The 72,089-nt window shown below is 33.7% G+C and overlaps 3 protein-coding genes and 1 pseudogene across 4 annotated transcripts; all 4 read left to right on the top strand.

Moving 5' to 3' along the window:
* The first annotated feature begins 11,680 nt into the window (after positions 1 to 11,680).
* LOC131628422 (FCS-Like Zinc finger 3-like) lies at positions 11,681 to 12,860 on the top strand. Its single transcript, XM_058899256.1, has 2 exons — positions 11,681 to 12,068; positions 12,159 to 12,860. Exons 1-2 carry the CDS (start codon positions 11,755 to 11,757, stop codon positions 12,331 to 12,333), a joined length of 489 nt encoding a protein of 162 aa, XP_058755239.1. The 5' UTR covers positions 11,681 to 11,754; the 3' UTR covers positions 12,334 to 12,860.
* Positions 12,861 to 33,404: 20,544 nt separating this feature from the next.
* Positions 33,405 to 37,822, top strand: LOC131628450 (NDR1/HIN1-like protein 12; annotated as a pseudogene).
* A 17,353-nt stretch (positions 37,823 to 55,175) lies between these two features.
* Positions 55,176 to 65,707, top strand: LOC131628431 (lon protease homolog 2, peroxisomal-like). 2 transcript variants are annotated; one of them, XM_058899262.1, is made up of 17 exons: positions 55,178 to 55,471; positions 55,813 to 55,925; positions 56,803 to 56,911; positions 57,284 to 57,453; positions 58,138 to 58,229; positions 58,568 to 58,747; positions 58,831 to 58,914; positions 59,990 to 60,117; positions 60,291 to 60,492; positions 60,584 to 60,790; positions 61,297 to 61,427; positions 61,961 to 62,174; positions 62,583 to 62,885; positions 63,175 to 63,369; positions 64,344 to 64,589; positions 64,978 to 65,079; positions 65,253 to 65,707. In XM_058899262.1, the coding sequence occupies exons 1-17, from the start codon at positions 55,365 to 55,367 to the stop codon at positions 65,334 to 65,336; spliced, it is 2,667 nt and encodes an 888-aa protein (XP_058755245.1). In that variant the 5' UTR covers positions 55,178 to 55,364; the 3' UTR covers positions 65,337 to 65,707. The 2 variants fall into 2 exon arrangements, with proteins under 2 accessions (XP_058755246.1, XP_058755245.1); XM_058899263.1 differs by lacking the exons at positions 64,978 to 65,079; positions 65,253 to 65,707 and adding an exon at positions 64,695 to 64,947 and having other exon boundaries at positions 55,176 to 55,471.
* Positions 65,708 to 67,085: 1,378 nt separating this feature from the next.
* LOC131628433 (pectinesterase inhibitor 12-like) lies at positions 67,086 to 68,081 on the top strand. The gene has a single exon (XM_058899264.1). The coding sequence runs from the start codon at positions 67,270 to 67,272 to the stop codon at positions 67,831 to 67,833; it is 564 nt and encodes a 187-aa protein (XP_058755247.1). The 5' UTR covers positions 67,086 to 67,269; the 3' UTR covers positions 67,834 to 68,081.
* The last annotated feature ends 4,008 nt before the right edge of the window (positions 68,082 to 72,089 follow it).

The following is a 72,089-nucleotide window of genomic DNA, read 5'->3' as shown; positions in this document are numbered from 1 at the left end:
TTACTGTAATGAACACAATTCCAAATACAGTGTAGCGGTGGGGTTTCGTACGTCTAATGAAAGGGATGTGGGTACGATCCTTGGTCTTGCAGTTTTTCAATTGCTTTTCAAAACTACCCATGTAATTGTTTTTCATTTGTTTTCCAAAGCGTGTCATATTTTATGATACTAAAACTAAATCATAGGCATTGTGTTGTTCTTTATAATCATATTAAAATTTTATTAATATTAATATTATTTTTAATTAAATCATTATGAATAAATATCTATAATTAAATCATTATGAATAAATATCTATAATTAAATTAATAGATTTAAAATATTTTTAAACAAAAATTAGTTTAATTTATCAAAGTAATTTTAAGGTCTTATTATTTTTTTAATTAGTTTGTTTTTTTTCACGTTATTATATAAACTCTAATAAAATTTTAAAGTATTTAGCACATTGTCTCTAAAGTTTAAAAATCTTATAATTTTTTTTTTTATCAAAAAAATCTTATAATTTTAAATATATATTAAAGTCCATTTTTATTATTTTTATCAGGGTTTATTTTAATTTTTGTCCAGGGCCTCTTAAATGTCAGGACCGGCCCTGGATTTTGGAATGCCTTACCCTTCTGATACGCCCATAGTTCCAAGGGTAGCTCCTCCTGCTGTCCAAGTTATATTTGAGCCATATGTTCCTACCCCAAATGAAGATCTGGTTGCAACCGTTAACCAACTAAAGAGGGAAAGGGACGACTTTGAGAGACGCTTGCTGAAAGCTGAAGCTGAAAAGGAAGTGATGACACAAGAGGCTAAAGAGCGAGAGACTTTGCTTGATTACTTTTCTCGTAAATGGAAGATTGAAGATTTTGTTTCCCCCGATCAAATTAATTCATGGGAAAATGAAATTTCAAGGCTTGTTCAAGAAAGAGAGGAAATGATCAAAGCGCACAAAGAAGAAGTTAGAGTTCTAAAAAGGAGGCGTCGTCAAGAAGACAAGGTCACTGGAGTTTAGACTGTTATTTTTACTTAATTATTATTATTTATTTCTTTTCGTTTTAATGTAACCAAGAGATTATAACTTTAAAAGTTCGTAATATACTTAATAATAATATTTCTTCTCCTTTTATTTTCTTTTAATATGTGTTAAAATTTTCCCAATTCCTTGAAAACATTGCACATGCATAATCATATCATTCATAAACATCGCATCACAGGTTTCATAAAAAACAAGTGCCTCATCTTTCCGCTGTTTATTTCAGTAAGAAAGATGGATCTCGAACAATCTGTCAAGAATCTCCAAACTCAGAATGCTGAATTTCAAGCCTTGATCCTGAATTTGTCCAAGGGGCAAGATGAACTGAAAGCTCTCCTGACTAAGAAGACGAAGACTCAGAAACCCAAAGGAGTGATCAACCTGGGGAGAAGGTTCAAGGGTCGTCCTAAGAAAGCTGAAGAAGCTCAAATTCCCAAGGATGAGGAAGAAGAAGAACATGATGGTGACGCTGGAAGTAATGTGGGCTCTGATGGTCAAGGTGAGGATGAAGAAGAGAATCCTCAAGACGAGGATGAATCTGATGAGAAGTTTAGGCTATTGGAAGAGCGTCTGAGAAGCGTGGAAATTCAGAAAGTACCTGGGTTGGATTTTGAAGAACTAGGACTCGTTCCTGGGGTCGTTATTCCTCCGAAATTCAAAACTCCTGCCTTTGCTAAGTATGATGGAGTCTCCTGTCCCAAAATGCACTTGAGGTCGTATGTAAGGAAGATTCAACCTCACACTGCTGATAAGAGGCTCTGGATCCATTTCTTTCAAGAAAGTTTATCTGGAACTCAACTCGAATGGTACTATCAACTAGAGGGCGCTAGCATCCGTACTTGGGAGGATTTGGTTGCTGCTTTATACAAGCAATACCAATATAACTCTGATCTTGCACCGACTCGCATGCAACTACAAAGCATGTCCATGGGTCCCAAGGAGAGTTTCAAGGAGTATGCTCAAAAATGGAGAGATCTAGCTGGAAGAGTCAAACCTTCCTTGGCTGACAGAGAGATGGTAGATATGTTCATGAATACACTGACTGACCCTTTCTATAGTCATTTGCTGGGAAGTTCATCATCTGGATTCACTGAGCTTATACTGACTGGAGAACGTGTTGAAAGTGGTATCCGAAGCGGAAAAATTCAGGTGGCTACTTCTTCCGGTACTGCAAAAAAGTCATACAATGGGAGGAATGAATCTGACACTGTTGGGGCAATTTTGGTCTCTAATCAAGCATCGATACAACAACAAAACAACCAACGTAAACAAAGCGCATCCAAAAGACAATTCACAAAGATCAACATGTCTTTAACTCAAGCGCTGCAACACTTGTTGAAAGCAGAGCTACTCATACAGATAACTCCTCATCCAAATCCCAACACTTCCTCCCCTCGCTATAATCCCAACGCGAGGTGTGCATACCACTCCAATAGTCCTGGACATGACACTGACAACTGCTGGACATTGAAGAATAAGATCCAAGATATGATCGATGCTGGCGAAATTGAGTTCGACACCCCTGCAACTCCTAATGTGATCACTGCTCCCATGCCTAATCACAACAAGATTGCTAATTCTATGGATGGCTAGAAGGATGAACTTTTTAGATCATTAGATTTACTTTCATTTGCAATTTCTATTCTGTTTGTTTAAACATTCGACTTATGATAGACATTATCTGTTTTAATAATTATCATCAGTGCATTGCATATGTTTGTCTTGAATACATTATTTTAAATCGCGTATTTACTTTGCATATGTTTTATTCAACTCCTGCTAAGCTGTAAGCCTTTTGAGGGAGGATGACGAAAACGATACCGCAACCTCATACAGTATGCTTTTGAACGGACTATGTTAACGATGTACAGGCATTGTTTCAATTCCTAAAAGTGGAGATATAAGGATGATAATCCCTCGTTAACCCCTTTGAGCCTAAGAAGTAGAAGTTCTTTCTTGTACTAATTGAAAACCCTTGATCATAACCTGGGGCAGGGTAGTTCTCAGTTAGTTTGGCAGTGCATTCTATTTTAAGAGAACCATTCAGTACACTTTTCAACAAAGGTTTCAATCACAAACGTTCATCCGCACACAGCAAAGAAGTGTTGGAGATGTCAGTCAAAAGCCAATGATGTTTCATCAATCATTAAGCAAGGCAGTCATTATCTTTCAAAAAGGAAAAAATGAAAAACATATATACAAAGAAAAGCCTGCTAAGTCAAAAATAAAAAAGATGACTTAGGCAAAAATCAAGGCATCCCGCTGACTGTAAACTCAAAATAAACAGTTCAGGCAAAAGTTAGGGATATCAAAAAGAAGAAAAAAGAGAAGTTAATAAATTCCGGAACAACACAATTTTGTGACTACCAAAAGGAAGAAGTGATTGCCATCTCAAAAGTTCTTTTTGCTTGTGAATCATCAACATTATCAAAGGCGCAAATCCAAAAGTCTCTTGGAACTTGAATGCATAAGTTGAATTAACTGAGCTTAGGACTGAAGAACATCACGAAGAAGGGGATGGGTATAAATAAATTTTGAGCCATTATCCTTTGTTTCTTAAACCATGAACCAAGCCACGTCACAACCCTTGAAAGTCCTAACTGAAGCATGGTTAGTTCGAAAGCATACTGTCATAATAAAGGTATCCTGACTCCTTACGGTTTACCACAAATGCTAAGTTGTTATCTCGTTTTTACAAACATCACGCTGTTACAAATGTCGTGTTTTTACAAATATCACGCTTTTACATCTCCAGTTTTAATGTTTTTCAATAAACTCAAGACAAACATATGCATTGCATCTCATGAATTCATTATTAAACATGTTCTGCTACATAATTTCAAATGTTAGCATCAGAAAGAATTTGCGCAGGGTATAACTAATGACTCAAAGTTATCCCGACCAACACAGATTACTTCGAGAAGCAATGTCTCCTACGCATACAAGGGGCATGGCACGTTTTTTCCAATCAATCTGGGGCAATCAAGTCAAGATTCCGAGAATCTTTCATGGATGCTCGAACAATCAGGGGCATGCATCCAAGTATATCTAAAGCTACTCCCCAATCAACGTGAGACACTGTCATGAGCCTATGATTACTGGGGGCACGTCGCCCATAGGAAACATCTCATAAGGTCCTCGCGAGGCGAATCTTTCCAAAGTTCCTGCTAACTGGGGAAAATCTATGCAAGTCCAGTTCAACGTCTTGATCAATACTCAGTGGCGTGTCCTAAATCAAGTAGTAAGTTATTATGATACTGGGGGCAACTTTCAAGACACCCATATCTCCCCACAGAGCCGGGTTCACAAGATCATATCCCCACAGAGTAATCATTAAGAAGACATCTTCAAAAGTTCTCTTCCTGACACAAATATGGATCCCCAACAGAGTTTACATCTTCAACACTGTCATTTCTCCAACACTTTGCTCTTCGCCAACATGGTTTATTAATGTCCTTTTTCCCAATCAAGGGTACATCAAGATACTGATCATCCCCAAGCAAGAATCATAAATTCCCAGCTGAGCATCTTCAAAACAGGATCAAATATCCAAGTCACAATGATACAGAGATTTATTTTCTCAAAACACTCTAAACAGCATCAGTCATACATCATATACATACATTGCATACGTTACTATATAATACATGCATCATGACAATGCATACTTCTAACGTTGTTTTCAGGTTCCGCCCCGACAAGCATTCCTCTCAGATATAATCAAGCCTAAGATTCATTCTGACAAGTCTTTTTACATACCAAAACTTCATCAAAAAACTTATCAACTCTAACGAGCCAGCATTCTCTATCAGACATGGTCTAATGTATGACCCGTTCCGGTATTCTCAATCAGATACGGTCTAATATATGACCCGTTTTGGTATTCTCTATCAGATATGGTCTAATGTATGACCCGTTCCGGTATTCTCAACCAGATATGGTCTAATGTATGACCCGTTCCGGTATTCCTCTTCAGATATGGTCTAATGAATGACTCGTTCTGACATCCTTCATCAAATATGGTCTAAATGTATGACTCGTTCTGACATTCTCCTTCAGATATGGTTTAATGAATAATTCGTTCTGATGTCCTACTTTCAGATATGGTCTAATGTACGACTCGTTCTGGTATCCTTCCTTAGATATGGTCCAATGTGTGACCCGTTCTAACACTCTCCGACGGATATGGTCTAATGGACGACTCGTTTCGCCATTCCTCTTCAGATTTGGTCTAATGAATGACTCGTTTTGACATCCTTCAATATATATGGTCTATTCTCTCTGACGTCCTCGCTCTAATGTATGACCCGTTTCTATCATCACGAACAAATGCTGACACGACCAATCTCCAACAAATACTTCTCAATACTTCTCAACATATTGGATTTAGTCTAACACACGACTTATCCTTCAACCTAACACACAGTTTTCCAGACATCTACGGATGCAAATTGGATACAGTCTAATGCATGACTTATCCTTCAACCTAACACACAGTTTTCCAGACATCTACGGATGCAAATTGGATACATTCTAATGCATGACTCATCCTTCGAGCCTAACGTACGGTTTTCCAGACATCATCTGCTGATGCAAACTAAATTCAGACTAACGCATGACTCAATCTATTCTCCAGAAATGATCTAATGTACGACGTATTCTGGTTCTCAATTCTATCAAGCTGGATGGCATCTTCAAACCCATCTCCGACAAAAGTCCCTACTCCAGCTAGGGCAAATTTCTTGGTATTCTAGTGTTCAATCATCTTCCACCTTCAGATACCGACTGGCATACAAACCACTCTACATCTTCAGGTTTAAGACAATTGAACAGGGGCAGCTGTCATACCCCAAAATTTGCCCATACATTTTCTTCTATACAAATCCAAATCAATACCTAAAGTTCCTAGACACACTCTCCTAAGCAAAGAATCAGAGAACTAGGGTTTGGTTTGTTAAGAGGAAAAACGGTGAATCAATGGCTCTAAGGCATCTCATATGGCTCAATGTATCCCAAATTACTTCCATGACAAGTATCAAGTCTCATCTCAAAGGATTGATCACTCAAAAGTTCAGAAAGTCTACAGTCGACTAGTTGACCTAAGAAGTCAACTATGGTCAAAATAAAGTCAAAACTCCTGATTTCTTGTCAAGATCCTCATATTGAAGTATCATTCACCATTTGATCAAGAATTGATCATGGTTCATCAAGGAGAGATTAAAAATCAACAAATCAAAAAGTTTCTAAATTAGGGGTTTGTATAGGAAAAGTCAACTAAACTTTGACCAGCCATAACTCTCACATGGAACATCATAAATTTTCCATCCAAAGCTCATTTTGAAGGAAATTTGATTCTCTACAAAATTGTGTCTCACATGCCAAGTCTAAAAATGCTTCATTTGAGAGATATGGACCCAAACATTATAGGTCCTTTTCAAAAGTCAACAAAAAGTCACTTTTTTCAAATGGACACACAAGGAGCATGGAGAATCATTTTGATATGAGACCAAAGACACTGGTTAGGGGACTCTCTAAGGCTTATCAAAAGTCCTAGAACAATTCCATACCTCAAAAAATGAGGGAGATAGGCTTTGTCAAAGTTGGACAAATTTGATAGAGAAATTGTGAAATAAAAGGCCTCAAATTGATTTGTTTTGCAAAGGAGCCCAAGTTTTCAGGGCCCAAATTTGTTCCTCAAGTTGTCTTGAAGGTCCAATCCTAAAGCCACGAATTATTGACAAATTATTTGATTTTTAGTGAATTTTATTCATTAAAAATTATGGAAAAGTCAAAAATTTGATAAAAGTTTTGAAAAGATTTGTTTTGGTTTTAAGTCTCAATCAAATTCAAACACATTATAAATCAAATATCTGATAAATTCAATGGGAAAACAAGATTGGTAAAATTGAATGAAGATTTGAACATATTTAGAAAGATTTATAAATCAATTTTCTTCAAATTTCAATCTTGGATTCAAGAAAGATTCAGTCAAAATCTGTTAACCTAAGTCCATCACACATATATATGGAGACCATTCAGACCTAAAAGAGAGGATTTGGCAGCCAGGGAGACCCCTAATTCGAGTCTTTAAGAATCAAAAAATTGCAAAATCGTTGTTGAGGTTTGGGGCTAATTCGAGGCATTACGAGTATTCCAAACAATTCCCAGGAGTTTACTGAAGCTTTCTCAATCATCATTCACAAGCCAAGCACTCAGAATCGGAGCCTATAAGCCACGGTTTGGCCGGTTTCTTTTTCTCTCGATTTCATCTTTTCATGCATTATAAATGAATTTCGAATGCATATCCTTGTTTATCTTGATGTTTTGAATGATTCTGGACGTTTAATTGCTTCTTTGTGCATGTTTTCTATAAAACACCATGTTAGGGTTCGTGAGTTGTAAAATAGGGGTTTCTGATTTAGCATGAATTAAAGATTGATGCAGGTGTTATTAGGTTCGTATGGACAGGACGAGTCCAACCATGGCTTTAATTTCGATTTTCATGCGCATATGAACGAGTTCTTGATTAACAGGTGTAATAAGTGTCGTCTTTTGTAGCTAACAAAAAAGAAAGCGCTGTAGAAGCTTTGTTTGCAGGTGCTAGTGGAGAAGACGACTCGCTGTCGTCATATTATTGGTTCATTTAAAAAGGGCGCGCTGCGTTTTGAATTGTTAAGTTAACTAATTTTGTTATATATCATGCGTTCCGTCCCACTAACAGCGAATGAGCCTTGTCCCATCGGAGAAGCAGCGCGTCCAAAGTCCCCATATGCAAGGGTGTGAGTTCGATCCTCACCTCTTGCATTATTTTGTGAGATTTTCTTTGCAGGTTTGCATTCCCAGTTCCGGTACACCCAGTCAACGCGCCCTCACGATGCACCTTCATATACGCACCATCAGATCTATTCCAATTCCCATCCAACGCGCGCAAAGGCTGAAGGCACACCATGGGTCTTCAACACTCAGCCACACTGAACCAAAGTTAAGTATTTTGCAATTTTTTTTTTATTTTTAGTTATACAGCCTATTTTCTTTAATTTATAATATATATGTATATATATTATTTTTATGCCTTTCTTTTCTATTATATATAAAAATTATTACATTTTTTTTTATTTTCAAACTTTTTATAATTAGAATTAATAATTCATTTATTTAATATTTATCTTATTTATTTATTCATAATTACATTATATTTTATTTTCTTTTAATTACTTATTTATTTATAATATGTAATATATATTTTATTTAAATTATTTTATCTATAATTAATACATTTATTTATTATCCTTTATTCATTTTAATTATATTTGTTTATTCATATTATTTTAAAAAATTCATATATGCTTTATTTTAATTCCAAAATTTCATAAAAATTATTTTTACTCTTGATTTAATTTTCTGATGCCGATTTAATTAATTAGGTCGCGAGACCAATAATTAATTAAATCGTTTGTGCTTTCTTATTTAAATTCGTACCCTAATCAGGGTTTACGAAGATCATGCCCTACACTGAATTGTTTCTTTTCCATGCCTTTTCCAGGTCGACTTTTCAAGTGCCTTCCGACCGTGCATCCGATCAAGACTAAAAGCTAAGTCCCAATTCAACCCTTGTTGTTTTCATTCTCTTTGTTTATCTTCCCTATTTTTATAATTAGGGTTTGTTATTAAATATCAATGAACTGCATATACACTCACGCCTTGTTGTTTCTTCTTTCAATTCTCAATGGTCAGAGTCAATGCTTCAGGCAAACCTTTGCCCATCAACCCTGTCAGGGAAAATGCCAAGCTAAGTACTTTTCATTCATTATTTTATTAATTTCATTATTCCTTTTTATGGTTAATAAAGTTCGCCTTCGAACCGATAATGCACTCACTCTCTGTTTTCTGTCTCTTCTTTCTCCTTTTCAGGGTTTGTCAATTGCCAAAGCTACGTTGTTGGTAACCCTAAACCCTATTTTTATTTTATGCCTTTTATTATTATTACTTGTGCCAAACCCTGTTGGGGATCCGCTGGTTTCACTTTCCCCCTCCCTTTTATTGCTTTATAACTGCGTGGTTAGTAATTTAGGGAGTGCAAATTTAAACTGGATTAGAGTCACTAATTACAAGATAAATAACTGAATTGAACCACATGATTGTTGCACACACGCACTTTTTTGGGGTAACCTCTCTGTTGCCTTGTTGCCTGTTGCCTGTTGCCTGTTGCCTTGATTGCCTTGTGTTTTTGCAGAATAGCCAGTCCCTCGAATATGAAGATACCTCAGCCATGTTGCCTCGATAAAAGGTCATGAGACCCTAAAAATGATGCTGCCTTCAATACACTAACATGACCACGAATGAGGCTGAGGTATCTTCTGGTTGCCTACGAAAGGCTATTCTGATCTTTCCCCTTAGACTACCTGCCCCTCTATGGCATGGGTCAGTCTTTGGGCGAACGATATCTCGATGACCCTTCAACCTCCAAACGAAAGGCTTCTTGCACTCTTATGGCAAGGATAGACCCTTTCATTCTGAAAGGCTAAAAAGAGACCTATCATCTGAGTTTAAGGTAATTGCCCCTAATTGCCTTGCAATGCTCAATTTTCTATATTCTTTCTCAAAATTCTTCAAAAACTGGCTACGCTCATTTTACGAGCTAAAGTCCATTTTTTCCTCTTTCATCTTCATTTTCTGAAAACGAGCAAGCAAAGCAATTAAGAGCCCATGGAAAACCATGGATGCAAAGGGTGCCTTACACCTTCCCTTTGCATAAATTACCCCCCGAACTTAGATTTCTTTAAAAGGTTTTTTTCTGTTTCTTTTAGCCTTTCTGAATTTGTTTGGATAAAATAAAAGTCGGTGTTGACTCTTGCTCAACCGCGACATTTCGATCGATAAAAAGTCAGTTCACCGTATTACAGGTGTTGAAGTGTTAATCATGCATGTCCACCCCGCATTACCGTAATAGAGATCAGAGCCACCGTTCAACATCAGCCGTTATCCAAATCTCTTAGTTTTTTATTATTACTTCTTCCGTCTCACAATATGTGTCATCTTTCATATTTTTATTTGTCTCAAATTATTTGTCCATTTAGAATACCAATGTGATATTTATATTTCTTTCAACTAACTTACCCTTATTTATTTAATTTTAATTCATTTAACTACTCCACTACCTATTATTAATAAGGTTATTTTAGTAAATGAGACTCATTTTATCATTGAAATCAACATAATTAACCATTATCTAAAAAATGTGAAAATCTCAACAAAAAGAAAAACACCTATTATAAAACAGGTGGAGTAATAAATTAACTATCACTCACTTTACATTTATAACCAATAAATTTAGATACATCAACAAATGATAAAATACTTATACAATTTAATCTCTAAAATATCCTATTTCATAAATTTAATCTCTAAACTATCAAAGTCAACAAAAATATTCTTAAACTATTTTCTCATCTAACTATTTAATCTTTTTTTAAGAAACTATATAATTAATAAAAAAATAATTTAGAAACCTCATAATTGATTTTAATTGTCTATAGAATAAATTAATATAATACAATAGTTTAAAGACTAAATTAATCATTTATTTTTGAAAAATAAAAACCTTCAATAAAAAAATTATTTTCCTCTATTTATAAATTTTTTAATATGGGTAAAATGGTAAAATAGTATATATTCGTTAAGAAAATTTCACTAAGAGTGTGTTTGGATGAGGTAATTGAAAATTTTAAAGGAATTTAAAATTCAAAGCAATTCAAATTATTCAATTGAAATCCATTCATTTTAAATTATTTTGTTTGGATGGAGTATTAAGGTAATTCATTGTTAGAGTTTTGGGGTCTTTTTTATAAAATATAATTTTTTTGGGTCAAATTAAAAAATTGAAAAGTAGGGACCAAATTGTAATTTTAAAAATTTTGAAGGACCTAATTGTAAATTTTAAAAATTATTAAGGACTAATTTGCAATTTTTTAAAAAAAATTAGGGTCAATTTTGTAATTTTGGAAAATATGAGGACTAATTTGCAAAATTTGAAGAAATAATAGTAACAAATACATTTTATGGAGTATGAAGGAATTTCAAATTCTTTGGTTTTTGGTGTTATTTCAAAAATGATTAAATTTAACTTAGATAAAATACTCCATAAATTTCCATCATTTTAACAATTCTTCATTTTTGTATCCAAACAATAAATTTTGTGCAAATCATTTTAAATTCCCTCAAAACATTACATTACCTCATTAAAATGCTTCATCCAAACACACTCTAAGAGTAACATCAACGCGCCTTGAATGAAAGTGGGAGAACCTCCATAAACCCACGGTTTCACTTTTTTCCCTCAAAACCAAAACCTTTCTCCTCACTCCAAGGTCCTCAAATTATTTGACGTCATTACACCCACTTTAGCTTTTTCCAATAATCGATTCTTTTGTCGTTTATTCCCATCCACGTGGGACCACTCTGTCACTTTTGGCCCCATTCAACCCCACAACTTTTCTAAATTTCCACTAACATAAAAAACTCCTTAAAAAAATCACTTAAAAAATAATCATAATTTTTTTCAACGGTTCTGATTTAAGTAGTTTCGGCCAATGGATTCAGCCGCTGTTTACACATCAGTTTCAGAATTTTCAATACCAATAATCTCTTTTATAAATCAACCATTTTCTCCTATTCTCCTCTCACTCTCTCAAGCTTCATTTCCTTAAACAAATCAAAACCTTAAACCTTAAATCATGTATTCATCGTACCGTTCTTCTGTTGCAACTCTAAAACCTTGTTACATTGAACAAGACGACGGTTTAGCTTCCTTAAAAAACATGGATGTTTCCGGTCATGCTAATAGTTTCGTTACGAAATCAATGACTATGATTACCATGGGTTATTCTTATTCCAACCGAACTAGTTTAAGGAACATGAATGTTTCTTCACCTAGATCTGGTGGAAGATTCTATGATACTAGATTTGAAGATCAACAACCGCACTTTCTTGAAGCTTGTTCTCTTTGTAACAAACCACTTGGTCACAATAAAGACATCTTCATGTATAGGTATTTTGCGTTCCTTGAAATACCCTTATGAAGTTTTTTTGTTGTTTTGTTTAAGGATGTGGATTTGATGTTTGGTTTTGATTTGTGTAGGGGTGATACACCTTTTTGTAGTGAAGAGTGTAGACAAGAACAAATAGAGATAGATGAAGTGAAGGAGAAGAATATGAATCTTGCTTTATCTATGAAGCAAAGAAAAGCGAGTTCTTCAAACAAGGTTCAAGGCCAAGATTATTCGTTTCGTACAGGGACAGTTATTGCAGCATAGTTGGTGGTTGAAAAATATCTGAAATAATTATTAGTAACAGAAAAGAAGCAAAGAAAAGATTGAAGTTTTTAACTTTTTCTTTGCATGAACAAGAGTCAAGAGAGAAGGGATCAGTACAGAGAATGTAACTGTAAATGGTTTGCGTTTGGAAAAGTGTGTTTGCTTGTTTTGGAAGATCTCTTCAATGAAGTGGCTCGGTTTTTGGGTTTGCCTTTTGATTTTTAGATTAAGGTTTTGATTTTGCTGCTTTTGTAGATTGTGTTCTCTTGTGATTTGTATATGGTGGTTGTGTTGTTTCAGTTTTTTTTTTAAGATGAATGAAACTGAATACAATGGAAAATTTCTTTCAATTTTCTCTTATCTATCATATCAATGGTTTGATTTCAATCAGTGGGTGGTAAGATTTCAATCAAACAGTTTATGATAAAATTGGTTTCACCAAACAAACACCACCTCATCCCTCTCCAAAATTTGCAGCATATGCAGAAACTTTGGAATTGCTATAAACTATTCTTTGAAAATTATCAGTTGATTTTCTAACTTCCTTATATGAAATTCTCCAAACAAAAAATAAGGTTCCTGAACATTTCAACAAATCACATTCATCTACTTTGAATAATTAAACAAATCAGATTCCTCCCCATGATTTGATCTTGCAACCTTTGTTGTTTCTCTCTACCTTTTTCAGAACCAAACAACACTTTCGGTATTCATTTTTGTTCATTCGCTCCCAAACTCAAAACAAAGAAAGAAGCGCAGCAGCATCAACATTTCGTAAAACTTCTCATCATTTAATATCCCGGACCACCAATCGTCTTGCTGTCTACTTATTATTTCTATTCCATTGATATGATCACGTAAATACAACTATGGTCAAATGCTCTTTCGCTACTGCCCACAAAGCGTTTGTTAAAAACACTTCAATTAGATATCTTTTGTATCGAGTAGGAGAGAAATACAACATTGGATTCTCCAAAGGTTTCTAATCAAATAAGAGGTTTCCATTATCCATTTTGAGGTTTTCATTGTTTGCATGATGACAAGGATGATAGCAAGGGTACAACAATGATCTTAAGACTTGACATATATATAGCACGAACAGAAAAGCGCGTTACAGAAAGCTATTGAGAATGATCGGGATTTATTTATGGCATTGTATGAGTCTTTAAAGATGGTTGAGCAATGGTTATGTGAGAGATGTATGAGCATTTGTGCCATGAGTCGAGCATGTCATCATTTTGATGGTCTGGTTCGTATTACTCATGGAACATGGGAGATTGGAAGTCACATTGTGGGTATTGCAAAACCATCTACAAGAGACTCTGGATATGCGGGATTGCAGGTTTGAAAATCATAAGTCTTATTAATTAACGACAACACATTTTGGAGTACTTAACTACTTAGAGAGATGCAATTGATCTTGCAAAGTTAGTTTATTGTGTGTTGAGAAGCTTTGAGCAAGATAAGTAGTTCATATTGAGGAGAAATATAAAAAGAAGAGTTTTAATGTCAAGCAATTTTAAATAAGATTGCAGAAAGCCATTTCGTAGTAGCAATGAAAGTGTGGTGGTCATCCGAAGTGTCCCATAAAATGGATACACAATGAACGTCTTGGAGGCTAAACACTCATACAACCCACCTCCCTCAATGATGACTACCTTGTTAGTTAAAATGAAGGCTTTATCGAAGGGTTGTATGTGAAGAAAGTCTCTAGGGCTTTTGAGTTAATGTCACGGCTAGAAAATTGAGATAAAGCTATTGATTAACTTAACTCGCAAAGCAAGAGCCGCCACCGAACTTTATTATTTCCAAAGGAAAGGGGAAATATCAATAAAACCCAACAAAGAAAGATGTGGATACGAGAGTTGGTTATACTAGGAGAAGGTATTAGCACCCCGAACATTTGTGGTACTCCACAGGAACCTTTTGAAAATTTGCATTTTTAGGCTTAAGGGTTAAAGTTTGCAAAAAGATTGATGGGATGAGAAAAGAGCTTGTTTTTATTATGTGCTCGGCAAGAAGTCGCATCTTGTGCCTACATACCCCTTTCGTGCAATTGGGAAGTCAGAAGAGCATATACCCATGCAGCTAGACTATCCTCACCTGCAAAGACAGACATATGACGTCCAACGTTTCTTGATATACCCATGCAGCTAAACTATCCTCCTTCGCATTTTGGGTTTCCAAACGAGTGTGACGGTCCATTACAGGGTTACTATCAACACATAAAAAAGAATGACTGTAAATATAAGCATGCGATTGAGATTCCAACCACCACATTAGTTCATTGTCTATGGGGTAACAACCAAAACTACAATGATACACTTTGATGTACCTCTAGGCGTTGCGGTCCTCTTTAAAGTCGTCTAGAACAATTGGGTTGCTCAGATGTAATGCAGGAGAATTGAAACCCATAGCAACCTCCCTGAGATCGAGGCTCCTATTTATCCTCATACCTACGGCCACAACTTATTCCTTCAAATCTCCCATAACCATCTCCTCGAAAAACCCTAGAAAAGTGTAAAATAAATACATAATAGAAAGAGACTTTGATCGTTACCTAAAAAAATGATCTTGATAAATTACGTGAATAAAAGCCACCACAAAGACGTCGGAGCAACGATCCACAAGAAGTGTTTAGAGAAACTAGAAACAATTGTTGAAAATTGAAGAAAGAATTCTCAACCCTAATTTATCAACAATAAGTGTTTGTGAAAAAAGGAAAGGTTACCCTCAGTCCCATATATATCCTTGGTATAAGTGTCACTCAATCAAGTTAGATATCACCAAAAAGGACAACCTTACCATCAGTGGTAAGGATCTCGCGTCGATGTACTCAAATACCCTATTAAAGAAGTTTGTCATCACTACCTCATCTAGAACCACGCATCAAGTTTATCATATGAAGTGTGATAGTTATAAAAAAATCATTCCATGTGCACGTTCCCAATGTAACAGAATTCCCCTCAAAGTCTTTCCAATTTCATCATTGGCAAGGTGGCTAGAATATTCGGTAAACAATCAAAAGTAGCTTGAACCACATAATCCTCGCTTCAACAAGTAGTAACAAAGGCTTAGGGGGCAACTGTTCTAAACCGTTCGCAAGGCTCATGGAAGACGCCCAATCACGAGACTCAATACGGAAGGTGAAAACTACAAGCAAGAACAGTTGAGACCTTATCCTAGCACAAAGCATATGATCCCAGCCTCAAATCTATCCTCCACTGTCATATATAATTGACCGTTCACCCTATATAAACTCCATATTTTCACTCTAAATTTCTTCTTTAATACTTCATTAATTTTGGTGTTAGAGTGCTAATCCTGTAGATCCATTTCGTTTCACCGTAAAAAAATATTCACCACCGCAGTAAAAAATCTCGTTGCGATCTTGTTTCTTTTTCCGATTCTATAACAGAACAAAATGTAATAATTTTTAAGTCCAAAAAACATCCTTCATTTAATCGTTACTCTTCGTGAGCTATTCATTTCATGACTTTAACTTCTAGAAACTTTTCCCATAAAAGTAAAAGGCGGAAAGAAAAAGTTTTCAAAGTATTTGAAAAATGGAAAACATACATGCATGTAGTAATTGATTATGAATATTACATCCTTTTACAACATTCAAATGATAGAAGTTCTTGATCAATAAAGACACTAGAGCAACAGACACAAATTCTTGATCAACAAAGGCAACGGAAGATTAAGATTCCTCTCTTCTGAAAGAAAAAAGAGACGTTAAGAAAGGACAAAAAATTAAGAGGAAAATGAGTTTTTCTTTATTTAATTATAATCATTAAGTTCTAGTTTCCTTTCTAAAAGTATTTTTTATTTTCATCTCTTAATATTTATGATAAACTTACTTACGGTAGACTATTGTAATGAAGATTTATGTATTTTTTTAAAATAAGAAAAATGTAAAAAATTAAATAAATCATGTGTAGTTATCATTTTAACTTCTCCCATCACAACTGTTTATTTCAAAAGTTTCTCGTGTTTTACTAACAAGCTGAAAGAACATAAATTTTAGCGTTAAATATATCATGTCTTCTGTCAATATAGTGAGATTTGATTTTGCCCTCTTTAAAACAATTGTGATCCCCTCTTAACAAATGATTATTCTCTCATCATAAACCTTGGGTCATTATTCCATCTAGAATTTTCTTATGTGACATTTAATTTAATTTATTTTTATTTTTTCAAACTGTGGATTTTTTAAAATTTTTTATTTTTATTTTTTTCCATTAAATTTATTTTGTATATATTTTTTAGACGATTTATTTAATTATTTATTTGTTTAATTTTTAATTTTTTTAATTTAAACCAAAATTTAATATGAAATGTCTTGGCCTTATGGCCCATTTAGTGTAAGCCAATTTTTAATTATGCAATCCATATTGATATTTATTATTTAGTGTTTAGCTATTATTGAAAGATGCTACCATTCTACTAAAAATGTTATTTATTTTTTCAAAATTTTCAAAGCAGAAAGAATTATTTTGTCTTTTCATAATCAAGCCAATATTCCAACCTTTTAAACAAATGTTCAAGCGCCATGTGTATTGACCATTGTATTTTTCTTTGTCTCACATTCACTTCACACAAGGCCGTCCCAATATTTTAGAGGTAATGTGTAAGTTAGTCATGGTTCAACCATGACAAAATAATTAGAGGTCTTATTTAACCCATTTTAATAATGGCAAAGGTTTACAAGACTCTATTTAGTTACACTTTATTTGAAAAAAATTTGAGGCCATGTGCGGTAGTCCGTTTTGCACGCTCTTAAAGACGGCCCTGACTTCACATACCCTCTTGTCTTTCTCTCTCCAATGTTTTCACTTTCATTTTAATTTTTTCTCTCCTAATTTTCTTTTTCTCTGTTTATTTTTCTAAACCTAAATAAATTAATAAATTGAATTTTTTAGTGGAACAAAGAGGAACACGTAAAAATGTACTCAACCGAAAACATAATTATTTGATGATTCTTAAAAAATTATTCATATTTATTAAAAAAATATTTTTAAATGTCAAAATTTCTACTTTAGTGACGGGCCACTATCAATAAAAACACAATCAATTATTATTCATTATAATATGATTGAAGAACCGATTATTTTTACTCTCAATATAATTTATTATTTAATAGGTCTTAAATTATCACTCAATTGCATTGGTTTTAATATTAAAATGTGAATGTAATAATTTTTACACTAGTAAATAATTTTTATCCGTAACGGACGAACGCATAAAAACTAGAGATTAATTAGAATACATTGTCAGTATAAAACAGCTTTACACCATCATCCAATTAGAATGAAGCATTTTGACACATAAGTATGGAATTAAAAATATAAATAAATAAATTATAATTAAATTATTTTAATAACTACTTTTCCCATAATTCTCTCTTCTCATGTGTCAAAATGCTTCATTCTAATTGGATGATGGTGTAAAATTATTTTACACTCACAGTGTATTCCAATTAATCTCTAAAAACTAATACTTTCTGTATACAAACATATGTCGGACTCTAACTGCCACTGAACACCATATTGCTCAATCTTTATCTCTCTTTCTTTGTTCTGCAATGTTGAACTACACGCAGGCTTTGCATAGAGTAAGGCGATGTGCATGATAGCCATGTGCACAAGGTAAAACAAGGAATGAAATTACCTATAAATAGTGAGAAACTTACAATAGTTTCATACACTCTCACTGAACTCTTCACAGTTATTACTTCTTTATAACTAGCTAAATGGAGTTTGCACATATCACGGTTCTGGCTCTGTTTTGTGTAAGTTATCTATTTTCTACTTATTATATATAATGTATATTTGGTTTTTGTTTAAATCTTTATGACATTCTTTATAAGGAATGTGGGAGAAATTATTCAACACTAATATATAAAATGTGATTTTTTTTACAGTTGGCTTTTGTCGAAATTGGTGCAATACCATTTGGAGAAGATTATTGGAAATATGTTTGACCAAACACTACTCTACCCAAGGCTTTTTCAGATCTTTTAATTCCTAGTTAGTAATATGAATTATACTTCCTCCGACCTTATTTATAAACAAAGATTCATTTTTTAGGTTTATTGAGTAATGAATGTATCTGGTCTATATAATAGATACTTCACTCATGCAATGAACCTCATAAAAAAGTGTTCAAACTTAAATGTACAAATGGATATTTGATAACACTGTTCCTAACACATGAATGATACACATTCAAAGTAACCACAATTTCTTATATACAAATATATTCTTGATATCTAACTATGATTCTTAGAACACGATGTCAATTATAATAATCACTTTATTCTACCAGTAAAATAATAACATTACCATATCATTGTTCATAGACATAGTGGTTATCTATCTATGGTTTTCACAACAAAATGTCAATTATATAGACAGTTAAAACATTGATCTTTCATATCAATATACACTAAATTTTATCGGAGGAAGGTAATCACTAACAGAGCATAAACTAATGCATCAATGACAAAACACTAACATGATTATCAAAATCACACATAATTCAGAATGAACAAACCTTCAATGGCGTCCCTTGGAGTCTTAAATCCTAGTCCAACAGATTTCTCAGTAATACCGTAGAAAGACCTTGGGTTGCTTCAAATAAGCCTTCTCAGTCTACAAAAGTGGAGTTGTTTATCTGAACTGGAAATGAAAATTGAAGAGAAAAAGCTACCAAAAGTGGAGTTGTTAGTTGCAAAGAGTCCCATATTGATTGTCATGAAAATAGATGTAGCGTTTATATACCGATCACGCTTATGAACTAAATAGTTGAAAATAGAGTGAGTGAATGTGTTGATTTTGAAACATAAATTATCATGAGTTTAAAGGTAGTGCACTGACAGTGTAAACAAACTTTACACATACATCCAATCAAAAGCATTACACTTGCCATGTCATATTTGTTTTTTTAAATTAAAATTGTGTTTTAATTGGATACATGGTTGTGATTTTAAAGTATTTTACACTGTCAGTGCATATTTCTATTTCTCAATTATCATAACATTTTGATAATTTAAAAGAATAATTCATAAAAAAATATTAATGAAATAATTATTAAATAAAAAATATACAGGAAACAACAAATTTTATAGATTTTTTGAAAATTCTGGTATTCTAGGTTTTTAACCTCGTGTGAAAAATTTCAATAGTTCAATTCATAATACTTTATTTGTTTATTTGTGCATTCTAAATCTGAATGGTTCCTTTATAAATTTTATGTAGTTTTTCATCAGTGACGATGTATGTTTTACTTGTATGTTTTGTTTTTAACTTGTTCAAAATTTAATAGACTTTGGGTACCTTTGTCATTGATAATTCATTATTTATATGTTGTAAATGAAGATATTTCTCTCCCAGACTAACGTATTAGCATGGGTACAATCCATTAGTAAACAACACAATATAATTATTGTTATTGTTCATTTTGATACCGCAAATGGGACCAGAGGGAGGAAAGATAAAGTGGTTATGGATTGTCAGAGAGGAGGAATAAACTACAAGAAGAAGAAATCCTCTAAAGGCACTTTTAGTATGAAAGTTAAATGTCTATTTATGTCGAGACCTGTGCTAAGTGGTAGTGGTTGGAAGGAAATGGTTAGGTGCGGATTTCACAATCATGACTAGCTACAGATTTAGATGGCCATGACATATTAGGCTATTTAAAACATGATGAAATATAATTTTTATATGACACGACAAAATACAATGTTGCTCACAGGTACATAGTTGCTGCTTTAAAAGATAGAGGTCTAGAAAACTTAATGAGTGTTACTCATGTGTACAAGGAAAGATCTACATACAAGTCGAGCAAGAGAGATCTATTTTCTAAAATGTGACATGTGCTAAGTGTAATTCATGATGAGAAATACATGTACTGGTTCAAAAACAAGGCTGAATCAAATGTTGTTGTTAATATCTTTTGGACACATCTTGATTCAGTGAAATTGTTGAACATGTTTCATTGGGTGTTGGTTTTGCATAAATTTTCTTTCAGACCCGACATGAGTTCGAAGCCTCTAAGAATGGTTTTTATGCTCCATAAATTATCATTACCTCTGTCACCAAATATAATCATATCATTCGCAAATTGGAGGATATCAACGGTATCGTTACTTTCTAATTGAAATCCTCTAAAGTCTCCCATTTCAACTGTCTTGTCCATCAATCTAGTTAGCCCCTTCATCACTATAACAAACAAGAAAGGGGAAAGAGGTTCTCCTTGGCATAAACCTCTTTCCACTTTAAAATCCTTCGTGGTACTACAGTTAACAATCACTGTCATCGAACTAGTGAACACACACGCCTCCATCCACTTTAACCATTTTGTTCCAAATCCCAACCTCTTAAGCAAGTATCTCAAGAAAGACCAACTCACGTTGTCATAAGCTTTTTCATAATCCACCTAAAAAACCAAGCAACTTCTCTTCTCCCTCTTAGCCAAGTCAAGAACTTCGTTAACCACTAGAATCCCATCCAAAACATTCCTATTTTTTATGAAAGCCGATTGTTTAACCGAAATTATCTTAGCAATAACCTTATTTAATCTTTCAGCCAATAGTTTAGAAAGAATCTTATATAAGCTACTAACAAGGAAAATTGGCCTATACTCCGTCAACAGTTGAGGATTCTTCACCTTAGGTATCAACGCTATAAAGGATGAGGTGCAAGCTTTAATAAGGATAGATTTGGAATGAAAATCTCTGATTAATTGCATGATATCTTCGTCCACCACTTCCCAATTTTTCTTAAAAAATTCTAAAGTGTAACCATCCGGCCCCGGTGTTTTATTCCCATCACAACTCCAAATCTCCCCTTTAACCTCCTCTTCCAAAAAACGAGCTCCAACCCCTCGGTATCCCTACTCTTCAAACAACTAAAATTTATCCCCTCCAGAATCAACCTTGTTTGGCAACGTTCCATGAAAAAAGACACAAAATGTCTCTTAATTTCATATTTAACCTCCGCCACCCCTTCCACCATCCCCATTGAGGCATTCACCACACTAATGGCATTCATCCCCTAGCTTTCAAAGAGTTATGAAAATAGCTAGTGTTTTGGTCTCCTTCCTCCAACCATAACTTAGCCGATTTTAAATGAAGCATACCTTCCTTCATAACAAGAAAACTTTTAATCTCTTCGCTAACCAATCTTCTATCTTCAATTTCTTTTAAAACCAAGCCATCAAAGTTGTTGACCAATAATCTATCCAATTCATTTAATTCGTCTATTTTTTCTTCCACTTTCAAATCAATCCACCCAAATGTCTCTTCATTCCACATCCTAAGCCTCTCTTTAAACTTTTTCAACTTTTCACAGAGACGATAATCCCCTCTACCCAAAATCTCTAAAAGCTTCCATTCATCCTCCACAAATTTGATTGTGTCTATGATTGAACCAACAATTATTGTATCTAAAAGATTTCGGTCCCCAATCACAACCTCCCGATTTCAACCAAACCGGACAATGATATAATAGCTCCCTCCTTCCCACAAATTGACCCTTCACCTCCCAATCTGACACAAGCTTCTTTGTTAAAAGAAATCTATCAATTCTGCTCATAACTTTACCACTACCACCATACCAAGTAAAACTTACTCCCCACTGCCGGCATATCGATAACCTCCATGTCTTCTCTAAACTCTTTGAAATCATTATTGCCCTTATCTCTAATCCCCACTCCTCTGCCGATTTTTTCCTCCTTAAACAAAATTGTGTTAAAATCTCCCCCTAAGCACCAATGTTCCCCACTGATAGACTTCACAACTGGTTTAAGCTAGCCCAAGTCAGTCTCCTTGTGATGTAATTGCAAGAAGCATAAGCATTAATAAAATTATACAATTCATTATTCCAGATGCCTTGTATGCCAATAAAACCTTCTCCTTTGAAATTGCACACAAGCTTTAAAAATTTCCTTCTCCACATGGTAGCAACACCTCCCAACGCACCTGTTGAATCACAATGAGACCACTCAACGTCTTTGGCCCCCCATAACTCTTCCTTCGTGCTAATACTAAAAGAATGCAACTTTGTTTCTTGAAGAAAACAAATATCCACCTTCCTAGATTGATTCATGAATCCAACTCTCTTCCTCTTGATTCGACTTCCACCTCCCCTAATATTCAAAGAAACCATTATCATTGCAAACTTTGATGTACCACCTTCATGTCTCTCATTCCTTTATCTTTGTGCTCCATATCTTCTATGTCCTTTACCACCTTATCATCATTTTCTTGGCATACAATCCCCATCTTGAAGATGGAGTCTTTCACATATCCACTAACCACGGATTTCAGACACTTTCTGAGCCTTAAATTGCTTTGAACAATACTGGAGTCCATCACGGATTCGTTGCTCAACAATGGTCCCCCTGAGTTCCGAGGCCCTTTCCTTTTCTCCTATCAAACAACTCCATACTCTTTGTCCAATCACCGGAGTTTTTATTAACACAAGCAAAAAATGATGGTTTAAAGAGAGATTGTTCCCCCAGATCTTTCACCACTCGCAATTTCTTCTTCTTTGTTGTTTTAGTTACTTTCGCTAAAAAACAGGCCTCATCAAAAGTGTTTGGGCCTTGCATGTTGAGGCCGAGCAGACTCGGTCCATTATTGCTAAATAAATCACAATTGTCCTTATGGGACCCACCCTGAATAAAGTTTTCCCCAAACCTAGTACTAACATATGTGTCCCTTTTTGATCCACCTTCCTTTGCACGCTTCTCCTTAAAACTAAGGTTAAGCTGCAAATTTGACATCTCCTCTTCTGCTTTATGAGGTTCAGTATCTTCACTACATCCAAACCCCAACTTTCCATGCAAACCAAGTTGGTTTTCGGGATTCTCTGACCTCGTGGCATCATTACCATATTCTATTGTTCCTACTTTATCGCTACCTTCTGTCACATCAACTTTTGATTCGTCTCCATCACGATCAGAGTCCAATGTTTTCGGCATCACTTTTCTCTCCCCTCTCTCCTTACCCTCCACCGAGTCTTCTTCATCAATATTCGTAGAAGAACCTTCCTCACCTGACGTATCTTCCTATGAAGATTTGATGTTGGGATCGTCATTGATGACCACTTGGAGTTCTTCCGTCACTTAGATCCTGAAAACATCTTCGTCCACCTGTATGCAGAAAGTCTCATTAATCAACGAAGCACATCTTGTTTTAATTTTCCATTTGGCCATATCCATTCTAGATCCCTCAGAAGTATGGATGTCACTGCATATGTAAACTCCCAGAGTGGAAGTTACAACTTCAAAGAATTTGTCATTCCAAGCTTGGCATGGTATCCCTACACATCTCAACCAAGTTATCCATTCCAAATCCACATCTGACTTCCTCCATCTACGAATTTCTTTGAACCAACACTTTAGCCATTTTTGCCCTCCTTCCATGAGTATCTATACTTCCCTTGCCTCCATTTCTTCAATGAGACAGAGATTAGCTCGCAGCACTATAAATATTGAATTACCGGCAAGGAGAAACTCGAAAACATAAAAAGATTTTTAGAAAAAATAAATTGTGAACTTAAAATTAGCTTATGTATTATTTCATAGTTAAAACATCATATCTCAAAGTATCACACAGTCATTAACTCAAAGATAATTAAACTACATAGAGAATTTCAATTATTTCAATTTATCAAAATAAACTTTCACACAAGTTTTAGCTTATATGTTATTTCAATTTATATGTTATTTTAGGCTATCAGAACTCAAAGTACCATATAGTCATAAATTCAAACATTAAAAGAAACCTACGCAGAGAATAAAGAAACTTACACAGAGAAGTTCACTCACTACTACGGAAAAGTGATACCACAATGGTTGGAGAAGTCTTACCACAAAGAATGATCAACTGTTGTGAGGTAAGGTGTGATTGTATGTACGATGCTTTTTATTACGGTTGCACGGCTGGTGTGATTGTATGTACGATGCTTTTCATTACGGTTGGATGTCTTCTAAGTCTTTCACACAAAATTTGATTTCCTCTTCTTTTCTAGTTTATTTTTCAAACATCAAGATTTGTGTGAAAGACTCAGAATGATCCATTTATCAATATTTTTTGAAGAATTTGTGGCATTGAATCAAATTCTATAGGCTAAAGAGGAAATTATGATTTACAAGATGGATGTAATTCAAAAAAACATTGGCTCGTCAAAGTTCTTTTTCAAGAATAATTTACAAGTTACTTCAAGTTATTAAAGAACGTTCCTCCAAGTTATTAAAGAACGTTCCTCCAAGTTATTTCACCCAACTATTCCTAACCACACGCAAGAAAACGTGAAAGGAAACAAACAATAATATAACAAATTCACAAGTATATAAAAAAACATAAACAACTGTAGTAAACATACACAAGTATCAATATAAACAAGTGAGAATATACAATATGTGTGATATATACAAAACTCAAAACCAAAGAAACTATTGCGATGCAAGTTAATAAAAACACCAATCCCCGGCAACGGCGCCATTTTGTTGAAGCAGTAAAGCGACAAGCAACAAAAGTTTTGGAAATATTTATCCAGGAAATTATCGTCTCCACATGGATAAGTGCTACTGAACTTCCATTCAACGGTCTCTCGTTTATGAGTTTGAGTTTGAATTGGTTGAAGTAAAAGTAGAAAAGTAAATATGAACATAAAAAGAACTCATTCTTTGGAGAGAAGAGACTTACCAGGCATGCATATAATCTACTTCTCACAAACTTAAACTTATCGACCAATTATACTCAACCTACAATACTCATCAATATCATCAAGCATCACTCACACCCTAAGTCATTTCTAACCCAAATTAGAGAACTATTATATCATCTCGACGATGATCTCTCAGCCAACCTCAATCACACAATAGACATCCATACTATTTGTATCGGCGATCTCTCAACCGACACAACTAACACGAAAACATTAAGCTTCGACACCCATAAAGATTGTTAGCTCTAAATCTATCTATAGAATCCAGAAACTAACAGATAATAATCCTAGATAAGGATTCGAGCAGTATATGTCTATAAAAACTCAAATCCCGAGCACAGAGCAAAAATCTAAGACAACAATCAACACAGATTTGTAAAGCAGATTAAATATCACGCCATGGACGAAAAATATACATGAGTTCAAAGTAAATATACATACAAACCCAACAAATGAAGAATGCACAAAGAAAAAGAGAGATAAACAACAAATCTTCCAGTTTGTCAACGTAGATTGATGAGTAATCCACTCTCGATCATCCATATGCAAGCTCCAATGTTATTTCTAAGCCTCAATCTACGAAAAAATGATTATGATGTTGGGACTCAAAATTACCCAACCCATAACCTAAAAATGTGATTTTCGCCCCCTTTTAACGTATTTCTTTCCTGCCAGATTCCCGGGCGAGCTTGAATTCGCCGGGCAAACTACACAAGTAGAAACAGCAGAAAATTCTGCACTGTTAGCCATAACTTGAAAACTGTAACTCCGATTTGCGCTCAGTTCGAAGAGTTGGAAAGCTTATCCAATGCTCTTTCTAACAATAACAAAACATAAACCAAATTGATTATTTTTATTCTTTGATTTTGAGCCTTATTTGTTGATGAGTTGCTCAAAATCGTGCGTTTGAAGCGGTGTCTTCGACACTTTATTGCTCATGCTCCAAATACGCATAAATACCTACAAAATCAATAGAAACTATCAGACGGTACATAAATGAATCAAAAACTCAATTAAACACAAAGTATACCTATTTATGTAATATACACTAAAACGCAGATAAATTGAGGAAAAAGAGAAGATAAGTGCCGCAGAACTATTTAAAAAATTAAATAATATAAACACTGGATTTAAATAAATATAATATAGTTTTAAAATATTCATAAAAAATTAAATAATATAAACACTGAATTTTTAACGTGAATGGATTAGTTGACTTTATCACCCATGATTTTGGGTAATTTTAGCCTATTTAAAATAAAATAAAAGTGAAAAAAATGAAAGAGTTAATGTTTATGAGAGAGTTAGGAATCAAACCAAGTGATTTCGACACCACAAACTTTTTCAAATTCATCTCATTCGCGGCTGCCACGCTCTGTTTTTTCTCTTTCTTTTTGGAGATTGCTTCTGCCTTCTGCTATCCTAAGTGGTGGAGAAGCACTTTCAAGTAATCCAAAAATACCCCTACGAATCTGGAAGTGCATTTCTGGACGCACTCATTTCACACCAAATACAAATTTAAAATAAATCACACCTCTCTTTTGGCCTAAAAATAGCCCGAAGATGCACTTTCATAGTCACCATATATGCCCTTTATGCATTCCTAACTGAAACACTCTCACTTTGACAAATTGATCCGGAGATGCATGTATTTAGAATATTACAGATATTTACTTCTGTATACACCCTACGTAATAATTTTATATTTTTTTATAAATACATTGACGTAATAGACCATGTATTATAACTATACTATTATAATAAAAAAATTTATAAATTAAATCATACACTTATTAAATAAGATGAAAATATCATATATAAATTAATGGGTTAAATATACGTTACCCCCTATAATATAGGCGAGCTTCGGTTTACCCCCTATAAAAAAATTGCATTCCCCCTTGAAATATGAAAATTCTATGTCTTTTGACCCCTATGGGCAAAAATTACCCCCGTAAAAAATTGATTTACCCCCTGGTTTTTACATGCTTAAGGGGCACTAAAAGTTACAGGGGGTAATCCAATTTTTTTAAAGAAGGTAAATCAAAACTCGCCTATATTGCAGGGGGTAATGTATATTTAACCTTAAATTAATCAACCCTGGATACATTATACAATCAAAATAAATTAGAAACAATAATAATATCCCTAATACAAATACTATACTAATGTGTATGTCAGACTCACCTCTTCCTTCATTGTCTTGTATACTACAATATTGTTTGTGCCTCAATAAGAATGACATCTACAATGTCCTTCTAAGGAGATCCTTTCAAAAAGACTCATCTGTTTATATTGGCTCACGCAAGATCCATAATAAAATGACATGCAGGCAACACATCAACAATATGATCTTCCCTAGACTGCTCCTCCTATAATATCTCCTAATGAGTTGGCCTAGGTGGATCTTCTGGAGTATCTGGTGTCATGTAAGGATGTGACACTCTGAAATACCACTAGATGTAGCTGAATGCACATCTCTAGTTTCTAGGAACTACGATACCTCGTCCTTTAGCCGTTACCAGATGATTAAGGCAATCATCATATAGGGATGGCAAGCAGACCCAAACCTGCGGGGTCCACCCGCACCCGCAATCGAGTCAACAGGTGAAAACCCAAGTTGACTGGGTGCGGGCTTGGGTAGTGTGAAACCCGCGCCCAAAACCCGAAATCACACCCGTTTATATATATATATATATTATGGAAAATTGTAGGAAAAATGGATTTACTGTATTTTGCTGGGGGTTCGGGTGAAAAAATCCGAACTCAATGGGTGTGGGCGTGGGTGTTATTTTTCCACCCGAATAGGCCTTTGGGTCGAGTTTGGGTGGTGATTTCGGGTGCGGGTTAGGGTAGTGTGGAACTCGCACCCGACCCTACCCGTTGACATCCCTAATCATACATAGCACCTATATCTCTGTGGGCCATAATATGAGGAGAAAAATTGGAGGGATATTTAGGAACAAACTGGATATATCCAAACTGGCGAATGATGCACTCAGGAAGATGTGGATACATAAGGCGTGACCTAGAAGCCAACCATCTAGAGTAGAAGGCTATGTCGTCCAAGGGATGCATCTTGAAGGTGCGAAGAAACACAAGAAATGGGGGGGTTAAATTTGGTTTCTAGAATAAAAATTTTATGTTCACCCAATGATACAAACAATAAATATGCAATACTGATAAAAGAACATAAGCATTTTTTATCCTGGTTCCCCTTTAACTAGGTTAGTCCAGTCCACTTACCAAGGTAATTTTTCCTTCTCAATAAGGACTTAATCCACTAATCAATTATTTGATTACAACCATAAAGACTAACAATAAATGTCTTCTTGAGAATCCTAACTACACCCTAGTTTCTCAAGGAATTACAACTCAAAGATTACATGTCAACGACTTCTCGATTAATCTAACTAACACTAAGTCACTCAAGGAAATTAAGCAAAAGGTTAAATTCAAGGATTATGTGTTCACATATTTGCTTCTACAATAAGAAAATTATAAAAAAATGAAGATCAAAAGATTACACTTAAATTGAAATATAATGCTCTAAGTGTTTCTCTCCTTTTGTTGTTCTTGATATTCTCTAAACACTTTGATTTTTTCTTTTTGCTGTGATTTTTTTTTTGCTTTTCTATTTATAAAGTGTTAGCTTGCTATGATTTCTCTTGCAATTCTTCTTTCTATTTCTCTTCACACTTTTCCAAGCCTCCAAATCCTCTTTATATAGGCAATGAAATAGATTCGTTAGAGGGTGAAGTTGGAATATCCAAAAAAATCTATTGGAGATGCTTGATAATACCATAATGGAGTAGCATGCAACATGTAATGGATGAGAGGATGAAATGAGGGAATAGACGTTGATACAATAGTACTGTCCTTTTTCAGATTTTATTAGACTAGTGGAAGGAATATTTAATCTTGTATTGGTTGTACTCTTGCCACGTATTCTTCTTCTTGTCATTATCCTCTAGTTAGAGGCTTCGAATACAAGTTGTTGAAGCTTGAGTAAAGTTCAAAGCTTGTCGTCAGAACTTGGTGAAAAAAAGACATTAAATTCTATAGGGTACATGGTCTTGATATTTCAAAGGCTTGGAATATTCGAGTTTTTCTGAGAGTCGACCTTCGGAGTCATTATCAGAGTTGATCTAGATGGATATCTTCAGAAGTGTTGACTTGATAATTCAGATGCTTGACTTCTATTTAAACACGTCTTCTTTTATTCTTTCTTTGGTTCAGAGTCGGTTTGCTTTAGATCTTGCCAATCTTCAAATTCTGCATAGATCAGACGTCAGATGCCCTTTATTCAGAATTTAGTTCGTCCATACTTGACTTCTCCAGAGTCAGAATTGGATTTCTTTTGATCTATGCACTTAACAACATAACTAGAGTACAAAATTATTCTATATACATATCAAGCTTTGTTATCATCAAAAGTCAAAGATAGTTGCAGAACCAAACTTGTTCCAACACGTCTGATGTTGATCATGGTACGAATGAAGGTGTATATAATCTGCTACTGTGCAGTTAAGATATACTCTGAAAGGCTCAGTCGCCTGATTTCCTCTGAGTGGTACAAATGCACTAGCACGAGGCATATCCTCAATGTAGGTATCAACATATGACTATCCAGATATGTGTAGGAAGTGCTGGAGGATCCATGCATGAAAATGATACATATTAATTATTAGTAATGTCGTAGCACATGTGTTATGAAAATGAAACAAAAATAGTAAAGGATGCAAATATATTATCGTGAACAATGTTAAACTAATTGTCATTTATTTGGTCTTCCACATACAACCTTCAATTTACTTGGAGTACAGGTAGACCAAACAAGTGGCCCCCTAGTTGTACTCATGAATTTGCTACAACTCAGCAAAGTATCTGGGGTAAACCACATCCTCGTAATAGGCACTCTTATCCAAAAAATGGATCTGACAGTTAAGTACAACATGTATGCTCTTAATGCGCCTATTCAATGTTGCATAACTTGTTTATAATCACTATCGACCTCCTCTGCCACTATCAGCTATTGTGCTTACATCCTCTTAAGGAATCCTAACTTAGATTGATACCTTCGGGCGTCTTCTATCTTCTTCATGGCATCCTTTGGGTCAGCTCTCAAATACGTCACCATCATCTCTAATGCCTCATCTATGATAATCCTGTCGTGGTCTAATAGTTTTCACCTAATCAGAAGATGCAACAGGCATGACACATCATCTAGTGTGATGGACATCTCACCATGTGAAAGATGAAAAGATAATGTCTCAGACGGCCATCTCTCAACGAACACTGACAACATACCATGGTTAATAGTAGAATAATTTGTCTTGCATGAGTCTTGCAACCTAGATAGCTGCATCACATAGTGAAACCATTGCTCCCGATTCTGATGCAGCCTCATAATTTTCCGATCATGGTTGGTGCATTTTAAAGCATTACGGTCCTGCAGAAAATTAAATCATCATAAGAAACTTCGGATATTATAACACATGTGTTTCAAAGAATAAATACAGATAAATTTTACCTCTCCATCCCACACGTGCTTAACAACATAGTTTGAATAAAGAGAGAGCAACGATAAATCGTATGGAACTCCTCTAAACCTCTCAGGAATAACATCAATCTGGGATGCCTCAACCTAGACTAGTGGAGCTTCTAGGGCATCAGGTAGTGACATCTTCCTCCTCCGGGTAGACGAAGTCGGAGATGCATGAACCTTAGAAGTTGACGCCTCCACATCAAACGAACTAGAACTGGTCGGTGGCTGTGAGAGTTAGGCTATTTTCCTACAAGCTGATGCATGCTACGACACTCTGATGAGCCTCAATGTATCTTAGTTATCAGTCATAATACCTAAAATTTAACCACACAAGCATACACAATAGAAAAAATCAAACATAAATAAAACACAATGAAAATAAAGGCAAAAAATACATACATACATAAGAAAATGCATTTATGAGTTTTTGGAAAATGAAATTTTGAACGAATACTGAAGTGCATTTTTGTAGTAACCTATAACTCAGCAAAAAATGAAAAATGTCAAAAATGCATGGAAATCCAGCTTTCTCACAACGCATTGCTCATCTAAACTATCTGCCAAACACATTGCTCTGTTAAATAACCTATTTAAACTACTTATTACACAATCTAATGCTCAATTCTTACAAATGTAAAGAGAATTAAAAAATGTATAGCGAAATAAAAAACTTACCAAATGTGAGTTTGATGTTGAACTCTTTGATTGATTGGATGTTGAGAGTAAAAACTTAAAAGTAAATTGAGAGAGTTTGAGAGGGTTTGAGGTTTTGAGAGAGAGTAAAAGAGAAATGAGGATGAAGAAGAGTCTGGCATGTTTTTGATTAAAAAGTCGTTTGGGGTGCATTTCTATAAGTTATACGGAGATGCATTTCCGTTATTACATTTTGACATAAAATGAAGATCTGACTCAATAATGAATTAATTGTGTCTGAATGGGTGCATCTGAAAGTATGTATTTATATTCTATAAGAGCATAATTATCGGTGTTATTTTACCGTTCCTACACAGGTTTTTATGCCACAGTGTCAGAAGCCAATGGATAATTATATGAAAAAAACGTTCTTTAGTTCACAAACGTACTCACAGTAAGCAAGCCAAAATTAATACAAGTGAGGTATATTGTGGAGTATAGTGGGACCCATTTTAATTTTTTTGAAGAGTTGAATGAATATTTAGAAAATGTAGATGAGTTGTTTAACTCATTGAAAAGAGTAAAATAATATTAAAAATTGAATGGGTCCCATTTAAAGAACTCAAATGGGTTTGATGGATGTGGGTGCTCTAAGTAATTTTTATTTTTCACAAGGGTATAGGAGTTATCTATAGAGTGAGCTGAGAAATTTTTTTCCCATAATGTTTCTTCTTAAACTGAGTTATAAAATGACAATTTTTTTATAGACCCCCATGGGGTGAGGACCCCTGCTAAAAACCCTAAAATACCCTTTTATTTCGGAGATGCATCTCCGAAATCATCCATTTTCACATTTTCAATTATTTCGGAGGTGCATCTCCGAAAACACCTATTTTTGGGTGTTTTCGGATATGCATCTTCGAAAGCACTTATTTTCCAATTTAAACGTTGGATTTAAAAAGTCGGGTCTTTTTTCGGAGATGCATCTCCGAAAAAACCCTTCCCAAAATTGGGATATTGGTTAACTCGGATATGCATATCCGAAATATCCCAATATTATAAATTTTACGTATCAAATTTTATTAACACACAAATTAAAACACAAACTAAATAAAATAAAGATGATAAACCGTACATTCAACCAAAAACCAAAAATACATTGTAAAATAAAAGAATATCAATATTCCAAATATGTCATTGGTAAATTAATCGATCAATTAAATGTTACTATATATATTAACACACAAATTAAAACACAAACTAAATAAAATAAAGATGATAAACCGTACATTCAACCAAAAACCAAAAATACATCGTAAAATAAAATAATATTAATATTCCAAATATGTCACTGTAAATTAATCAATCAATTAAATGTTACTATATATATTAACACACAAATTAAAACACAAACTAAATAAAATAAAGATGATAAACCGTACATTCAACCAAAAGCTAAAAATACATTGTAAAATAAAAGAATATTAATATTCCAAATATGTCATTGGTAAATTAATCAATCAATTAAATATTATTATATATATTAACACACAAATTAAAACACAAACTATATAAAATAAAGATGATAAACCGTACATTTAACCAAAAATCAAAAATACATCGTAAAATAAAAGAATATTAATATTTTAAATATGTCATTGGTAAATTAATCGATCAATTAAATGTTACTATATATATATATATTATATTATAAAATAATTAATATTTCTTTTGCTTTATTATATTAAATAGATAGGCTTAATTGCAAATTTGGTCCCCCTATTTAGCCATAACCACTGTCTTAGAGCATTTTTTAAGTTTTGTGTTCAATTTTGGTCCCCTTTCAAATCTGTATCTGAGGATATTTTTTAATGAGGTGTCGTTATTTTTACTTATGTGTCAATGCCATGTCATTTAATATAATTTTTAATTTTTTTTAAATTTCTTAAAATTTTCTTTTTAATAATTAAATATTTTTTAGTTTTTTTATTTTATACATATTTATTTATTTATGTAGAAATTAAATATTAGATATTCTAAAATATATGTTTGGGCCTAAACTCCAACTTCTTTATAAGTTCAACTCAATCCTCAATAGTATTAAGTCTAAAAGTATATTATAAACACTAATTTTTGGACTTAAAAATTTGATGCGGGACTTAAAGAAACATGAAGAGTTCACCAAACGTGCTTTTGCCACATTCATGACCATCTTTCTCATACTAATCGGTATCACACTACTTGTCCTATTGCTTGTCTACCGTCCACACAATCCTCACTTCACCGCCGTTGGTGTCTCCGTCTATGGCCACAACACAACCTCACCATCTTTCCTCTCTGCCACCTTGCAGTTCAACGTCCTCATAAATAATCCAAACAAACGTGTCTTAGTTTACTATGACAGATTCTCAGCTTTTGTTTCATACAGAAATCAAGCCATAACACCACAAATCATGCTACCACCGTTATTCCTAGAAAAACACATCCAGGTTTCATTGTCTCCGGTACTCAGAGGCACCGCGGTTCCGGTGTCGGTAGAGATATAAATGGTTTGATGATGGACAGAGCCGTCACAAACTTTTGAGAGGCCCTGTCTAAGAAGTTGGAGTTATCTTTAATTGAATCGTGAAATTTTTTTAAGGGGATCTATTTACGCGTAAATTAACAGTGGACTAGATAACTGGAGGCCCTTTTTGCCATAGCTTAAAAATGAAAAAATGTGAGGCCCTGTGTTGTAGGTCGCTTTCACAGGCCATGTGCTATGCGAGATACTTTGAATACCATGCGGGTTCATTCCATCAGTAGACAATGACAAGCGAAGGTTTCTTGCTTCTTTTCTAAATTCAGGATATTCACTATTAACTTTCATCCACTGTGGTGAGTCTGCCGGATTTCGCAACTTTCCATCAATAATTCTTTCATCTGCATGCCAAGTCAAGTGTCTTGAATCGGTTTCACTACGATACATGCGTCTAAATCTCGGAATTATAGGAAAATACCATAAGACTTTGGCCGGAAACAACTTTTTCTTATATCGAGGGGCACCGCATTTAGGACACTCATTCAACGCTGCATACTCGTTTCGAAACAAAACGCAATCGTTTGGACATGCATGTATCTTATCATAGCTCATGCCAATAGAGGACAACATCTTTTTGGCTTCATACGTTCGATTGGGAAGAACATTATCCTCTGGTAGCATATCTTTCATAAGGGCTAATAACTCTGTGAAACTTTTATCCGACCGTCCATTGTCCGCCTTTAAGTTGTACAACTTTAACACCGCAGACAATCTTGTGAATTTTGAACAACCATCATACAATGGTTTCTCTGCATCGCTTACCAACCTCTCGAACATTTTGGGACAATCCTCAAGATCTTCTTCAAGCGCTTCTGCAATCTCTTCGACTCGATCACAATCATATGTGTCTGTGCAATCGTCGTTTGAAGCATACTTCGTATTACACCTCGACTCAACATTCCCATTACTTTTATCACCATGCAAACTCCAAATTGTATAACTTCTATCAATTCCAAACCGTAGTAAATGCAATGCCAACTGATTCCCGTCAACCTTATCCTCATAACAGCAACCCATGCAAGGACACGCCATTCGAATCGGGTCTTTGGAGTGCACAACCGCAAACTTAACGAATTCCCATACCCCTTTCTCGTACTCTTTCGACAATCGGTTTGAATTCATCCATGTCTTATCCATGTCTTAATAAAGCTAAACAAAAACGATCAAACTTTCACTCTTCACAAGTAACTCCTATAGCGAATTCAATTCACAAAGTTAGTAAGTTCATCACTTAACGATTAACGAAATTGACATCAAGAATATTCCACATGTCGGAATAATGAGTATTACTTAATATAATCTAAAAGTTACAAAGTTAGTAAGTTCATCACTTAAAAATCAGAGAATATTCCACATGTCAGAATAATGAGTATTACACTACACCAATGAGAATGACACAAAGGGACATGGCAGTTCAATTGTTAGTGTTTTGTTCTGTTTTTATTCTGGAATCAGAGAAAATAAGCCACAGGCTGGTAGGGAAAAATTATGTTACAGAATTATTAGATTTAACATGCAACCTCTCTAGTCTACCACAAATATATTATAACATAAACCTCTCTTATCTATTAAAACAATATTAAAACAGTTTAGAATCTATCACTCATGTTAAAACTTCAATACATTAAAACATTAACACAGTTTAGAATCTATCACTCATGTCTTAATTAATCTAAACAAAAACAACTAATTATTAAGGCACATAACGGTATAATGCATTTCTGTTAAAACACAAATGATACACGGAATGAATCCGAAGCAATAAAACGCAACATATTACTTTGGCGAGAGAGAACAATTAATTACCTGTATAGTAGTAAGCAACTTCTAGACCCACACAATATAAGATTCTTGAAAACGATCAAACTTTCACTCTTCACAAGTAACCCCTATCTAGCAAAGATATTCCTGAAAAATATAAAATAAAAAACTTAATTGAAGAGTATAAAATAAAATCAAGGCACTTGTGGTATGTGTAATAAACCAAATATGTCTGTTATCATAAAAAAATAATAATCATATAATTGTTACCAGATACACATGGCCGACTTTGAAGATGTGCAAAATAAGTTATGACACAGGACATCAAATTTTTCACAGAATAATTGATTTTAAATAAGACCTCATAATATAATAATTTTGTCAGGATTGAACTTAGACTAACCAATACAGAACTTTTAAAAACTTAAGACGGCCCTGATCAACTCTAGGAATTATATTTTAAAGTCATGACGTATAACATTAACTAATATATTTCCACAACTAGATATGGCAAGTGAGATATGACTAAATTTATATTATTACTTCTTTTCTTCATGATAACCTAAATTAAATTTTATATTGTTTTTTGTTCTGATTTTTTTTTGTTACGTGAACTTGTGAAAATAGGTAGTTGTTGAGCATTTTCAGCTGTGGCTGCAATGGAGAGTATCCACCAAATAACAACGGGTGAGTTAGTGTCACTATCAGAGCAAGAACTAGTAGATTGTGTTAAGTTCAAAAGTGAGCAAAACAAGAATTAACTCATGGTTTTATCATGCTATTAGTATATCCGGGCAGCCACAACAACAATAGTAAATCATGGTTTTATTGTTAAGTAAGCTAAACAAAAACACAATTAGTTTTCAACATCAATATGAATATCAACGCAATTCTACAATGTTCAATCTTTCAAATCTTTCAAATGGATTCTCACTCGATTTCTCTCGATTGCTTTCTCTCATCATGGATTCTCGATATGAACATCAATATGAATAACAACAATTAGTGTTCAACATCAATATGAACATCAATATGAACAACAATAAGTGTTCAACATCAATATGAACATCAATATGAATAACAACAATTTGCAAAGACCATCTCTCTCGATTGCTTTCTCTCATCATGGATTCTCACTCGCGATTTCTCTCAATAATGTTCAATCTTTCAAATGTCAAAAACAGAAATACCGCAACAATCATTCAAGAACTATAAACCCCAATCCCAGTCAATCCCTAAATAACCCAAAGTTTCATCAAATGTCAAAAACAGAAATATCCCAACAATCATTCAGAATCAGAGCATACAGGTTACACAGTACTGATACAATCGTAAATGAAGACAACTTGAAAATGGAAGAACCTTTAAATCGTGTACCTCCTTCGTCTTCTCTTCTTTAGAGATTCTTCTCCAGCTTTACTTCTTCAGCGTTCTCGAGTTCTTCTTCGTCTTCGTCTTCTGGGCGTGGGTTGTGGAGGGTATTTTTATGGAGGTTAAGTGCTGCGGTTTTGAGGATGACGTTCAGTTCTTCGTCTTCGTCTTCTTCAGCGATGGAGTTTTGAGGTTTTGAGGTTGAGTTTGCAGATTCTGGGCAGCGAGCGATGGCAGAGAAAGAGGATTAGGGATTATGAAACGCATTAGAATAATTTTGATTTTAAAATTTTTAATTATGAAACAGCTATGAAAGCGCTTTTGAAAAGCGCCTTAGTACCCATGGCTATACCAGCGCTTTTTAGGGTAAAAGCGCTCTTGTACACCACCCCCTATAGCAGCGCTTTTGAAAGCGCTTTCATAATCCCCCTATAAGAGCGCTTTTGAGAAGCGCTTTCGTAACCCCCCCTATAAGAGCGCTTTCGTAACCCCCCTATAAGAGCGCTTTCGTAACCCCCTTATAAGAGCGCTTTTTTTGCGTGTTTTTTTATTTTATTTTTAGCGAAACCTATACCAGCGCTTTTTCCTAAAAACGCTTTCGTAGGGGTGCTGCTAAAAGACAAATTTGGCATAGTGTTTGCACACCTTCAAAGACAGTCCTGATGATGGATGAAGGTTATGGAGTAGTGGGTGTGAAACTGGTGTTTCTTGAAAGGTTGAGATGGAAAGCTGGTGCAATAAAGAACAACACATTATGGTTTCTATGGAAAGTGTGATGTGCTGATTAGTTTGAAGAAAGGTTTTGTGGGTCAGGTTCCACTGCTTGGTACTCCACCTTACTACATTGACATATGAAATTAAGCTATGTCCAAAAACAAAATTTCAAGTGTTCTAAAAAAAAAAGTGTAATAAAATGTTATGTTGTTCCATTTTCTTTTTCTTTTTGAATTCAGATATTAGCATATGTTACGTAAGAGTTTGAATTTTTTGGGCTTGTTTATGAAACCAGTGCATGTGTTAGACTAGATTTTTATTTCTTTATTTTTTCTAAGAATGTTATTGCTGGAGTGATGAATAGTGTGTACACAGAATATATATATATATATATATATATATATATATATATATATATATATATATATATATATATATATATATATATATATATATATATATATATATATATATATATATCAAAGATAATAATGAATAGTAAGTTTTTATGAGACTATGAATTTTAATGGTGGGTATCGCATCTAGGTATTGAAGGCTCCTCCGCCATTGGAGTTTGATTCTAAAAATGTACGAAGATGGATAGGCTCCTCCTGCATTGAATTGGGAATATAGGCGAAAACGAAGAAGAACATCATAGTTAGTAGTGCGAGGAAGTGTGATGGTGGTGAAATGAATAGAAGCGATTTGAAGAAATGCGTAGCAGAGAGAAAGATTGAATAGAAGAAAATGGAATATAATAGTAAGAAGAAAGAGTATAGTTGTAATTGTGGAAGATGATAATGAGTTAAGATCATCTTCATTTCTCAAAAGGAATAGAGAATACAATTACTAAAATATTAGTGTATAAATGTAAATATTCTTGAAATGTGTGACATATAATTTATATAATTTAACTTGTATTTAATGAAAACAATGATAATGGTACTCTCCATTTCTTTTGAGAAATGGAGAGGATCTCATCCCGATGATAATGAATTCTTGAAGTTACCGTAATGTAACTAAGCACCGATTTGTAATTGGTGAACTTTTCTTGTTCCTTTAAGTCCCACATTGAATATGTAAGTTCAAAAACCAGTGTATATAACATACTTTTACACTTGACTTGTTGTAATGTTAGAGTTTGCACTATACTTGTAAATAAGTTGGAGTTAAGGCCCAAACATATATTTAGAATATTTAATATTTAATTTCTAAATAAAGAAATATTTTATAAAATAAATGAATAAATATTATATAAAATAGGTGAATTCTTATTTACCCAACTTTAAGGTTATCTTTAGTGTAAAATGCATTGAAAACATCAAACAAGGTACACTACCCATCATTTAATTATTAAAAAGAAAATTTTAAGAAATTAAAATAATAAATTAAAAAATTATATCAATTGACATAAAATAACTAAAAATATTTAATTATTAAAAAGAAAATTTTAAGAAATTAAAATAATAAATTAAAAAATTATATTAATTGACATGTCATTGACACATAAGCAAAAATAACGTCACCTCGTTAAAAAATATCCTCCGAATAAATATTTTGATTTTCTGATATGCATATCCGAAAAATCCCAAGACCCAAAAAAAAATGATATTTTCGAATGTTCCAAAATCACATTTTTTCAGAAAAACGTACATTCGGAGATACACATCCGAAATATAAAAATATTTATGGAATTTCGCCGCGGATGACTAAGAAGTGCTTAGAAGGTAGGGAGGTATATAAAGAAATTGTCCATAAAATTCCTTTGTGATTTTTCATAAATATGGGCCAACAAAAAAAAAAGTCCATATGCTATTTCCACACTTTTTTTAAAATAAACAGTGGACCTAACTTTAAAATAAATCCACCAACACGTATTTTCACTGTATCTTATTATTCTACAAAGCTTTACTTATTAGCAAAATCTATATAAATATATTAAAAGTAATTCTTTTCCCTATTTTTTTTTTTTGTGTTACAGATAAAATTGAAATAATTTAGAATGAAACATAGGAGAATGAAACAAATTAAGGTCTTATTATATTATTTATGTATTTTATGAAGTTGTTTGCAAAATTAACAAAAATGAAATTTTATTACAAAATAAAATAAGGGTTTAATGGATATGCACTGACAGTGTAAAATAGTTTTACACTGTCATCCAATAAAAAATTATAAATTTGCCATGTCATTAAAAGTTTTTTAAAATAAAAGAGGGCTTTAATTGGATACATAGTTGTGATTGGTTGACACTGTCAGTGCATCACCTATTTTCTCATAAAATAATCAGTCAAAGAAATTATGGTAGATGTTATAATATGATGGAATGGATAGAAATATTAATTTGCATTCGTAAGTGAACATTCTCACAGAAACTGCTTTAATCATAATCAGAAAGATTTTCATATACATAAATTCTTGAAAAATAAATTAAATTAAGAAAAAAAAAAGCAAAATTTTGTTCTTCGTCATTTAACCAGCTGAATGGATACTTATGCATGCAGAGACATTAGATATCAAAATGCGGGCGGATTCGAAGTTGTCACATATCATTTATTCATTTTTAAAAAGATAAATTTTAACCATTAAATTATTTGGTCAAATAAAAAAAAAAAATTCTTCATCTTATCACTTGGTGATGGATGCTTGCTCTACAACCTCTTATATGATTCGGTATGTATCATTTTTTTGTTGAAGTATGAAAGATTAAGATGTAAGAAAACATACAAGGAAATAATATTAAATATTACTAAAGGTTTGTGACGGAAGAAGAAATAGGTCATTCATTATTCAATGGGTGACGTAAGACTTGTTAGGAAGAGTGACAACAGGAGAGGTGATGCCATGAATGGGGTAGGTAACTAATCGCATGCCATATTTTAAATGAGTCTTTATTGTTGAAAAAGACAGATTATTTTATGGAGATGATGGGAAAATAATTCAGTAATTGCGAATTTTAAACCAAATTGAGTTTATATTTCAATTACATTTTCATATTAATTTAAGAAACTAATGTATGGTTGACTCTGGTTGTAAAAAACTAATCAGCTTTTTAAACTTGTTCAAACTCAGTTATGTTGCAATTATAAGATTAAGTTATTACGATTGAGCTAGTATTTTGAGTGTATTATTAAATGATTGTGAATGCATTCATCAATAATTTCAATGGGTTTATGATGATGGACAAGCACAACAAGATTAGGACCAATCCTTAAAAACATACCCCGCGTAACTACCACCATGTGTCAACTAGCTTAGTATTACTATTCAACTATTCATTCATGTATTCAAACATACAAATAAGTATGTCGGGGTGTCATTGGTGGTAGTTGAGGTGAAGAACCAATGGTAACTTATAATTAGGATTGGGCACCGTAGAACTCGGCCTAGCCCGATAGAAATCGGAAAAAGAAAGGAAATGGGCGGGTTGAATGGGTCAATTGGGCCTAGTGGTTTAGTTTAGGGTTTAACGAGGTTTATTTGGGCGGATCGAGTACAAAATGATAAACCACGGGTACTCGGACCGACACGAAAGAAATAATAGAAACAACACGTTTTTGCCAAACATAAGGGTAATAGTCTCAGTCAATACATTTTTCCCCCATTCAGTTTCACAAAAAATGGAACCCTAGCATAGGCTCCACCTCCTCCTCCACCGCCCATCACGTCACCATCTTCCCGTGAATCATCGTCGTTTCTCACTCTCTTCTCGTGAATCATCATCGTCATAAACTCTCTTCTCATCAATCACTGCATTCATTCACATCTCCTATTGTCACTCACAAGTGTGATTTTGTTTTTGTTTAAATTTTGTTTGAAACTAATGGTATGTGCTGGTTGTGTTGATTTGTGATGGTTTATTCACCCATTATGCTTGATTTGTGTGAATTTGAAGTGTTACTTTTTGTCCTGTGATTTTACTTTTATTTTAGAGGTTTTGTTTTTGTTGTTCATCCCCTAGGCTTGATCTATGCTAACATGAATCCTTGATTTCAGTAACTGAATGTTAATACACATGGTGATGATAGATTATTTATACACATGGTGATAGTTAGTATCACAAGTTGGTACATAAACTTCATCAAACAAGCTAGTAATATTATTAATATCACATTCAATTTTGTATCACAACTGATAACTATATTATTAACAGAAAAAATTTCTTGAAAATATCAACAATCTCATTTGGACCAGCCCTTGTCTGCATGTAATCATCAATCTTATTAAGCTCCTGAAACAGAAGTCACAACTAATCAAATATACCGGAATTAATGATAAGGTCTTTTGTCGAAATCAAGAGGACCACATTCAGTTAACCGTGTTAGAAAAAGATCCTAAAAGAAAAACATTATTACAAAACCAGTTAAAAACAACAACAATGATAACTTTGATGATAGAGACTAAATCAGTGGAAGACCACCAATGTTTGATAGAGAGAACTTCGATTACTGGAAAGATAGAATCGAGAGTTTCTTTCTAGCTCATGACGCTGATCTCTGGGATATGGTAACAGATGGTTACAAACATCCGGTCAATGAAAGTGGTCAAAAGATCGAAATAAAAAGCATGACTGGTCAATAGAAGAAAGAGTTCAAAAATCATCACATGGTCAAAACTATACTTCTAAGTGCTATTTGTCATACCCCAAAATTTACCCGATACGATTCACGTCTATTAATTTATTGAGGGTATCAAAATTAGGAGTTATGGGGTTTAACATTTGTATTGTTAAACCAAATTTCTTATAAAAAAAACCTTCTAATTGAATGTGAGGGTGTATCTATAGGATGTCCTTTGAGCCCAATTGAAAATTTATGCCCATTAACTTGTTCCTAATTTTTAATTTTTAATTTTTTGTTTAAATTATATATTTTAGTTTTTCCCTATTTAAAACATTTTTTTCTAACATTAATTTCTTTTTATACAAACTATATATAAATTATTATCTTTATTTTATTATTTAGTTAGTATTATCATTAAAAAAAATCTATTATATCAATTATATTAATATTACTATTAATCATTATTATTATTATTATTATTATTATTATTATTATTATTATTATTATTATTATTATTAAAATCAAATCTTATATACAATAAAAGTCCAAATACAAAATCAATCTAATTTACAAATTGAATCAAATCCTAAAAACCTAAATTAAAATCAAATCTTATTTCATGAATCAATTTACAACAAATCAAATATATTACAATCAAATACAAATCAATCTAATCTAATCAAATCTAAAGATTATAACAGATTGAATCTAATCTTACTAAAATAAATCTAACCCTAAGGCTATATAAACTAAAACCTAATCTAAGAGAAAAAAAAAAGAAAAAGAGGAATTAGAGTTGGAGAGCCGCGAATCCATAGCCTTCAACCTTGCGAAGACACCTGCGAGCAAAAAAGAAGAGGATTAGTGAAGATATTGGAGCTTACACGATCCAGAATAAAAGACAAAAGGTAACAAATCGGACTTAGCTTAGGTTATTATGTCGAATGCATGTGTGTTTTGGTCTTGGTTTCTGGAAATTCGGGGATTAGGGTTCTAATCTAGGGTTAGAGTTCTTCGTGAAATTGTTAGGGTTCTTAAATAGGGTTAGGGTTCTCGGGGTTTGATTGAAGAATTGTTAGGGTTCTTGAATAGGGTTAGGGTTCTTGGGGTTTGATTGAAGAATTGTTAGGGTTCTTGTTTTTTTTCTCTAGATTATTATTAAACTAGAACTATACCTCCCTGCGCCCTAAAACAAAATTAATTTATTTATTAAGTTCTTAATCATTTTGTTAATTGATTTTTTTATGCAAATTTTTTTAATCGATTCGATTAATAGTCGCGTTGATAAAAAAATCATATTTTAATTTAACGAAATATATAAAGATTAATTTTTAGTAAAACGTTTATATCAAGGTGACTTCGCTAATTGTTTTAATCAAATCAATTGATTACGATAATTAGCGACAAAATTATTTTTGTCAAGCTAATTTAGGATAGGGTCGATTTGTTAATTATTTTAATCAAACCAATTGATTACGATGATTAATAATAAATTATTCAATTTACTTTAATTTAAATAATTTATTTGAACTGGTTCTATTTACTAAAGGTTTTAATCAATTCAATTGGTTACGATAATTAGTAATTCTTTATTAATTTGTTAATTATGTTGATCAAATCAATTGATCAACGCGATTAATAAAATTTCAAAATATTAAAAAGGGTTGTATGCCATATAATAAACTGTTAATATCTTCATAAACTGCGAATTACACAAAACTGCGACAATTACCAAACTGCGTACGGTAATTTAAAACACACTTTAACTTACAAACTTCAAAGGCATACAACCTCTAAAAAACACCAGCATATCCCGAACTACGTAGACTCTGATCCTCCATAAGGTGGTACGTAGGCACTTGGTAACAAGGCGAGTCCCCTTCCCCAAAATTTCAATAAGGCTAATATTTGCCCTATTTGACTGTCTGTCACCTTTCTTTATTAGCCATAAACCTTTGCCTTAGACAAAACCTTAGGAAAGGGTTAAGGGTGCCTAACACCTTCCATTGACCTAATTATAATAAATTATCCAGATCTCTAAACTTCGTAGGATTTCCTATTCGCCTTGGCAGAATAGGTGGCGACTCTAAAATCTAAATTTTTAGGGCAGGTTGCTACACTATTTCATACACACAGTATGAGAAGATCACAAACAGAGATTCAGCCAAAAACATCTTTGATTCTTTGAGAATGACGAATAAAGGAAACACTCAAGTCAAAGAAACCAAAGCCCTTGCACTCATTCAAAAGTACGAAGCTTTCAAAATGGAAGAAGGTGAAACAGTTGAGACTATGTTCTCAAGGTTTCAAATTCTTGTTGCTAGACTGAAAGTTCTGGACAAATGATACTCAATAGCTGATCACGTAAAGAAAATCATCAGAAGCTTGCCAAAGAAATGGATACCCATGGTCACAGCTTTGAAGCTTGCCAAGAATCTGAACGCAATATCTCTTGAAGAACTCATCAGCTCCTTGAGGAGTCACGAGATAAAACTTGAAGAAGATGAAACCCAAAGGAAAGGTGTGTTACTTGATCTTAAATCTAAAAATAAGTTTAAAACTAATGCTTTTCAAGCAGAAGAAGAAAGCTCTGGAAGTTCCTCTTCAAAAGAAGACGAATTGTCTCTTCTCTCCAGAAGGGTCCAACAACTTTGGAAGCACAGACAGAAGAAATTCAGAAATTCCAGAAGATCAAAATATCACTCTGGATCATCCTCTGGACACGGGAAGGCCAGAAGTAAGGATATCGTATGTTACGAATGCAAGGAACCTGGTCGCTACAAAAGCGACTGTCCCAAACTTCAGAAATAGAAACCAAAGAAGAGCTTTAAAGAAAAGAAGAAAAGTCTAATGGCTACATGAGACGACTCCGAATCTTCTGGAGCAGAATCTGAATTAGAAGATGAATGTGTCAGCATTCCCCTTATGGCTAGTATATCAAGTGATGACAGTTCATCAGAATCAGAATCAAACTCAGAAGAGGTATTCTCTAACTTTTCTAAATCTCAATTAGAAGATAACTTATCATAAATTCTTGAAAAATATCAAAAACTTCGAATCAAATACAAGAACCTGAAACATGGTCTGGTATATGATTCTAAGCAATCTAGAGAACTAAAAGCAGAAAATTCTGAGTTAAAAGAAAATCTTTTAAAACAAAAAAGTGAGAACTCAGTTATCGAAAATGAGTTACAACAAACTCAGGAAGACTCTGACTCAGAAGGTTCAACTAGTTATGATAGGGTCATAAAACAATATGATCACAACTTTCAAAAATTTCTAGCTAATTATAGATCGAAGCAAGATGGCTTCAATGATATATGGTGTTAGTGGAAATGCTAGAAAAGGTATAGGGGTATGTGAAACCTAAAGGGAAAGAACCATATCAACCTAAGCATGTTGATGATATGATCATAAAAATCACACCTATAAACTCTCACTTCACATATGGTCACACACATGATATTAAATATACTAGCAACTCTTATCTTACAAATTCTAGTGAGAAATCAAAACTCAATCAGAATTAGTAAAATCTAACAAACAAGGATCCAGAAAAAGATATGGGTACCTAAGGATAAAATTATCTATGTTGTAGATGTCCTTAACAGCAAGATTGAAACACCAATCATGGTACCTGGACTCTGGATGCTCTTGACGCATGACGGGAAGAAAGCATATGTTCCAAAGTCTGGAACTTAAAGATGGAGGTTTTGTAGGTTTCAAAGGCAATTAGAAAGGAAAAATCATTGGCTCCGGAACTATCGATAACGATACACTTCCCTATATATATAATGTTCTGCTAGTAGACGGATTAATGCATAACTTGTTATCCATAAGTCAATTAAGTGATAACGGTTATGACATTATCTTTAATCAAAAGTCCTGTAAAGCAGTTAGTTAGAAAGATGGAACTATCTTATTTAATGGTAAGAGAAAGAACAACATTTATAAGATAAAACTTTCTGAACTGAAGAGTCAGAATGTAAAATGCCTTATGTCTGTTAACGATGAACAATGGGTCTGCCACAGAAGATTGGGACATGTTAGTATGAGAAGAATATCTCAGATTAACAAACTCAATCTGGTCAGAGGACTTCCTAACCTGAAGTTCAGCTCAAATGCTCTGTGTGAAGCATGTCAGGAAGGCAAGTTTTCAAAAACTTCCTTTAAATCTAAAAATGTTGTCTCCGCCTCTAGACCATTAGAACTTCTTCATATAGATTTGTTTGGACCAGTGAAAACTGCCTCAATCAGTGGTAAGAAGTACATATTAGTAGTCGTAGATGACTATAGCAGATGGACATGGGTAAAATTCTTAAAACACAAGGATGAATCACATACTGTGTTCTCTAACTTCTGCAATCAAGTTCAAAATGAAAGAGTTTAGAATTGTAAAAGTCATAAGTGATCATGGTGGAGAGTTTGAAAACAAATGTTTTGAAAAACTTTTCAATGAACACGGAATTTCTCATGATTTCTCGTGTCCTAGAACTCCTCAACAAATTGGAGTTGTAGAACGCAAAAATAGAACTCTACAAGAAATGGCCAGAACCATGATCAATGAGACTAACATGGCTAAACACTTCTGGGCAGAAGCAATAAATACAGTATGCTACATCCAGAATAAAATCTCTATAAGACCTATTATGTAAAAGACTCCTTATAAATTGTGGAAAAATAGAAAGCCAAACATTTCATATTTTCATCCTTTCGGATGTACTTGCTTTATTTTAAATACTAAAGATCAATTAAACAAGTTTTGTTCTAAAGCAAAAAAGTGTTTAATGTTATGATACTCTGAGCATTCAAAAGGCTACAGAGTGTACAACACTGAAACACGAATTGTGGAAGAATCCGTTAACGTAAGGTTTGATGATAAGCTTGGCCCTCAAAAGCCAAAGTAGTTTAAATCTCTTGCAGATATAGAAATTGAAATTGAAATTGCAGGTGCCAAAGACACAACTTCTGAAGTAGAAAGAAAAGAAGATCAACTAAATTCTGATATAGTTAGTACAAATATTCCAACAACTTCTGAAGAGCTCACCCAGAAAAGATTCTCCAAAAGTATTTTAGCACATTCTAAAGATAAAATTCTGGGAAAAGTAGATGACCCAATCAGGACAAGATCTTCATTCAGAAATACTGAAGAGTCTCTTATGGGATTAGTATCTCTGATTGAACCCACGTCCATCGATGAAGCACTTCCTAACAACGATTGGATACTTGTAATGCAAGATGATCTTAATCAATTCACCAGAAATGATGTATGGGATCTAGTTCCTAAACCCAAAGACTTTAATATTATTGGAACAAAATGGGTTTTGAGAAATAAACTGAATGTGAAAGGAGAAGTTGTCAAAAACAAAGCTCGATTAGTTGCACAAGGTTATAGTCAGCAAGAAGGAATAGACTATACAGAAACCTTTGCCCCAGTCGCCAAGTTAGAATCTCTCAGACTTTTAATTTCTTTTGTTGTAAATAACGACATAACTCTATATCAGATGGATGTCAAAAGCGCATTTCTAAATGGATACATCGATGAAGAAGTTTATGTCACCCAACCCCCTGGTTTTGAAGATTCAAAACACCCAGAGTTTGTCTACAATCTCAAGAAATTGTTATACGGTCTTAAACAAGCTCCTAGAGCTTGGTATGAAAGACTAAGTAACTTTATCTTAGAAAATGGTTTTACTAAAGGGAGGGTAGACACGACCTTTTTTCTGTAAGTCATTTAAAAATGATATTCTTATCTGTCAAATTTACGTTAAAGATATAATTTTTGGATCTACTAAAGTCTCCTTGGGCAAAAAATTTGCTAAGAACATACATGCTGAATTTGAGATGAGCATGATAGGTGAACTCAAATTCTTTATGGGAATCCAAATTAATCAAACTCCAAAAGGTACTTACATACATCAAACCAATTCTGTTAAAGAACTTATGAAGAAATTTGATATGTCAGAAAGTAAACCAGCCAAAACACTAATGCATCTGACATGTATTCTAGAGAAAGAAGAGGTAAGTAAAAAAGTAGAGCAGAAACTCTATAGAGGTATGATTGGTTATCTCTTATACTTAATAGCTTCAAGACCTGATATTCTATATAGTGTCTGCTTATGTGCCATATTTCAATTAGATCCTAGAGAATCTCACTTAACAGCAGTTAAGCGAATTTTCAAATATCTGAAAGGAACTACTAATCTTAGTCTGTGTTATAGCAAATCCAGAAATTATAAATTAGTAGGTTACTGCGATGCTGACTTTCCTAGAGATAGAATGGAGAGAAAAATTACTTCTGGAAGTTGCCAATTTCTGGGAGACAACTTAATCTCATGGTCCAGTAAAAGACAATCCACTATAGCGCTATCAACTGATGAAGCCGAATACATAGTTGCAGCTGGATGCATTACTCAGATGCTTTGGATGAAACATTAACTTGAAGACTTCAACATATATGAGAGTAACATTCATATTCTCTGTGACAATACTTCTGTCATCTATCTTTCTAAAAACCCTATTTTACACTTAAGGGCTAAACATATAGAAATTAAATATCATTTCATCAGGGACTATACTCAGAAAGGGATCCTCTCTTTAAAATTTATTGATACAGACCATCGATGGGCTGATATCTTTACAAAACCCCTTGCTGAAGATAGGTTTAATTTCATTCTGAAGAACATCAACATGAAATTATGTCCATAATGATAATAAAAATCGTATATGTTTATTCTTGATTGCTATTAAACTGTGAACATATGATTAAAAGGTTTTTGGACAGACAGAAGATCTGAAAGTAGGTTAAGTCTATATCATCATCTCACTATATCAAACAGTTTGTCAACACTAGATGCTTGATGACATTCTGAAGTCATACACGTACTCAGAATATGAATGGAAAAAACTGTTGAGTTGACACCTTGAGACACGAGCCACATCGGTAACTGTTTTCAATTTTATTTTACGCTATCCCTATGTCTTTTAATCATCATTCTCATGATTATATGTGCCTCTTTAATCTTGCTCATTAATGCTTATGTCCATAAATCTTCTCTTCCGTTATTTCTCTTTTGCTATATATATATATATATATATATATATATATATATATCCATTTTTACCATATCCAAGTATCTCATCTTTCTTTAACCTAATTCTTGTTTTTGCTTTCTCTCAAGTCCTTTATGGCTGCTCAAAACCCTCAAAATGTTGCTAATGTCCTTCAGGTCATCATTGAAAAACGCCTTAGCTCCGAAATTGAAAATGAACATTTCAACTTCTGCCTAGATAAACAAGGATGGGGCGGGTACACTACTATTCTTCGTGGTCTTATTTTTACTAACCTTGTGAAAACCTTCTGGATCTATGCTTCTGTTAGTAGTGATGGTAATCGCATCACCTTTATAATTCATGGTATTCCTTTCATCATTACTCAAACCACCATTGCTGAAACAATTGATTGTCCATCCAACCTAAACTTTGCATGTCTTGCAACTTTTGATTTTTGGAATGCCTATATTGTACCAAGCAAATTGAGTAGATCTTCCAGACGTCTCCTCAATAACCCAGAGTTTCTACCACCCTCAAAGAAATCCTGGTTTCGGTTTGCCCTCTCAAACTTGCATCCTATGGGAGATTTCCATAATGTTGTGTCCTCGAGGGATCGTTTTCTCATTCATCGTATCGAAAAAGAACTTCCTGTAAATCTTCCCTCTATCATCATCAATCATGTGAAGGAATCCCTTCTTGCTTTCAGATCTGGTCAGAGTTTCTACATTCCCTATGGACGTATTCTCTCTGCCTTGTTCAAATCTACAAAAGTAGTTGATATCCTTCGCAGAGCAGATTTTCCAGGCAGTGATGAAGTTCTGTTTGATGAAAGCTATGAAGTCTTTAACTTCTGATTGACCTTGCCTTCTTTGAGTTTTTTTTTTGTTTTTTTGTTCTCTTGTAACTCTCTCGTTTTTAATGAATATATATTTTCCGTTCTTTTTTATTAATGACAAAAAGGGAGAGACTAAGTCTCAAATATTTCTATATAATATATATGTTTATTTGAAAGAACGGGAATATTTAAAACCTGATTGAAGGAGTTCTTAAAAGCTTCATAAGAACTTTTACATAAAAGCCGATAGGAATTCTGAAGAAATCAGTGAAAATGAAACCAACAAATCAGAACTTCCTCTTAAAGAATTCTACAGGGAAGTAATTTAAAATATCTGAGTATTTTACTTAGCGGGAGTTATCCAATTCTTATTTTTTGTTTCAAAATATATGAGTTTTTGTCATCATAAAAAAGGAGAGATTGTTAGAACATAGTTTAGTTCTACATCTTCGAAAGAGTTTCGATGATAACAAACACATAAATTTAGATAAGAACAAATATGCACTATAATCCTATGTTTTACTTTGCAGATGTTCTGAAGTAGGAATTAGTGATTTCACAGAAACAAAAGGCTGAATTGAGAGAAGCTTACAAGAAGAAGATGCTATGAACAATGATTTCTCAGAAGCAGAAGGTTGCATTAAGAAAGGTTTACAAGAATAAGATGTTCTAAGATATTGAAGGAAGTCTACAAGAACAAGAAGTTCTGAAGACGAACAAAAAAAGTCTAAAACTCTGAATGCTTCAAGCAGCAAAGCTGCACCCAATACTCTGAAGATCAGAAGATCGGAATAATGTTACGATAATCAAAGCATGATCATCATTATAACGACTAGAAATTAATGGCAATAGACAAGATCTCTAATTTTGGAAAAAGCTTTAATTTAATTCATCCTCCTTCCAAAACAAGTAAACATGTCTCTCAACGGATCAAAAATAGCTCACTCTATATAAAGGAGACATTGTTGAAGAATTCGGCAAGAAGTCTCACGCACGCACGAATTCATAAGAGCTCTATAATTTTCAATTATTTTTCTATTAGTCATATCTTATTTTTTGTGCTAGAAAATTGTGTAAAAATTACAGTTGTGATATAGCTTATTAGAAGCAATCTTAGACACATCAAAGTTGTAATTATTTAAAAGTTGCCTTAAGAACACCGGGGTGTGGTGGTTCTTGAGAAGACTTAAACGGTTGTTTAAGTGATTGTAATCAAAGTTTTGATTTAGTGGGTTAAGACCTCGTAAGAGAGAGGCAAAATCACCTTGGCGGGTGAACTGGAGTAGTTTGAGTTCAAACGAACCAGGATAACTAATGTGTACTTAGTTTTTAATTCTCTCAAAAACCTAATCCAACCCCCCTTATTGTGTTTTTCGTTTCTTCAACTCTTGTTACCTTCATCACTGATCAATTTAATTTTTTTGTTTATTACAAATTATACAGAAAAGTATGTTCCAATGAATTAGAAAATAGACAAAATAAATGATATCGATTACTTCATAACTTTTACTTTGTTTTGGTTTGGATTCACTTAATAATATTATAATAAAGTTTTTATTTACGTGTGTATGATCTATAGTTGGCATTTGCCAATGCTTCAACATAAAGAACAAAGTTCATTAAAATAAAGAGACTAGGTTTATTTTTTTCAGTTACATCATCATAGGTTCGACAACTATTAATGAAAATTTTAGATCTATGGACAGTTGCAACATAGGCAGTTACTAATAAGAGAGAGATAAAAATATATGATTATGTGAAGAAGATATAAGGAGGATATTGGGTGTGAAAAAATATAAAAGTTTTCATGCTATGATGATAAAATCTGTGTAAATATGTTTTTGGTTTCTATAAATATCTCAAATTTGACTTTTAGTTTCTATAAAAAATTGTCATGTTTTAGCCTATATAAAATTATTTTTGCATGACGTTTTAGTCCTTCTATAAAGATTAAAACTACGTGAATAAATAATTTTGTAAGGACTAAAACATAAATTTTTTTATAAGAATGAAAAGTCAAATTTGATAATTTTGTAGGGATCTAAAGCATATTTAATCTTAAAATTTAAACTATTAATTAAATTTGTTGGTGCAATTTTTATGGTTCATTTGTGAAGGATTTAATTGATCCTCACTTTAGGCGTCACCATAAAACCAAGATTTTTTTTAAATAACTAAGTTTTTTTTAAAAAAATTATGCATATAACCAAACTTTCAAATTAATTACATAAATTCCATTTTTTCACTATTTAAACACATTGTCGCCACTTGCATTGGCGAATTGTAAATTATGGCAGTTTAAAACCCCCGCAAATATATTTTTTAGAGCAAGCCGCCACTTGCATTGGCGACTGCAGTTAAATTTTACTTTATTTTTGTAAAATTTTGGGGGTTCAAAACCTCCGCAAATTTACAAAAAATTAAAATTTCAAGTGTAAGCAAAGTTTTGATTTAGTGGATTAAGACCTCGTAAGAGAGAGGCAAAATCACCCTGGCGGGTGGACTGGAGTAGTTTGAGTTCAAACGAATCAGGATAACCAATCGTGTACTTAGTTTTTAATTCTCTCAAAAAACCTAATCCAACCCCCCTTATTGTGTTTTTCGTTTCTTTAACTCTTGTTACCTTCATCACTGATCAATTTAATTTTTTTGTTTAATACAAATTATACAAAAAAGTATGTTGCAATGAATTGAAAAAGAGACAAAACAAATGATATTGATTACTTAGTAACTTTTACTTTGTTTCGGTTTGGATTCACTTAATATTATAATAAGATTTTTATTTATGTGTGTATGCTCTATAGTTGGCATTTGCCAATGCTTCAACATAAAGAACAAAGTTCATAAAAATAAAAAGAGTAGGTTTATTTTTTTCAGTTATATCATCATAGGTTCGACAACTATTAATGAAAATTTTAGATCTATGGACAGTTGCAACATAGGTTGTTACTAATAAGAGAGAAATAAAAAAATATGATTAAGTGGAGAAGATATAAGGAAGATATTGGGTGTGAAAAAATATAAAAGTTTTCATGTTATGATCATAAAATTTATGTAAATATATTTTTGGTTTATATAAATATCTCAAATTTAACTTTTAGTTCTTATAAAAAATTGTCATGTTTTAGTCTTTATAAAATTATTTTTGCATGACGTTTTAGTCCTTCTACAAGGATTAAAACTACGTGAATAAATATTTTGTAAGGACTAAAACATAAATTTTTTTATCAGGAAGAAAAGTCAAATTTGATAATTTTGTAGGGATCAAAAACATATTTAATCTTAAAATTTAAACTATTAATTAAATTTGTTGGTGCAATTTTTATGGTTCACTTATGAAGGATTTAATTGATCCTCACTTTAGGCGTCACCATAAAACCAAGTTGTTTTTTTTATAAATTAGTTTTTCAAAAAAATTACGTATATAACCAAATTTTCAAATTAATACATAAATGACATTTTTTCACTTTTTTAACACATTGTCGCCACTTGCATTGCTGAATTGTAAATTGTGGAAGTTTAAAATCCTCACAAATATAATTTTTAGAGCAAGCCGCCACTTACATTGGCGACTTCAGTAAAATTTAAAAAAAATTTGTAAAATTGTGGGGGTTCAAAACCTCCGCAAATTTACAAAAATTAAAATTTCAAGTGTATTTCTCTGGTTCAAGTGCAAAAATAATTTTATAAAAGCTAAAACCAGTGTTTTAAAAATCAGACCGGACATCAAACTGGTGAAGTATTGGGTCACTAGTTTATTGGTGAACCACTGGGTCACTGGTCGAACCGCATGACTAAACCGGATAACTCGGTTCAATAGACCGGTCGTTATAACAAAATTATATAGGTATAAAACATGTCATAAATAAATTTATTTTTTTTGAAAATATCATATCATAAATGAATTTACAAGTTCATAATTTAAATTCAAACTTTAAGGCTTTGTTTGGATTGACGGAATCGGATGGAGCGGAGCGGAATGAGATGGATTAAAATGATATTCCATTGTTTGGATAATTTAAAAATGGATGGAGTGGAGCGGAATGGAGTGGTATGGATTACATTCCATTCCATCACTTACAACTGTTTTTCTTCCCCTCCGATTTGGGCGGAATGAAGAATTTACCTTGTTCCGTCCTAAAATTTCCAAACAATGGAATGGTATCTTCGTTCCGCTCCGCTCCACTCCGCTTCATCCCATTCTGCTCCGTTCCATTCCGTTCCGTTGATTTTATGATATCCAAACATAGCCTAAATATAGATATCACACATAATAAAATAGTACAAAATTATAAAGTACAACTGCAAACAAACTTTAATAGCAACATAATCTACTTAAACAATATATAATTAAATAATTTATAATCAAATAATTTCATTGTCTACTAACTTTAAATTAAAGGAAAGAAAATTGTTTAAATGTTGGGATCTCCTTCTTCAATATCAAAAGCATATGCAACAAAGTCAACCATATGTAACATCATTATTTTTATTTTTTATTTAAGTTCGTTTATTTTTATTTCTTTTATTTTTTATTTGAATAATCAAAATGGCGTCGTTTTAATTTTTTAAATAATTTTTTTTTAAAAGCAATTAAACTATAGGTTTATGAAAACCGTCGGTTTTTTCGGTGTAAACCGATTTTAACCGGTTCACACCGGTTCAATGACATATCTGATCCAGCAATTGAAGCAGACCGATTATCTGGTCGGTTTCTGGTTCGACCGGTCTGACCGACCGGTTCGGTCCGGTTTTTAAAACACTGTCTTGAAATAAGAATATCCTTCCTCATACTTATGATAATTAATTGTATTAATCATTCTGTAACAAATTTTTTCAAAGTAAATGTTCTTCTCATACTTATGATAATTAATTGTCACTGATTTTTCTTTATATATGTCAATTTTTTAAATATATAAGGAAGAAGTGATATGTTTATTTATTTGATGAAAAAATTAAAAAATATTAGTGTAAATTTCCCAATTATGAAAATATAAAATAAAAACCGCCACAATAATCCTTTATTGTTTGAATCATAAAAAAACGCGTATAAAACAAATCAAAGGTGAGAAGAAGAAGAAAACGATGACAGTTAGTTCCGCTCAATTTGTCTCTTTCGAATTCGACTCTCTTCTCAATATTTATTTCCCCTCGTAGCTCCAACCTTCACATCGTTCATTCCTTTCTCTCATAAACAAGGGTTTCCATTTTGATTCCACACCGAGTTCCTAACATGGCCGAATCGGTCGAGCTTCCGAGTCGCTTGGCGATCCTTCCTTTCAGAAACAAGGTCCTCTTACCTGGTGCTATCATCAGAATCCGTTGCACTTCCCCTAGCAGGTGCTTTCTTTTTCTTTGATTGATGATGATTGTTTTTGTTTGTTTGATTGAAATTTCTACTTTCTGAGCTTGTTATGGTTGATTTTGTAGTTGACTCGAAAAATTGACGCACTTCATGTTTTTGGTTTTTGTTTGTTTGGATTTCTACGCCATGGAAGATGAGAAATTGGGAATATTATGAAGTTTTTGATAAATAGTTGAGGTCCACTGTGGACTACCTATCAAAGTGATCTAACATAAAATTTGCCTGCATGATTAGTTTGTGTATTGTGATTAGAAGTTGTTTGATTTTTGTATTTTTCTTCGAGCACTATGTGTGATTGTTTCTTTTGTTAATGAAGTGTGAAGTTGGTGGAACAAGAACTTTGGCAGAAAGAAGAGAAGGGGATGATCGGCATCCTGCCTGTACGTGATGCTCTTGAAATTAAGTCTGCGGGTCCCACTGCATCTCAAGGTAATAAACTGGATTTTTTAACTTTTTCCTCCTCACCAAGTGTTCTAATTAAAAGGAGGGAGGTGAAGTAACCATCTTCTTAATGGTAATAAATGTTAACCTGTGCTGGTGGTGCTAATGGGTGTCAAGTGGCAGTCGTGTGGTGGTAGGAGTAAGGCATCTGTTGTAAGGGTGGAGGGACTGATGGCAGTGGAAGGTGTCGTGTTGTTGTGGCAATGATGAAGGGTGTCAAATGGTGATAGTGATGGTGGTGGATGTCAAATGGTAGTGGCAATGCTGGGGGTACGGGAAGCAGGGCAGGTGGTGGTGGAGGGTGCTAAGTTGCTTGGCGATGGAGATGTCAAGCAGTAGGAATGGTGGTAAGGTGTCTAGTGTTAAATGCTATGCTAGGAGGAGGTGGCTATGGTGGAAGGTATGTAGTGATTGTAGAGGGTGCCATGCCATGCCGTGACATGATGGCAATGGTGAAAAAGGGTGCCTGGCGGTGATGGCGTTAGTAGAGGGTGGTGATACTTTAAGGTGGCAGTGAAAACTGAAAGATGCCTGATGACAGTGGTGGAATTGGAGGGTGTTTTGTTGTGGTGGTGTAGGTGAGGCGGTGAATGTTTTTCGATCCCTGAACATAAGTTAGGTCGTTTTAATTAGTTTATTTAAAATATTTTAAACCTATTTCCCTCTGCTGTAAACCCCCAGTATCTGAATGAGTAAAAATTAAGGAAGGATAAATTTTCCCCTCTTCATTTCTCTTGCCTGCCTCTTAAATTTTGATTCAAATAAACAAATATCATAAAAGTCTCTACAATCCCATCTATTTTCTTTGAACCAAACACTATAAAAACTGATTTAAAAAATGCATTTTTGCTATTCCTCTTTGCAGGTGCAGGAGCCAATATTCTAGAGCAAAGTTCAAAACTTCAGGACGGTTCATCAGATTCTCTCAAGCCTGATACCAAAAAGCAGAATGACGCTGTTCATTGGCACAACAGGTATAGATCAAGGGAACACCTTTTATGTCACTTTAAGAATCTCAAATCAAGTTGTTTGCTGATAAAGTGGTGAATTCTAACAGTTTGTCAGTAAATTTGAAATGTGTGAAGTTGTATAGGTCAAGTTATTTCCCCCCTTTCCTGGTGCATTATTTAGTTTATTGTCCTCTTTTATTTTGGACGGGTGTGTGTTGGAGGGGGAGAGGGATTCTAACTGATAGTTTCTTCTTTATATTTCCACTTTCAGATTTGCATAATTACAAAGGCCAAATAATTTTTTTAATGTTGTGAATGAATCGCATATTTATCTTGTGACATTTTAGAAAGTAAAACCTACAAATTGAGATTGATTTAATATAACATTAATCCCAGGGGAGTTGCTGCCCGACCATTACATTTATCAAGGGGAGTAGAGAAACCAAGTGGAAGGGTCACATATACCGTTGTTCTTGAAGGTTTGTGTAGATTTAGTGTCCTGGAACTAAGCACAAGAGGAATATACCAGACTGCAAAAATATCTTCCCTTGAGATGACTATGACTGGTATGTCTTTTTCCCAGGCATTCTATTTTGTTTAGAAAGTGTATTCTTATACCCTTTCCGTTTTCTTTGCAATGAATTAAAACAACAGAAGTTTGATAAGACTTTAGAGTTATGGCATTTAGCAGTTGATTACTTGATATCAATATGCTTCTCCATAGGTTTGATTATTTTGCAAAAAAAATTTGCCTTACTATGTGGAGACCCATGCCTTCCATCCATACACAATTCAACTCGAAAATATTATATATCACATTTTTTGTTTTCTTGGTATGAATGCATAGACCTTTAAGTATAAGGCATAAGCACCACTGGCAATTAGGAACCTATCTTAGATCAGGGATTATGCCTGAGGACGTAGTTAGTTTGATATGATGCTCTGAGATATGTATTAAGTTTCGTAAAATGCAGCCCATTACTGATTGAAAATATGTCAAAGACAGATAATGATAGTAATGTTGATTGTTTTAATTACATACCTTCTAATTAACATTTTAGCATTTTCAGATTAACATTTTAGGTCTTGAAATAGTTTATTATTCTATTTTTATTGATTTCAAATTAATATTTTAGCACAACGATAGAAGGGAAACAGTTATTTTGGGCATTTCCCTAATGATTTAATCACAAATGAGATTTTATCACCATCTTTGAAGATGCTGAGTTGCTTCTGTTTTTCTAATCTAGAGATGGAACAAATAGAGCAAGACCCAGATTACATAATGCTGTCTCGCCAATTCAAAGCAACAGCAACGGAGCTTATTTCTGTTCTGGAGCTGGTAAAACCTTGTAACTTCCATACTTCTACTAACATAATCTGAGAATCATGGAAACTCTGTTTGATCATTGAGCTTTAAATCCCTCGTGTTCTGCTATAATTGGTTGAATAATATCATTATAGTCCATGTTTGTATGAAATATTTTGAACATTGACTTCAAAGTCCCTATTGGGGCTTCTATATTTACATCTCTGATAGTGTCTGCATAGTCTTGTAATTGATATGGAATCTTTTGTTATAGGAATACCGAATACACTATCAATTATAATATTTTGGGCATGTCATGTTTTCTGTATTGCATTTGTATTAGGAGCTTACATTTTATTGCTTGTGTACAGAAACAAAAAACCGGTGGAAGAACCAAAGTCCTTTTGGACAATGTTCCTGTTCACAAGTTAGCTGATATATTTGTTGCAAGTTTTGAGATAAGTTTTGATGAACAACTATCTATGTTGGATTCAGTTGGCCCTAAATTGAGGCTTTCAAAAGCAACTGAGTTAGTTGATAGACATTTACAGGTTAGTAGTTAATGATGCTTGTCATGAGTCTAGTGTTGCATTATCAGTTTCTAATTCTACACGTGCCGGTCTATTTTCAATAGTCAATACGTGTAGCTGAGAAAATTACACAGAAGGTTGAAGGTCAATTGTCAAAATCTCAAAAAGAGTTTCTTCTGCGTCAGCAGGTAAGGTTTCTCGCTCCATCTTTTTTATACGTATTTGTCAAATGTTAGTACAAGGGTCTGGAAACTGTATTGATAAGCCTTACTGAATTCAGTTATGTTTGATGCGAAGGTTTTTGATGATCATCATGATGACCAAATTCTCAAACTTTCATGAAATCTACACCGAATACACAAAGACACAAATTTGGTAGATGAACTTCCCTACTGACGGCCTTAGAGCCAATGCACGCTTTTAAGAAAACAGTTCTCAGCCTTACGCAAAAGAAAACCAACGTGCACCAAAAACTTTCACAATTTCTCCTTATAACTACACCACACATAATCAAATACTACCTTACATCTGCCTCTATGACTAATTCAATTCTGCCTTGCTATTTTTTTATTTTTCCCCCGAGTAGACAGGGCACATTTTAGGCCTGTTTTCTGCATACTCCAGAATCGGACTAACATTTTGATCTCCAACAAATTCCTTCTGACTGAGCTGTATACCTTATCCTAGCCCCTAGAAAACATTTTCCCCAATGCGTTAGGATTTCATTTTCAATTTTTCATGTGTACAGTTCTGTATATCACTATTTAGGCAATTCAGGGTAGCACCTTGGTGTGACTGATAAACCGTAACTTTGCATTTATAGTCTGCTGTCGCAGTTTATTTATGAACTGTATAACACTATTTAGGCGATCAGTGTGTGTGCTACTTAAGTTGTCACTTTACCTTCTGCTCTTGCTGAGAACGATGGTTTGCGGGTTTACGAGCGCAACATTAAAATTTTCTTAGTCTTAAAGCCACCAGTTGTAGTTAGACTTAGATGATTCTGATATACAACATTTAGCTACTAGGTTATTATTGCAGGTTATCTAAGGAGAGAAATGGAAGATAGTTTAAAGTGTTTCTGCTTTGCATCAAGGCTGTGTATGCTGATAAAATAGCAATATATTATACCAACGATTTAAGAAGTTTTGGTCAAATTTTCAGCAGAGGAGCATTTTACTTCTTTTTTTATCTAGTTAGGGTTTTTACTTTTTATCTTATTGAGATGTTCTTGTTTCCTATTTTTTCTAAATAATATTTTAGATGAGGGCTATAAAAGAAGAACTTGGTGACAATGAGGATGATGAGGATGACTTGGTTGCGCTTGAAAGAAAGATGCAGAGTGCAGGAATGCCACCAAATGTATGGAAACTTGCACACAGAGAGTTGAGGTACTTTTTAATAGAAACATAATGAAATATGGTAATGATTGATCTTTGTGAGGTATTGCTTGCTATATATGTTGAATAAATAAATTAATGAAAAAACAAATATTGTCATCATCAAAGTGATTCTACAACCTTGTATTGACAATCAGTTCATTTTACTATAATTTTTCTCTCAGGAGGCTAAAAAAAATGCAGCCTCAGCAACCTGGGTACAACAGTTCGCGGGTTTACCTAGACCTTCTTGCTGATCTTCCCTGGCAGAAGGCCAGTGAAGAGAATGAACTAGACTTAAGAGCTGCACAAAAGCGATTGGACAGTGATCACTATGGTTTAGTGAAGGTCAAGCAACGGATAATTGAATACCTGGCAGTTCGCAAGGTTGTCAAATACTCTGTTACTATGCCTGTCAATATCTACTGGATTGTAAAGTTTGATGTGTTTCTAATTTAAGTGTATGTATGCATCACAGCTTAAACCAGATGCAAGGGGTCCAGTGTTGTGCTTTGTTGGACCACCAGGTGTCGGGAAAACATCACTGGCATCTTCTATTGCTGCTGCTTTGGGCCGAAAGTTTATTCGCATATCCCTTGGTGGTGTCAAGGATGAGGCTGATATTAGAGGACATAGGAGAACATACGTTGGAAGCATGCCTGGGCGCCTTGTAGATGGGTTAAAGGTTAAACTACACTTTATAAATTTTGATAATTGCATGTAATACTATGATATGCATGACATTTGCAATTACATTTGATAAGTAATGATAGCTTTAGATTATTTTAACACATTGAATGCTTGCATTTTCTTTTTTCTTTTTTTTTTGCCATTTGGTTTTGTTCTAGTGAATGAAACTAGAGCTAGTCAATATTGGGAGGCATGGAGACAAATTCAAGATTCCAAGTGTTTGTACAACTGTATATGGAAATTACTGATTCAATTAAAAGATACCTAGAAGAATTAATGTAACACTTCATTATAAGCATTTTAAGGCTGTTAAACTGGAAAGCAAAAAAAAAAAAAAAAGCTGTAATTTCCCTCCTCCATTTACACATTGTAATATATACTTAAGTTAAGTCTAGAAGGGCAAACGCATGAACATTGAACCAAATAATAAAATTTATTTCTTGCTCTTTCTTTTCAAGGGGGATCTTATCCTGATAGATGCTTTTCACATTTGACCTACAGAGAGTAGCTGTTTGCAATCCTGTTATGTTGCTTGATGAAGTTGACAAGACAGGTTCTGATGTTCGTGGAGATCCAGCTTCAGCATTGCTAGAGGTTCTTGATCCAGAACAAAATAAAACATTCAATGATCAGTATCCTACAGAATTTAAAATGTCTTCTCTCAATTTGGGCCCCCTTCCCAATCCCATGTTCTTTTCAATTCGATAATTTGTGTAGATCTCCTTTCTCATGTAGAGTTTTTTCACTGTCTTGTTTTTCATTTTAATATACCCAAGCACATACACAAACCTTTGTTTTACTTTTTATGTAATTGGTTTTGTGGTAGCTTTTTCTAATTGGTACACTTTTTCTTTTGCATTTTTACTATCTGGTTGTCTCTTGTCATCCTATGTCAAATTTTCCTAGTATATAGAGCTTCTTAGTTTGATATTTATCTAGATAATGCCTAATGTTATATTTTTGTGCAGACTTCACTTTTGTGTCTTAGATGATTGATTAGGAGGAGTCAGTACTAAATTCTATTTCTTGAAAAATATTGAGGACATTGTGTTAATGTTACCAAATCATGTTCATTTTTGTTGTTTTTCTAATAAGGTCTGCAAATAACGTTTCGTTTAATATAAAAAGATTCATTCTTCTGACGTCATTCCTTAAATTTAGCTAGCTATTTGAATGTTCCATTTGATTTGTCCAAGGTAATTTTTGTGGCTACAGCAAATAGGATGCAGCCTATCCCTCCACCACTTCTGGATAGGATGGAAGTGATCGAACTTCCTGGATATACACCTGAGGAAAAGCTCCAAATAGCCATGCAGCATTTGATTCCAAGAGTTTTGGACCAACATGGGTTGAGCTCTGAGTTTATTCAGATTCCCGAGGTATTGACTTTTTTTATAATTTAAAAGCCGATCCAGAAACATGTTAAGTTTCTGCTCATTCAGTGGAAGTGCTGATATTTTGGATACCATCATGATTAAAATAAAACAAACAAATCAATCCATATTTCGTAGAAAAAGAAAAACAGAGACAAATGCTGTGTTTAATTTTTCATGGGTTAGAGAATGTATGGGTTAGAGAATCAGTGTTATAACCATTCAATCTATCAGATCTGTATTCCGTCTGCACAAATCTTGAAAATTCACTGGTTTCTATGTTTTAGACACGGTCATATATATTTTTCCCTGCTTTCTTTGTTCTAGGCATAAAGTCATTCATTCTGTTCTGTTTGTACTCCTGGAAAGCAATTTAGTTGTATAGATATCTAATTTTGAACTATTTTGACACAGGCAATGGTGAAACTTGTCATTCAGAGATATACCAGGGAAGCTGGTGTGCGGAATTTGGAGAGGAACCTTGCTGCTCTGGCTCGTGCTGCTGCAGTACGGGTTGTAGAGCATGAACAGGTGGTTCCATTAAACAAAGGGATACAAGGACTCTCTACCCCACTTCTGGAAAATAGACTCGCTGATGGAACTGAAGTTGAAATGGATGTGATGCCAATGAGTGTAAATAGTCAGGACATCTCAAACACATTCAGGATTTCCTCTCCGTTAGTCGTTGATGAAACCATGCTTGAAAAAGTTCTTGGGGTAATTGAAATGCACTACCATTAATCTGTTCTAATCAAGGTCACTCGTGTTCCTGAATATTGTGGAGACTCGCAAATAAATGCACTTGATACAGCCGCAGTCGTTGCTGCGACGGCCATGAAGTTGCAGCCACAGATTGTGGTCCTGCAATTTTTTTAAAACCTTGGTTAAATTATATATAACCTGTGAAGATTTCCCTTCATTTTAATATTATCATGAAAGATCCTACATACGCATAGTTTTCTCAGATGCTCAGCAGGACTGATGCTCTATTTGTTATCAAATGCAGCCTCCAAGATTTGATGATAAAGAAGCTGCAGAACGCGTGGCTGCCCCTGGGGTCTCTGTTGGACTGGTTTGGACTGCTTTTGGTGGAGAGGTTCAGTTTGTGGAGGCTTCAGCAATGGTTGGGAAGGGTGAACTGCATCTCACTGGACAACTTGGTGATGTAATCAAAGAATCAGCTCAGATTGCACTAACATGGGTAAACAAACATATCTAATGAACTTCTCTCCCCTATCGCCTTTAAAGTTTTGTTTCTGATAAGCCATAGAAAAAGAGAGAATTAGTTTGAATTGCTTGAGAGGCTAATCCCCAGCCTTATCTATTTATAATAGAGTTTACAAGATCCTTAAATTAGAGGGAAAGAATAAAAGATACAATCAGAAAAATGTAAACATGATATCTACTATAATATCTAGATAATATCTTAACACTTCCACTCAAGTTTGGCCCATAGATAAGATATATGGGTTTGATTGAATTTCATTGCAAAGATTCTAAAATGTGATAAATAGCTTTGAACGTTCTTTCATCAAGAAAATTCATATTCATCTCAAAAAGTCATCAATGAAAGATGAAATACCCGAACCACTAAACAGAACTAACACGAGTTGGGTCCTAGATTTTGGGAATGGTGGGTGGTGTGTGTGGTTATATTTGTTATAGTATTTTATATATTAAATAAATATCTTGTTTTATTTATATATAATAGTAATAGTACCATAGCTCCCCTGCCACCGTTAGCCTGCGGCGCGGTGCTTTATGTGTTTGTCTGTGTATACAATTGCCCAGGTAAAATACTTTATTTATTTGAAATTTTAGAATTGAAAAAATTATTACAGTTTTCTACGATTTGTTCAGTCTTATTCGAATCAGGTTTATTGGGATCATGGGCCTAAGAGGTGTAATGGGCTGGGCTAATGACTGTTTTAGTAAAACCTACTTGATCTAGTCGTATAAGATCATCTAGAGGTGTCATTATGTGTGCTACAAAATGAAAAAGATCTAGAAGCATGTCTCACAATGAACAGAAATGATATGCACGTCACCACACTTTTGTTTCCATGTTTGTTTGCATTGAACATTTGCCATCCCACTGTTATATGTGCTCAACTCATGAATTTGGATCGAGAATCATTACATGTCATTTTGACTTCAAAAGGATTGAATTCACAGGTAAGGGCAAGGGCAGCTGATTTTAGGCTGGCTGCTGAAGAGGGATTTAATCTTTTGGAGGGCCGTGATGTACATATTCATTTTCCTGCGGGAGCTGTTCCTAAAGATGGCCCCTCGGCAGGTGTGACTTTAGTCACGTCATTGGTATCTCTTTTCACTCAGAAAAGTGTGAGATCTGATACAGCTATGACTGGAGAGATGACGTTGAGGGGATTAGTTCTACCTGTTGGAGGTGTCAAGGACAAGGTAAAATTCTCATTTCTTCATGACCTGATAGTTAGCTTACTAAAACGCGACTATAGACATAATGATAGTATTATGAAAGATAATAAGAAAAATTCCTTGTTGCAGGATGAAAAGTCTCAAGAATATTCGGGACAATTGAAAAAGATAGCCGATTCTCTAAATCTCTCTTATTTATAGAGAACACACCTTATTTTTGTTAACTAACTCTCTTTAACTAACCGATGAATGCTCCCCCTCCCCCCTAAACTTTCACCATGTCCACAGAACTATTTAAAAATGGCCATCTGAATATAACCATTTTTGGTTGACAGACTGACAGTGACAGATTAAAAAGGTTAAAGTTGTACAGATATTAGCATAATATGATTCTTGTTTATCTCCCACACAGATATTAGCTGCCCATCGTTATGGTATCAAGAGAGTTATCTTGCCTGAAAGGAACCTGAAAGACTTGGTTGAAATACCATCAACAGTACTGGCCAATTTGGAGGTAATTCTGTTTGCAGAACGGTGCTCAGACAGTAATCAGCTGAGCACGGTTCCTATATATTCACTTACATATTTTCAAAATTTTCTCCATTCTTATGGTGGTAACTGATAATATCTTATCACCACTGTAGTGAAACATACAATCCTCATTTCCTCTTTGAATTTTGTTAACAGATACTGCCTGCAAAACGAATGGAAGATGTATTAGAGCATGCTTTTGATGGAGGGTGCCCATGGAGACAACACTCTAAGTTATAGCAGTATTCCTGACTTACAACATGTATTAGTACACCTCTTGTGTTTCAACCATTAATGGTTTGTATATCATCTATTCAACATCGTGAATTCTGAATGTCGTTGTGATACTGCGGACCAAGTATATTCAACTGGACGTTCCTAATCAAACAAATCCCAAGAAATCGACAATCTGGATGGACCTTACATGTATATCCTTAGGACCCACTGTCCACTTTGTTCTTGCGAAAGGTGAGCTAGGTGAGCTACTGCATGTCATGCTCTTCATTTAGCATCATCTTCCCAGGCTCACTATGTGTTGTAAATTCTATTTGTCCGCCCTATATCCTCTCTCTCTTCCTAAATAAATTGTGCATAAAGTAATAAAGCATTGTTTTCTCTTAAGTGGAGGATGGCTCTCTCTTGAATGTGGTTTTTGTTATTTCTTATACTCCCCTGTTAGCCCCTCGGTTGGTATTTTTTGAATACGTGTTATGAAAGTGGGTATTTAATTATGTAAAATATATTTAAATTTAAAAAATTGTTTAAAAAGCTACTATTCCCTCTAGTCTTATATATCTTATTTATGAGAAAATTTATTTTTTAGATTTAATTCTATCATATTGATTAAATATATTGATTATTCAATAAATATTAAATGTAAACCTTCTCTTATAAACAAGAAAAATAAGACTGATTTTTCTTATAAAGAAGACTGTTAATATATTTGAGACCTCTACCTCTTCCGCAACTCATTTTCTCACTATCTTTGTCATCATATCACAAGTCTAATACATGTTTTTCAAGGTGTAGATTGGATATATGAGTGCCAAAAGATTTTTTATTTTATTTTATTGTAATTTTAATGATGAAAGTTATTTTCATAGTACTAGTTCAGCTTTGAATTTACTTAATTGATCCAAAATTATTTTAATAATATTTTGTGATAATTTTTTCTTGTGAAATATATATTAATAATACTTTGAATTCACTTTATTATAAAAAATTGAAGTCTTGACTTCTTCTTAATGGCAAGTGGATGAATATATTTAAATAATTAAATAAAATGAAATAAGCAACACAACCAATAAAAAAGAAAAGAAAAGTCAACAAACAAAAACTAAAGCAAGGAATAACACAGACAATCCCCTCTCGAGCAAGAACCGTTGGAGGTTATGGAGAGTTAACTTCACAGTAAAAGGAAGAAAATAAGTGTGTGTTGTTAATCAAGGAAAATGTTGTTTGGGTTGAGCATGAATAATGATGATTATTGGAAGCAGTCACTTTTTTTGTTGTCAAATTCGAGTGACTATTTCCTCTACAGTCTAATGTGTGACAACTCGTAAAGTTTATGATCATTTTCTTTGGCGACAAATAACATTGCTTATTCATTAAACATTGCAAAGCAAAATAAGGCATTGATTAGTTTGCGTGTACTTTTTAGTTCTATTTATAGCAAGTTTGCTCCTTTCATGTCATCATATAAAACAAAGACATGATCAACAATTATTTTATTAAGAAATTAATGTCAATAGTATTCTCAACAAGTTTAACATTAACCTATTATCCCCCGCATGTTTATAAGTTTTTATTACAGTGAAATTGAGAAAGTGAGATACTTCTCAATTCCCTTTATTGTCAGTATATAGATAAATAGATAGATACACTCTTCTTTTATGTAAAGAGCCCGCATCTATCCGTTCGTTACACGACATTTTTCTTATGGTTTCTAGCTAACATGATATACATAAAGAAAAATATTACCAAAAATATCCAAATCACAACAGAAAAGCAACCACAAAAAAATATAATTTTAGCTTCTATTAGCCTTTTGCCAGAGCAAGTTTTCATTCACCAATCATCTTGCAGTATCAGATTCCAACCAAAAAACACCAAACTAACACTTCTATAAATTATATGCCCCATCACATTATAAACTCTAAATTCATATTCAAGCATGAGATTCCTCACATACATAATAATTTCCATTCTCTTTCTTTCTCAATACACAAATGGCTCGAAGTCGAACCTTATCGTTCGATCTTGTAGAGAAGCCTCCAAGAATGACCCGAATTTGAGCTATGATTTCTGCGTTACATCCCTATATGAATCTGCTTGCAAGGAAAAACTACATCCGAAAAAACTAGAAGATCTCGTGAGCATGTCAATTCAACTAACCAAGTCCAATGGAACAAACATCATTTCCATAATTTCACATGACTTGCAAAACCAAACTCATGGCGAATATGTGAAGGCTTGTTTAAAAGATTGTTTTGATCTTTACAATGATTCCCTTGAATCTTTAGATAATGCTATGGTTGCTTTCAATACGTCCAAGGACTTGGACACGGCGAATATCAACGTGAGCGCCGCCTTGGATGATTCGGTTACATGTGAAGATCAGTTCAAAGAAAGGAAAGAGGAAAATGAAACTTCTCCTTTAACACAAGAGAATCATGTTTACTTTCAACTCAATGTAATATCTTTATCTTTTATTCAAATGATTCGTCAACGATACTAGCTAGCAACACTCTTGAGAAGAAGCTTATACATATGTTGACGTTGATGTTATTATAAATATATACTTCTTTATTTGTAAGAAGATTGTATTGAGAATGAAATTGTAAGTGTGATGTTTTTGATATGAAAGAATATATATTTTTTTTTTGAAGACATATGTTAGAATATTAGACATTGGTTGTATTAATATTTTTCTTGTAAGGTGTGTTCTATAATACATTGCGTGAGGATAAAAACCAAAGTTTTGGATTCCTTTATGATATTATTGTTATATTATGATTATAATTATTGGATGGTGTGGCTTAGAGAGTTTGTGAGAAGCTAGTTTGTTACCAATTTGGATGGATTGGACAAAAGTTGAGAGTGATTGCGACTTAAGAGTGGCTTTTTCTTGGCCTACCATGCGCTCGCATTTGAGCTTGGGGTGGACAGTTATACTCATGTTAACTTCATGCATATTCTATCTTGTGCTTCACTAGTTTAGGTGAAAATAAAGAAATGGATGACTCTTTTTTTTGGTTGAGATGATAAAGTTTAGACAAGTTGGATTCAAAAAGTTTATTAGAAATATATCGACATACAACATAAAAAAATATCGATGATATATTTTGACAAAAAGATACTTTATTGGAAGAATCCTACTGATAAATTTGTAAGTTTTTGGAGATGGACTAAAAAACTGTGTAAGTGTTACATTTGAATATTTTATATAAATTAATAAAATATAACAAATAAGAGAATAATAATTTTATTAATTATTAATGTATTCTAAGTATCATAAATGCAAAGAGAGGAAATAGTAAATTAAAAATGACATAGGTCATATTAATGAGAGGGTATGAAAATTGTATTATTCACTAATAAGATTCTTTAAAATTTGGAGCTTCAAACTTTATCAAATGGGTAAGATAGGTTGGTGATAAATATTTTTTTTACAAATAAATGTCTTCTAAATATTATCTTCAACAAATATTGATTTATACTTAGACTTGCATCGATATAATCAATTGACCCATTAATTAATTGACCCATTAATTATTTTAACACGTTCACGCTCTTTTGGATAAATTATTTAAGCGGTATGAACTCTACTATGTTTGGGTTGAATCTGGTCCATTCCACAACCCGACTTAAGAGATCATACATGTATATAATCCCTCAAAGATGAGCAGTGTAAGGACAAAGTGATTCTCTAACGTTCTCCATGAAATCAGACATGTACATAATCCCTCAAGCATGAACCATGTAAAGGCGAAGTGCTTATCTAAAGTCTTCACGAAAAATGATATGTACACAACCCTCCATATTAGACAAGTGACTCTAAACACGAAAAATCATACGTACACAACCCTCCATATGTACGAAAAATGATATGTACAACCCTTACACGTTAAACTACAAACATTGGACAAATAAGTTTTTCTAAGTCAAAGGAAGTGAGCAATGTCCTAAGGTCATGTATGAAGAGGATGAGACTCATAGGATCCCTATGTATTGGATAAGCGAGCCCTTGCTATAATGGGTTACAACTCGAACAAGCTAAGCAAAACACAGAGAGAAGCAATCGACCTATTGAAGTGATTTGCAATTATGGGGGTGCGGGACCTGCTTAGGCTCGAAGGGGATCTCCCAATTATAAGAGTTTTTTTTGCATAAGATGCTTTATTGGTGTCCTATGTTTATGTGTTGTTCATGATTAATTCTAACTTGTTTTTGTGTTTGGCCTTTACTATGTAGAGAAGATCGCACCTTTATCATTACATTAGAGGAAAGCAATGATGGCGAAGGCCAAAGCCCGTCGGGGAAAAGTTGATCAGGCTCACCAGGGCATAATCAGTCTACTCCAAGAATTCCATAATGAAATAGGGTAATGGAACAGAAAAATAGATCTTCTGAAGAGCTAGCGAAGATGATGCTCAATGAAATAAACCTTCATGAATATTTTTAGGCCATAGAGTAGGCACTACTTGTTATGTAATGAATATAATCTTGACAATGCCAATAATAAAGATAACACCCTATTAAAAATATAAAGTAAGTAAGTTGGTCACTAAGGGAAAAGTTATTAAATTCACTCACATTTCAACAGTCACCCCTTCCTTTAAGAATACCAAATCGCCTCCTGCGAAGAAGAATAAGGCGGATCTTGGTAAATGGGCCATTGATATGGACATTATGGCCTCCATATAATTGGAGATGAGCAATTTTGTGAAAGGTGGCGGTGTTGGTTCTTCAAAGGGGGGATTTTCTTCCGCTCCTTAAGAGGAGGGTTTTCACTTCTAAGATATGAGCTTTGATGGGATGACCTTCAACCATGATCATCTTAATGCCACCAGCGACGTGTGGGTGTAATTTTTGGGCTCTCAAAAGAAGTTTTAGCTTCTCTCCACTTACCTGATGATGAGCGTTGTCTTGATTTATACTCTGTTCGAAGACTTTGATGCTTTGTCAAAGAAAGAGGGGAGCTGAAAACTCATATAAAAAGGTGCAGGAGAGTCATGAGCTCGACCAGACCATTCTAATTTTTGCCAAACAAGGATAATTGCTCTCAAGAAGGAATCAACTGTACCTAGGAATGCCTCTGAGAAGACCTATTTTCATTTAATTTCTTTAGATAACCTGCATTAAATCCGATTTATTTCCTTTTTCTCCATTTTTTCATTTATGAGTTTTCATTTGCGCTTGCACATGATGAGCAGAGAAAAGACTAATGTAAGGTTTCTCTTTGTATAGCATAATGATGATACTTCTTCCAATAAACTGATATTGATCAACCTTAGTGATAGGGAGACTTGCCCCATTCGTATTGATATAAACTAGGCTAGTGATAAGAAGCCTTATCCCATTTGTATTGATATGAACTAGGCAGGTGAATGGTTTTGTCCTGGGGAAGTCAAACTGACTAACCTTGTTGTTGTTGAAAAATGTTATGGAAAAACCTAATATGAAAATATAGTGTCAATTCAAGTGCAAGTTTAGCGTTGACAAAGTGAGATGGAGTTTGGAGGTATGAATTAGGTGTATGTCTTATGGTCGTTACTTTTTATCTTTGAACAATGACGAAAAGATGATGAAGAAGACGTCGTCGACTCTAAAATTTTACACTAATGTTGATGATTTCCTCCATTTATTACTCTATATTTTTTTGGTCATGTAGCCTAGTGACCCCTGTATCTGATGTCTATACACAACTATCAAAGTGAGATGTTTCGAATTTGAATTTTCACCCCTACATCTAATGTCTCTACACAACTATCAATTAAGTTGATTTAACGAAATTTACTCTCTACTTTGTCTATTACAAAAGTCTTGATATTACCTATACATAATGCGTCCACTTATTTAATATTCCCTTCAATACTCTATAAAATTATAATAATAGAGAGAAAAAGGAAGAAAAAAAAATGAAAATATCAAAGTTCAAACTCAAAGATATTATTCAACTAATGTTGAAATGCTAAAAACCACCTAGTGATAATGTTACAAATAACCCAAAACAATTGGAATTTTTGTAGACTAGCAAATCACCCTTCAACTCATTTTTAAGAAATACTAATACTTTTTCATATACCGTTAGTTATCTTTCACAGTTAGTTTCTTTTTTTATAAAAAATTTGGTAAAAAAAACTCAACCATTCAACCTACATGGGACTCTCGTTTATCGCAACAACAACAACAACAAAAAAACCACGTTGGCAAAAGAATGTATGTCGGCAAATGATTGAATTGATATGATCTCTAATACCAAATTCGACAATGTCAATCAGAGCGTTACTCGTCGGGCATATATTCTAAATAGTAAATACAATATTCTCAGCCATTGATTGGACAAAAGTTGAGAGTGATCGTGACTTACAAGTGCTTTTCTATAGGCTCACACCATGCAGCAGCCACATTCGAATTTTGGTTGGAAGTGCTTTTCTACTCCTGTTAATTTCATGCATATCCCATTCCCATCTTCTTCTGCTTCACTAGTTTTGCTGAAAATAAATAAATAATCAACTCTTTTTTTGTTGTCGCATTAACATCATAAATAATTGTCTCACGTTGTTGGAATCAAATCAAGTCCAAGTTTACTGTCATGTATATATCATCATTATTTTATTTGTTTGTTTCTTTGGCAAATTATTGCAAATTTGTAATCATAACACCCCATTCTTGACCATAATCAATTATTTGTGACAGTTGGCTTATAATATTTTATGACAAATATTTGAAACTATTGGATTTATTATATTAGCATATATTTTAAATTTC

Source organism: Vicia villosa, unplaced genomic scaffold, assembly GCF_029867415.1.
Source record: "Vicia villosa cultivar HV-30 ecotype Madison, WI unplaced genomic scaffold, Vvil1.0 ctg.000455F_1_1, whole genome shotgun sequence".
Classification (NCBI taxonomy): domain Eukaryota; kingdom Viridiplantae; phylum Streptophyta; class Magnoliopsida; order Fabales; family Fabaceae; genus Vicia; species Vicia villosa.
The sequence above is the reverse complement of the archived record's forward strand: the minus strand, read 5'-3'. Positions and strand labels throughout refer to the sequence as shown.

Excerpts from the sequence above, each read along its gene's own strand:
- LOC131628433 (XM_058899264.1), top strand. The coding sequence starts at position 67,270 with ATGAGATTCCTCACATACATAATAATTTCCATTCTCTTTCTTTCTCAA.
- LOC131628422 (XM_058899256.1), top strand. The coding sequence starts at position 11,755 with ATGTATTCATCGTACCGTTCTTCTGTTGCAACTCTAAAACCTTGTTAC. Across the intron at positions 12,069-12,158 it reads AAAGACATCTTCATGTATAG|GGGTGATACACCTTTTTGTA; the intron begins GTATTTTGCGTT and ends TGATTTGTGTAG.
- LOC131628431 (XM_058899262.1), top strand. The coding sequence starts at position 55,365 with ATGGCCGAATCGGTCGAGCTTCCGAGTCGCTTGGCGATCCTTCCTTTC. Across the intron at positions 60,118-60,290 it reads CTTGCACACAGAGAGTTGAG|GAGGCTAAAAAAAATGCAGC; the intron begins GTACTTTTTAAT and ends TTTTTCTCTCAG. Across the intron at positions 60,791-61,296 it reads GCCTTGTAGATGGGTTAAAG|AGAGTAGCTGTTTGCAATCC; the intron begins GTTAAACTACAC and ends TTTGACCTACAG.